Source organism: Gastrolobium bilobum, unplaced genomic scaffold (assembly GCF_033153095.1).
Source record: "Gastrolobium bilobum isolate Gb01-03AN ecotype WA unplaced genomic scaffold, APGP_CSIRO_Gbil_v1 utg44018, whole genome shotgun sequence".
Lineage (NCBI taxonomy): Eukaryota > Viridiplantae > Streptophyta > Magnoliopsida > Fabales > Fabaceae > Gastrolobium > Gastrolobium bilobum.
The window spans coordinates 114,173-186,261 of NW_026895982.1; the positions used below are offsets into that span (position 1 = coordinate 114,173).

The 72,089-nt window shown below is 37.3% G+C and overlaps 3 protein-coding genes and 1 non-coding gene across 4 annotated transcripts in view; 3 read left to right on the plus strand and 1 right to left on the minus strand.

Annotated features, from left to right (window-relative positions):
- LOC133297115 (proline-rich receptor-like protein kinase PERK4) overlaps positions 1 to 5,488 on the plus strand; it is a 6,422-nt gene extending 934 nt beyond the window's left edge. Inside the window, exons 2-8 of the mRNA XM_061496180.1 lie at positions 1,796 to 2,347; positions 2,676 to 2,762; positions 2,860 to 2,930; positions 3,305 to 3,381; positions 3,689 to 3,833; positions 4,244 to 4,408; positions 5,267 to 5,488. Of these exons, the coding sequence (XP_061352164.1) occupies positions 1,796 to 2,347; positions 2,676 to 2,762; positions 2,860 to 2,930; positions 3,305 to 3,381; positions 3,689 to 3,833; positions 4,244 to 4,408; positions 5,267 to 5,488 (1,319 nt within the window). The remainder of the gene's footprint in view (positions 1 to 1,795; positions 2,348 to 2,675; positions 2,763 to 2,859; positions 2,931 to 3,304; positions 3,382 to 3,688; positions 3,834 to 4,243; positions 4,409 to 5,266) is intronic.
- An 18,330-nt stretch (positions 5,489 to 23,818) lies between these two features.
- LOC133297111 (U1 small nuclear ribonucleoprotein 70 kDa-like) lies at positions 23,819 to 28,944 on the plus strand. The gene is made up of 11 exons (XM_061496177.1): positions 23,819 to 24,046; positions 24,294 to 24,408; positions 24,529 to 24,608; positions 24,837 to 24,912; positions 24,998 to 25,062; positions 25,152 to 25,214; positions 26,491 to 26,572; positions 26,659 to 26,821; positions 27,450 to 27,518; positions 27,736 to 28,449; positions 28,559 to 28,944. The coding sequence occupies exons 1-10, from the start codon at positions 23,945 to 23,947 to the stop codon at positions 28,415 to 28,417; spliced, it is 1,497 nt and encodes a 498-aa protein (XP_061352161.1). The 5' UTR covers positions 23,819 to 23,944; the 3' UTR covers positions 28,418 to 28,449; positions 28,559 to 28,944.
- A 7,391-nt stretch (positions 28,945 to 36,335) lies between these two features.
- On the plus strand, positions 36,336 to 41,892 carry LOC133297117 (sulfite exporter TauE/SafE family protein 3-like). The gene is made up of 12 exons (XM_061496184.1): positions 36,336 to 36,755; positions 36,873 to 37,032; positions 38,296 to 38,496; positions 38,855 to 38,919; positions 39,007 to 39,046; positions 39,289 to 39,350; positions 39,441 to 39,527; positions 40,052 to 40,102; positions 40,659 to 40,880; positions 40,982 to 41,075; positions 41,323 to 41,463; positions 41,588 to 41,892. The coding sequence occupies exons 1-12, from the start codon at positions 36,534 to 36,536 to the stop codon at positions 41,668 to 41,670; spliced, it is 1,428 nt and encodes a 475-aa protein (XP_061352168.1). The 5' UTR covers positions 36,336 to 36,533; the 3' UTR covers positions 41,671 to 41,892.
- A 359-nt stretch (positions 41,893 to 42,251) lies between these two features.
- Positions 42,252 to 42,323, minus strand: TRNAE-UUC (transfer RNA glutamic acid (anticodon UUC)). Its single transcript has one exon. It is a non-coding gene; the product is annotated as a tRNA-Glu (tRNA).
- Between the last annotated feature and the right edge of the window lie 29,766 nt (positions 42,324 to 72,089).

The following is a 72,089-nucleotide window of genomic DNA, read 5'->3' on the forward strand; positions in this document are numbered from 1 at the left end:
ATATAAATTACATACATTAAAAATATTATTTAATATCAAATCGTATCGAAATTTAGTATTTTTTAAAATTAACAAGTGTGGTGTCGTATCACATATCCTGTGTCGGTGTCAGTGCAACATAAATTACTATAATCTATTATAATTTGTAGTAATATTGACTTCATACACCTAACTTAGGTTTAAGCAATTATATCTGCATGCCATATAATTTTGCATAGACAATGCGTGTAAAACCCATGGGAATCTAGTTGTATAGTGTTTGTTAAGATATCCCATATCGGTTTTTGTAATTGGAACTATTTGTGTGTAGAGACAAGAATAATGCTCTTTCCATTGAAGAGGTATAACATCTCATGTACCAATGATCTGTGAGGCAATGGTATATATAGATCAAAGTTAAGTGAAGAGTCATCCCGAAATAATGTCAGGTGAAAGCTGAGAACAAATAGGGAATGTGTAATGAGGGCACAATGACTTTGGGTGTATTTTAGAGTAACAACTCTCTAATTAATGTATAGATGATACCTCTTCAACGGGGCTGAATAGGGGTATTTATAGGTGAGAAAAATTCTCCAATAAAGAGTGAGAGAATAATCCCATAACTGAAGCTCATTTTTAGTATAATAGTAATATGTACTATTGCCATTTATCTTCTTACATCTGTATTTAAGATAATTTTTTTCTCTCTTCCATGTCATCAATTAGCATTGTTGTTTGGTTTTATTGGAGGAATGTATAGAAAAGTGAGTGGGACGAGAGTATTGTAGAAATTTTTCTATAATTGATTTGATCCTAGTGACTCTCATTGTGTACGAGGCAAGTACGCTCATCTAAAACGTGAGATGTAAGTTGTGGTTGTGCAATGGGTGCAGCTCAGTTGGTAATTTGGCGCTGAGTTAGTGGGGTTGGATATGTGTTCGATTCCCGCTGAATGCATTTTTGGGGAGGGGGCTGAACCTTTAGCCATCACTGTTCCCCCGCACTCCGGATTAGTCTCATAGCCGGCTCAAAGAGTCGAAGCTCGTGGGGATACCGAAAGGAGCCAACTCGTCTCAAAGAGATAATTAGGGTTGGGTAACTCCAAAAAAAAAAAAAAATGAGATTCGGGATATAAAATTCTCACTTTAGGGATAGAGGGGGAGTGACCCCCAATTTGAACTTTAGTGACTGGCTGGCCAATGTGGCTGGTCCACAACATAATGTTTGCGCAATTTTTACCGTGTGAGCTAGCTTTGAGGTTGAGTTAGGCATAATTATCATTACATGATACTAGAGATTCCACATGCTTCGGCTAGGCCAATCTGCAGATTTTCCAGTGAACCTCGGGTGTTAGAGGAGATGTTAAGATACATAACTATCCACTATGCCAAAAAAGGGAAAAAAAAAAAAAAAAAAACTGTTATGGTCATCATATTTGGCATAATGCATACTTATATCGTATTGAGAATGATTGTTTAGGAAGAACTTGGAATATGAACACTGATAGATAACTATTCCCTATGCCAAACGAGGAAAAACTTTATTATGATCATCATATTTGGCATTATTGCATACTTATATCCTATTGAGAATGATTGTTATATATGGAAGAACTTGGAATATGAATACCGATACTTCATTCTTAATTAGACTTGTTTATTTATACTCCAGAGCAAGGACTTTCTTGACGCTAAAATGTTTGGTTCAAATAATGTTGGTTTCTCTTTCCTTTGATTGTTTTAAAATTATCTTTGACACAACCAATCAAATTAAATAAGTGGTTGATACTTAACGGGTTCCAAAATAACTTGCACAGGGAGTAACTACTACAACAGTAGCCAGCACCCTCTCCCTAGTTGGCAATCAGGTCAGGGTCCTCATGGGTCGGATCATGTTGCAAGGATACACCAATCACCTAATGGAATGATGGGTCCTCCTAATGGTAGCTGGGGTCCACCACCTCCTCTAATGTACAGTGGTGACATGAGTTCCAATTACTCAATGGGAATGGGACCAGGTTCTCTACCTCCTCCTTCTCCAGGCCTTGCTCTTACACTTAAGGGGGGTACCTTCACTTATGAGGAATTAGCAGCAGCCACTAGAGGATTTGCAAATGAGAATATTATAGGACAGGGTGGATTCGGTTATGTCCATAAGGGAGTATTGCCTAATGGAAAAGAAGTGGCAGTTAAGAGTCTCAAAGCAGGTAGTGGACAAGGAGAACGAGAGTTCCAAGCTGAGATTGACATCATTAGCCGTGTTCATCATCGACATCTTGTGTCACTTGTTGGATACTGTATTTGTGGAGAGCAGAGAATGTTGGTCTATGAATTTGTTCCCAACCAAACTTTGGAACATCACCTTCATGGTAAGTACTATTTATGGTTTTGCTTTTGATTTACAATCTAGGCTTAAATGAGGATGATTCTCGAGCAGTGCTAAAATTATTTTCCTGTAATCAAAAGGTTATGAGTTCGAATATAAAAAATAATTTCTTTGTAAATATGTAAATGTAAGATTGCATAGAAGGATTGTCCTCACCCTTATTCTTACTAGTGAGGGTTTACTAGGGTGATTTTTATGTAGTACAAATAAATAGCAATAATTTGGGGAACATATATTTCAGACATTTTTTTTTGTTATGATTGTTCCTAGTAAATAGTAATAAAATTTTCTAATGTATTTGATGGTCATAGGAAAGGGTGTGCCTACCATGGATTGGCCTACTAGAATGCGAATTGCACTAGGATCCGCAAAAGGGCTTGCCTACCTTCATGAAGACTGTAATATTCGATCCATCTTATATATGATCCTTATTTTGTTCATTCTTTCCTTCCATTATCTTTCTCATATATTTGCTTTATTTACAAATGAACTCAGGTAGTCCTCGCATTATCCACCGTGATATTAAAGCTTCTAATGTCCTCATTGATGATAGCTTCGAAGCTAAGGTTTCACATATTTACATAATTTTTTTTTTTTTTTTTTGCTTTAACATTTCTAATACATATAAGTTATTACATTTACTTCCAAAATGATATCCTTTTGAATTGAAAAATTAAAACATTATAATTATAAAAACTTTTATAATCTTGTAATAAATTATAATTATAAAAATATCTTGATTTTGATCTAAAACGACGTTTTAAGTTCAATACAGATAATTCATATGTATTTATTACAGAAAAAACAAATCCATTTTTTTTTTCTTAATAAAGTTTATTGTCTACATACTTACCCAATTTAACTAATCTCTTGCTATCACACATTACCAATCTTTTGTTGCTGAAGCTAATTGATTTTTCCAATGATTCATCTTAATCAGGTGTCTGATTTTGGATTGGCTAAGTTGACTACTGATACCAATACGCATGTCTCAACTCGTGTCATGGGAACATTCGGGTAATTCTCCATCCCATGCTCTCTAGCTAATACCTGTAGTAACTCTAACAAAGAAAGAGTTTTGCTCTGATCATAAGTAGAACGTGGTCAATTTTCTTCAGACAAACGTAATCTGTGACATTAACTATTCAAAATGCACTTTTAACTACAATATACTCAATGACATACATGATTCCCCCCTAACACCCATCAACTTCACCATTCAGCTAGTGTCTTATCCTTCTTACGGTTAGGAGCTGCTACTTGTGAAAAAAAATATGTTTAAATAAATTAGTCCAGCTTAACCAAGATTTGCACACTAATACAGGTACCTGGCCCCAGAATATGCATCAAGTGGAAAATTGACAGAGAAATCTGATGTTTTCTCATTTGGGGTCATGCTATTGGAACTCATAACTGGGAAGCGACCTGTGGATCTGACAAATACCATGGACGATAGCTTAGTGGACTGGGTTAGTACTATATATATATAAAGATTATATTTATAAACTCTTACAAACTTAACTATGCACTAAGAGTAGTACTACATAAATCAACTCATGAACTACCTTTATAGTTAAGTTTGTACATAGACCAACTTGACTATATACTAAAAGTAGTTCATGAGTTAGTTTATGTACTACTCTTAGTGTATAGTTAAGTTTATAATAGTTTATAAATATAACTTTTATATATATATATATATATATATATATATATATATATTTCTCCTTGTCATTGTGCAAAGCTGTAGATTTCAAATATATTGCGGTTTAGAGTGAAGTAGTACCCCAAAAAGCATTTCGGTTTTCAAGTTCTTTAGTTGTCCTACAACTATTTTTTTTTTTATATGAAAATCATTGTGAAACTGTGTAACAAACAGGCTCGACCACTCCTGAGTCGTGGGCTGGAGGAAGATGGCAACTTTGGAGAGTTGGTTGATCCATTTTTGGAGGGCAACTACAATAGTCAAGAAATGACAAGGATGGCAGCCTGTGCTGCTGCAAGCATTCGTCATTCGGCTAAGAAGCGCTCAAAAATGAGTCAGGTAAATTCAAGTGCAAACGATAAATAATTAAGTACCACATTGATCATGAATCAATTAAGTATCATATAAATAAAAAAAAGATTAAAGATTTATCATGTTACATAAGAATAATTTCTTCTCACATTTTGTGTATCGGAAGAGAAATTATTTTCATGTAACATGATAAATCTTTAACCCATAAAAGAATTCATAAATTTATTTTCTTTGAAGTTTTGTATTGAGACGTGATTGCCTCTCCTCTCATAATAATATGGTACACATACACGAAGACAGACGAGTTAATTAATGGCCATATTGCCATTTATAAAACCTTGAAGATAGGGAACTTGATGCTATATATTCATAATATGATTAATCCAAAAAAATATATATATTCATAATATGACTAAATAATATTATGACCAAAATATTGCCATTTATAAAACCTTGAAGAGAGGGAACTTGATGCTATATATTCATAATACGATTAATCCAATATATATATATATATATATATATATATATATATATATATTTTCATAATATGATCAAATGGTGGTAGCTCAGTTGGCGCATGGGAGCTAAGCAGATGGAGGTGGGAGCATGTATTCGAATCTCTCCAGTACCACCTTTGGGAGGGGTTTAAAGCCTTAATTTTGGACCCGCCCCGAATCGGATTAGTTGCGAAGCAATGAACCGATTGAAATATTTCAAAAAAAAAAAAAGGCATAGTTTTAATTATGTTTGAGAAATCATAGTTTTTTTTTTTTTTAGTAATCTGAAATCATAGCTTTAATTGGAGGACATGCATGTACATCTTGAAAAAATAGTGATACATATGAATTTATATATATTGATCACTTAATTATATATGTGCAGATAGTAAGAGCATTGGAAGGAGATGTATCACTGGAAGACTTGAAGGAGGGGATGATGAAGTCTGGAGGGCAAAGCAGTGTTTACACATCTTCATCTGGGAGCTCAGACTATGATACAATGCAATACAATGCTGATATGGCAAAATTCAGGAAGGCAATAATGTCAAGCCAGGAATTTGGTGACAGCAGCGACCTCTCTAGTAAGGAGATGGGCTATCGTTAGAAACCACAATGTCAGCACCTTTTGATAGCTCAATCAACGAGACTACAACAATTCTCACTCAGCTCGCTTTGGATGACCCTCATCACATAACCTTTTTGTTAATGGCAAAATTATAAAATATATTAACTAACGGGGTTGTTGTTTTTTTTCTAATCTGTTTCGTTGGTATGGAAACTGAGATCTCATGTTATGGAAAATCGAAAGTTTTGGGGCACTGTTTGCGTTTGAGATGCACATTTTTAATTTTTAACGTTGTTTTATGTTACCAGTAATGCATCCCATCATATGTGATATAATATGATAAAGTCATTTGCGAACCAAACACTTTTGGTTTAATTAATTTTATTATATTATTTAATATGATTCGGTTAAAATATTAATTTAATTAATTGAATCAATCGAATTAAGAAATAGAACTTTGACCAATTTAATCTTTTATTTTGGTTTTTGATATATTTATTTGAGAAGAAAAAAAACGTATATATGAAGAAGATAGTAAATATTAGTTTTTTTTTAATTCTTCTCCTTTTTCTGTTTAATCTAGTTGATAGCTTCACATATTTTGTTTCGGGGTAAACATTTCATTTACGGCTTTTTGATCACTGTAGTCTTTATTTAATAATTAATTATCAAATTGACCTTACTTATAGACTATTGCAAAAATTTAACCTTTTCCACAAACATAACACCAATCTGCCCCTGTTTGATCGTTGACAATTAAGATACCCGGGTATCCCCCTCCCTACCCGGGTATATTTCGCGAAATAAATCTGTTCTTACACATGTTGAATTTTTACTCGGGTAAGGCATCCGGATACCCAGGTATGCAGTTATTTACCCGGGTAGGGAGGGGGATACCCGGGTATTTGTCGGCCAGAAACTCCAACATCAATGGGTTTCGGCTATTGTTATGAGTTATAAGTTCCCCCCTCCCCCAAATCTCTCTCCCTTGACATCTTTATTCTGAATCATCATACATGTATTTCATCCCATCATCTCAAAAAGGTTAATCTTGGGAGGACATTGGCATTACACCTCCATATTCCCATTTTTTGCTCAAAAATCCGAACCGAAACCCTAGACCCAATTTTCGTGTGAAAGATGAGTTCCAGTCCAAACATGTTTCCCGTAGTTATTTACTACAATGGGAGGCATTTTGAAGGTCCAAACGGTGTCCAATTTGAAGGAAAAACAAAAACAATGAAAATCAAAGTGGCCACTACATGCAATAAACTGAAGGAGAGAATTCATCAAAAATTGGGGTTAGAAGGCATCCAATCCATTCATCGCATGATAGCCAGGTTAGAGATTGTAGTGGATATGGATACAACATACTACATTGGTAACGATATCAATGATGATGAAGATGTGGAGTTCGTAACAGATGCGTTTGTTGGCTGGAAAGTATTAAAATTGATTGAGATATATGTTGAAGTTGATGTTGGTCAGTCTTCATCTTTACCGGTGCATACAACCACTGCATAGTGTACTGGTCAAGAAGATACAATTGTACGTTCATTTGCACATGCTTAGGTGTTAAGCCAGATAACATTGGGTGAGGATGAAGAGGAGGAGTATGTGGACAACGAAGATGAGGGAGAACCTAAAAGTTATATTCCACAAGGTGATTCATCAGACACTGACGTGGACGCAAATTTTGATGCTGACACGAGCGCTGTAAGCCTGGGTACCCCAGCCAGGTCACCACTTCATGTTGACCCAGTCACTAGTGGTAAGTTATTAAATTTTAATTTGCAATGAACAATTATTATTTGCGGTGGTATTGCTTCAGACAATAATAATGATTCTTTAGATGCAGGGACTAAGGTAGTGCCATTTTGGAATGAAAGCCAACATTATTCATTCATTAATTGGGCGCACCCTAATGACGAGTTGGAGATCCTCTATGGGGATGATGACTTGCACGAAGGTTGGAAGTTAGGAGATTCGTTATTTGTGCAACAGGAATTTGGCTCCAAACCTAAAATGCAACATGCTGTGAAGATACATTGTATGAAGGGGCGCAGGACAGCCATAGTCGAAAAAAGTGACGAGTCCAGATTTGTTATGAAGTGTAAAAACCATGCTGACGTTTGTCCCTGATATATGAGGGCAATCAAGCCTAAGAAGGGAGCTAATTGGGTGGTCCGTAAATGGGGCCAAGACCACACCTGCTGAATCAGGGCCTAGCACAGGATCATAGACAGTTGGATTCAGATGTCATTTGTGCGACTATTATGAGTATGTATTGTACTGTGTACTTAATGAAATTTTCTTTTTGAGAATATTCTAAAGTTGGTTTTTTTTACAGATCTGTTAAAGGAAGATCCATCTTTAAAACCAGTTCTGATACAAGAGAGGATACAACACATATATGGATACAACATAACGTACAGGAAGGCTTGGAAGGCAAAAATGAAGGCCATTGTTAAGTTATATGGTGACCGGGAGAAATCGTATGGATTCTTGCCCAATTAGCTGACGTATATGACGCAGGTGAATGTGGGTTCTGTGTTCAAGCTTTATACGAATCAACGTTTTGACGGACGTCGGGTTTATACGGACAGTGCCATATTTCATAGGATTTTTAGACATTTCACCAATGCATTGAAGTATTCAAATACTGTAAGCCTATAATTCAAATTGAAGACACTCATCTGTATGGGAAGTACAAAGGAACTCTTTTGATTGCAACATCACAAGATGGAGATAGATATCTACTCCCTATGTTTACTCAACACTACCTCCGTATGGACTTAATTTCCATATTTCAACATATTTCAATTAACACTTCCCTAACATAATAATTTCAAGCGGTCGAATCCCTTAGGATTAAACGTCAAATATCCTATTTATTTCTCTACATTAACCATTCCAATTCATTCAAGTGTAAACCATCTACCCCAGTCTTATAACTTCTAATCGAACATAACATATTCCAACTCATACTTAAGCATATTTGTTCTCATTTTTCAATAATCCATCAGGCTCTAAGTCTCTCACCTTAATAAAGTCTATTCGCCAAGTCCACATGTACATAATTGCTTTGCTATACTCCACATATACCTGGAAATTTCACCAATACCATCTCCATATTATAAACTAATCTCAATTATATGTTTATTATTCACAGTACCACAAGTTCGCCTATGCTAATACCGTACATATCATAAATTTGTTTACCACTTTTACTTATAATACAATTTTATAAATTTTATCAAAAGTCAGACAAAATACTTAAGTCTGTTTTCCTTAAGTCCTCTAATCTTCACATTTTACTCACTGCCATCTCTTGTCCATGGAGCAGTCAACACTGCAGCCACAACATAGGGCTAAGGGCTTACAATCGGTGTTCCAGGGTTGCCACGCAGGCTTCTTACGATGACAACGCATGTAACACAAAGGAATGGGTTGATCAATATAACACCCCGTATATATCCGGTAGTGTTATCATTACATCGTATTAAGCTACGCTTAATTAAAAATGCGAAATATTCTTTTTCTTTTCAATTATGACGTCATTATCAATTACCAACTTGATTACTTAATCAATTTCATAAAATATCGCCTGAATGTAAATTGCAATAAGACGTATACTGAAATACCTCAATATATAAATAAATGAGTATTTAAGTCACGACATTACATCACGTAATCCGGACATTATCCTGATACATTAATACAACTCTACTTAAAACAAGACATAACAAGTCTACGTGGCATGGACAATCCCCATGCTCACCAAATCAACAGCATAAACGACAGAGTCTCAACAAGATAATCCAAAGTCATAACATGAAGCTAAAATCAGAAAAGCAGCAAGCATATCCAGCATCCAACATGTCAGCATATAATATCATCAATATCTAACTCAGCTCCGGCCTCTTGCTGCCTGAGGTCTCAACCCCAACATTACCTGATCCTGAAATAAGCATTCCCCAAACGTGGGGTGAGATCTCTAAACCAGAAATCTCAGTAAGACTAGGGGTCCTCAAGGATCTTCCACCCCAAGCTCACTTACATGTGCAATATAAGTTCTAAAAGCATTTATATCAATATTAGTTCCAAAACTATGCAGTGCAACAAATATTCATGCCATGTGTGTTGTGACACCCCGTGTATACTCGGAATATTAACATGACATTGTATTAAGCGGTGCTTAATTAAAAATGCGGAATATTCTTTTTCTTTTCAATTATGATGTCATTATCAATTACCAACTTGATTACTTAATCAATTTCATAAAATATCGCCTGTATGTAAATTGCAATAAGACATCTACTGAAATACCTCAATATATAAATAAAGTGTGTATCTAAATCACGACATTACATCAAGTAATCCGGACAATATCCTGATACATTATTACAACTTCAAAAGACTCAAGACATAATCAAGACATAACAATACTATGTGTCATGGACAATCCCCATGCTCACCAAATAAACATAGTAAACAACAGGTCTCAACGTAAAACTCCATAAACATAACTGAAGCTATAAGCATAAACAGTATGCAAATCCAACATCCAAGCATGACAGCATAATATAATAGCAATCTAACTCAGCTCGGCCTCCTGCCGCCTGAGGTCTCAGCATTACCTGACCCTGAATAAGCATTCCCCAAACGTGGGGTGAGATCTCTAAACTAGAAATCTCAGTAAGACAAGGGGTCCTCAAGGATCTTCCACCCCAAGCTCACTTACATGTGCAATATAAGTTCTAAAAGCATTTATATCATTTTCAGTTCCAAAACTATGTAGTGCAACAGATATCTATGGCATGTGTGTTTATCACTATCTACTGGCCAGAGAAATGTAGGAATATGTCTATTTCCTATATGTAGTACAAGGAACACCGCTTGCACCTCACCCACAGCCTCACCCTCTTGTATGTTCTACATACTCAGGCTTACCGTATAGGTGGAACACCTCCATACATATCAACAAGGCACTAACATACAATAGCTCAACAGCATTTCCAAAACATCAAAAGTATGTAACACAGCATGCATATACCATATCCCCATGGGACATGGTGGAACCACAACATGGCTAAACCGAGGACACGAAAGCTTACCTCTAAGCTAGCTATCCAATGCCACAAGCTCAAAGTCCAATCACAGCAGATCACAATCTGATATGGACCAAATATAAATCAATAATATGTACCACATGCATACAAATTAAAGACAATGCCTTTTCATTACGTTTTCAAGTCTTAAAGCTTCTAACAAAGCCACAAGCCCTTAATCCCATGATTCTGGCTTAGTCCATAAAATACAGAAGTTCAACTTCATCAAACTAGGGTCCACAAACCCCCAATAGCTTACTGTACACACAACACAGCTACTGTTCTGCGAAATCTCAGAATATCCGGATATTCCTCGGGACCATATCCGGATATGCAATATCCGGATATCTCACTGTCCATATCCGGATTTGCAATATCCGGATATCCCAAAACCACATATCCGGATATCCAATATCCGGATATCTGTTCGACAAATATCCGGATATTTCACGACAGAATGCAGTTTCTGCATTTTCGTGAAGATATCCCTTAAAGTTTCCCTTTTTACCGATTTTAAACACCTAATCATGCATTTCTAGGCGTGTTCAACATTACCCAACAACAAGTTATCATCTTTTAGTCATTAGATGCATCAAAGTACCATTTTTAAGCCTTAAAACTCAAGTTAAAGGTTGGTACAACATACCAAGGCTCAAAACTCAGAATGGAGCTGCTCTTGGAGCTCACTAGACACTTCCAAGATTCTGTCTCTCACTGCACACGAAAATGGTGCACCAAGGTGGTTCTTTTACACAACAAGGAGGCTCCTTGAAGCTTCAAAACACCAAGAACAAGATGACTCCTCTCAAACTCAGCCCCCTCACCAGCTCAACACAGTAGCTGGAACCTCAGAAAATGCCCTCCTTTCACTCCCACAAGGATGCTCTCAAGTGTATACAAGCTCAAGGATGAAGAATCAAGAAAAATAGGAAGAAAAGGCCACAAGGCTCTCCAAGAGGAAGAAGACAGCAATGGAACAGTGTATAAGGTGCAAGTCAGCCACCAAGTCACGTAGACAAATCTGAGAGCCTAGGGTTTAGGGCCAAGTGTGTTTATTTATAGTGATTTAACACATAAACGCACAGTATTAACTATAATTGCTACGCTTAGCATTTTAATCCCAAACTTTGGATTATGAAACTACATAATTTTCTAAGATTTATCATATTTTTCTTATAGAGTAAATACCCTTTTTCGTCCTTGGAAATTTTTGTGAAGCATAATTTAGTCCCTCGGTTTAAAAAAGTCACATTTCAGTGTCTGATTTTTGAAAAAAAGGGACACATTTATCCTTCTGTTAAGTGGAAAGTGACGACCCTGTTGACGGACGCCACCTGGAACGTTAAGTGGCTGAGTCACTAACGCCTTGCCCTCGTGGAGAGAAAACGACGTTGTTTAGATAGGCCCCTTGTGTCTAGTTGGATGTTTGGACATGTGACTGTTGCATGAAAGAGTGAGTGACCCAATATAGTCCCTGTCAAATTAGAAACCCTAAATCAGCCTAAGAATAAAAAAACTCCCAAAACATAATTTGTTGAAGATTGAAAATAGTGTCAAGTAGAAGGTGTTTACTGTCTATTTTCTGGTGCGTAGAAGACGATGAGTATGTCATCTGGCTTGGGGGGATGAAGTGGGACTACGTCTTTTGGGTGTCAGATGTTGGTGAGCAAGAACTGAGTATGAATGAAGTGGGACTACGTTCTTGTCACTAACTGATTCTTACTTTCTTGAACAACCTGACGAAATGGAGGTCGAAGGTGCAAGATGTTGGTGAGCAAGAACTGAGTATGAATGTGCAGGAAAGAATGCTGTGATGATTGCAAGTGTTGTAACAATGAAATGTTATGTACGAAATGTAGTTTTTCTTCAATGAAATTTAATGACTTGTTGAGAAGATGCAATGTAGTTCTGTTATTTGGGCTATAAAATGTGTTTATGTGTATAATGCTAACTTCATGCTTCAATACAGTAAATGTCAAATTTGTTGCTGCAAATGGGAATTTGAGAACTGGATATTGGAACGTAATGATTTAAACTAGACCCCAAATTAGTCCCTGGAATTATGTATCGAGGGCCAAATAGGTCCTTGAAAAATGCTATCGGGGCACGTTTTGGTCCCTCACAGTTAAAAATTGGACATGACCTGTTTAGACTAAATTGGACACAAGCTGCAACTTAAAAGCTGCATTTTTTATTCAAAAAAAAAAGCTGCATTTTAAAACCTGCATTTTAATCCATGACACATTGGATTGCAGCATAAGCCAGATTGCAGCAAATGGCAGTACATAATTGAATTCAGCAAATGAACTTGTAGTAAAAAATGCAGCAAAAGAAACTTGTAGTCAATGAAGATATGAGACAGTACAGAGACATAATGCAGCAAAAATTGGACATGAACATATTGCATTGAATTGTGTCCAAACAGCAACGACCAAAACCCAAACATCAACCACCTGCACTGTAGGCAGAATGAAAAAGACTCATACACAAATTCAAAAATAACCATACAGATACATATCGCAGCAAAGAGAAAAAAATGATATAAAAAAGAAACTTGTAGTCATTCATAATGGAACTTGTAGTCAGTTACAATTCAAAACTCTTCCATCATAATTAAAGGCCTGCCAGAAGTTATGGTCCACATAAACCATTGTAAATCATCCTTCAAACTATTCCCCTGTTGTTTTTTTTGCTTCAAAATACTCCCAGACAGAGACATATTGTGATTCAAAATAAAAGCATACACTTCAGTTAAATGTCTTAAATACAAAAAAAAGTGGGGGCACCAAAAATTACAGTCATGAACATTGTTGCCTATACAACAAAAAGTGAACCCCTATACAAAAAAACTGTATCCAGATTTCATTCAAGCTGGTCTTGGTGTCCTAAACCCACGTGTGGCCATGAATTCCATAAGCCTGCTCCTTGTGCCACTGCTTGTTGCATTGACAGTTTCAGTTGACAATTGTTCTGCTGGTGGTGTGGCTGTAGGTGGTGGGCTGTTGGCCCTAATGGCTTCATCAGGTGCCTGGGACTGCCTTGAAGGTCCTCCTTGACTCAGAGGGATCTCCTCTTGATGTGGAGATGCTATGTTGACATTAACTGCATGTGAAGGTGCTTCGTAGTTGGCTTTGAGAACGCCATAATCTCTCTCCAATTGCTTGGTTTTCCATCTAGCTCGACGGTTTTGGAACCAAACAGCTACTTGTCTTGGCTGCAAGCCAAGTTCTTGGGCAAGCTTCACTTTCCTGTCTGGTTCCATCTTGTTTTCTACCTCGAAGTTCTTCTCCAAAGCCTTGACCTGATCCACACTTAGTCGTCGTTTCTTCTCAACGTGATGCCCTGATTCTTCAATACACCCTTCCTCATCCAGTCCTTCCAACATGGATTGGAACTCCCTGCCATACACGTGGTTGTTCCTCAGACTGTGTTCGTCTATGTAAATGCAAATCAGACATAATATTTAGTTAGTATAACAGGTGATGTCTCTTAAAACACTACACAACTGCCAATGTCTTATTGTAGCAAGGTCAGAAACCACTTCCAATTTTCCTTGGTCTCACTGTCAACAACTGCAAAAGCAATGACATAAAAGCTCTTGTTTGCATCCTGTCCCACTGCACTCAATAGCTGTCCCCCATAGTAACCTTTCAAGAAACATCCATCCAGTCCAATCAATGGTCTACAACCAGCTTTGAATCATTTCTTGCAGGCATCAAGGCAGACATACAGTTTGTTAAAAATTGGTGGGCTGTTAGGGACTGGTTGTGGAATTACTTGCATCTGGCAAGTGGAGCCAGGGTTGCTCCTCAAAAGCTCAGCTAGGTAGTCCCTTAGCTTTCCATACTGTTCCTTCTCACTTCCTTCTATGTTTTGTTTGGCCTTGTGTAGTGCCTTCCCTAATTTCTTCAGATGAACATGGACCTTGTACTCTTCCTTTAAATGGTCATAAGCCTCAGCTCTTGTCATATTGGGCTGTGTGACCAGCCTTTTCTCCAACTTTGCAGCAACCCAATCCCTGGTGGCCCTTTTATTTTTGAAAATTCTGCAGCAGGTATGGTTGTCATTGAATGTCTTGACTTGGAAACAATTGAATTTGTTGCTCCAAGAACAATATATCATACACTCACAGTCAGCATTTGAGCACTTGGCTCTTGATCTTACCTTGTCATTCTTAAGCCATACAAACTGCCTCCCAAGACTTATATTGTAGTCTTTGACACCTTGTTTAAAGTGCTCCAAACTGGCAAACTCCATTCCAAGCTCGAGCTGTACTAAACCAAAGGGCTGGTCCTCATTAAACTTAGGAAACACTTCCCTTTCAACCTCCTCATCCCCACTTGAAGGTGGAGTCTTCAATTCTTCAGAATTGTAACCATAGCCTTGATCTTCAAATGACATATTCTGCTCATCCTCAGAATTGTTAACTGTCTTTTTTCCTTCTTTCCTTTCACCTTCTTTTTCAATGCAATAATTGGTTCATCATCTGTATCGTCTTCAACACCCGGTGGCGGAGGCTTATAAGGCTCGTCTTCTACACTGTCATATGAATCACTTGACAATCTATTGCCCTCCCCCTCTTCATATTCATCATTGAGAGTCATATGGGAGTCAGACAAACTGTCAACTGAATCACCTAATACCCCCTCCTCATCAGCACTTTCAGGAGGGGTTGGATCTGCAGCCCCACCCAAAATCTCAGGAATTGCAATGGGAACAAAATATATGTCTATTTTGTTCCCATTACTTAAGGCAGCCTTGACCATTTGCAAAATATCAGAATCTTTTTCAAGAAGATGCAACCCAACCTCTAAATCACTCTCACCAGGCCCCAACCACCACATCCGCCTACATTTGTGGTAACCATACCCCTTGAACAGAGCTTCAAGGTCACGAAGGTTTACATAGTCTCCATCCATTTCTGGTAAATCATCCACTCTCCCATACACATAATTCAGCTTCCCATCATCATTCCTAACCAACACATCCCATGATGATATCTCATGACTATATACTGATCCATCTGCATATAAAACAGAACATAATCATTTTTTACACTACCATCATATTAATTTACAATATCATACAAGTAATCACTACTTAACAATATGGCTTTAGGGCTTTTTTAATGGCTGCATAAAACTAATTCCACGACACTGTCATAAATAAATTTGGGGCTTTTTTGGTAATCATTACACACACCAACTTAAAATAACAAATGGGGGACCACATGCAACAAGTTCCAAAAAGATTCAACCAAAGGGGACCACATTAAAAAAAACCCTAACTTTGTCATTCCTTAACCACACATGGGGGACCACATTAAGCAAAAACACCATTTTAAATACGAAAGAGGGACCGCAGATAATAAACAAAGAAACGAATTTCACGTACTTTGCATGACAGTAACCAGAGTCACAACCGTTTAACGATCTCTTCAACCTAAACCACACTACTTCCACAAGCTTCCAACTGCAGAAGCCACGTACAGCAACAAACCACCGTGGGTCACCAACCTTCACCGCAACTGAAGCTCACGAGCTGAGGAAATGGGGGAGGAAATGCCGGGTATGGACGACTTGTGTGACTGTGTCAACTGAGTCAACAACAGGTGTAGATCAACTCACATGCCATTCCTCAAACGACGTCGTTCCCTTTCTGAAATACCTGATACAACCTTCCAATGTAAAACGACGTCGTTCCTTTTCTCTCCACGTGGGCAGGGCGTTAGTGACTCAGCCACTTAACGTTCCAGGTGGCGTCCGTCAACAGGGCCGTCACTTTCCACTTAACAGAAGGATAAACGTGTCCCTTTGTTTCAAAAATCAGACACTGAAATGTGACTTTTTTAAACCGAGGGACTAAATTGTGCTTCGCAAAAATTTCCAGGGACTAAAAAGGGTATTCACTCTTTCTTATATTTTTCTGAGCACCTTTCCGGTACGCGCTTTTCAAAGCCAGTACCGGTTTCTAGCACCAGTTCTCATTATTTGGACTTGAAACCCGTTTTACAAGTCCTACATATTATTCTAGTAATTATCATGCACTTACTTTAATTTTTCGGGATACTTTTTCAATACGCATTTATACCGACTAGCAGAACCGGTATCTGCACTTTTCTTCCGAAAAGCGACTTTCAGCATTCTAACCCACTTATTATGATTATTAAGCCTCATAAATAATTATTAGGGTCAGTTATGGAATCATTTCCTAATTTTGCATAATTAATTAATTAAATACCTTAATTATCGGTGCGGGTTCTTACATGTGTCAATACTATTCTACTGGCCAGAGAAATGTAGGAATACGTCTATTACCCACACGTAGTACAAGGAACACCGCTTGCACCTCACCCACAGCGTCACCATCTTGTATGTACCACATACTCAGGCTTACCGTATAGGTGGAACACAACATGCATATCATAAAGGCACTAGCATATAACAGCTCAATAACATTTCTAAAACATCAAAAGCATGTAACACAGCATGCATATAACCATACCCCCATGGGACATGGTAGAACCACAAGATGGCTAAACCGAGGACACGAAAGCTTACCTTGCAAGCTCATTATCCAATGCTAAGAGTTCTCACAGCTCAATTGCAACACACAGCAGATCACAATCTGATTTAGGACTAGCAAGTGTATCAACATACATAGCTCAAAAGCATTAACATAAAGACTACGTTATCCTTTAACGATTTACGTCTTAAGGCTTCCAACAAAGCCACAAGCCCTTAATCACATGATTCTGACTTAGTTCATTAATTACAGAAGTTCAACTTCATCATTCTAGGGTTCACAAACCCCCAATAGCCTACTGTACACACAGCACAACTACTGTTCTTCGAAATCCCAGAATATCCGGATATTCCTCGGGGCATATCCAGATATCCAATATCCGGATATCTCTCTGGAAATATCTGGATATCAATATCCGGATACCCATATCTGGATATCAATATCCGGATATTTCACGGGAAAATATCTGGATATTTCGCGACAGAATGCAGTTTCTGCATGTCGCGAAGATATCCATCCAAGATTGAGTTTTTACTGATTTCAGACACTTAAGCATGCATTTCTAAGTGTGTTAAGCATTACCTCAAGTTATGTTATCATCTTTTAACCATTACATGCATCAAGGTTCCATTTTTAAGCATAAAAACTCAAGTTCAAAGGTGATGAAGCTTACTCAAGCTTAAACTCAGCAAAAGGATGCTCTTGGAGCTCCCAAATCAGGTGCTAAGGTATTGTCCCTCAAGGTGCACGAAAATAGAAACACAAAGGTTGGTTCTTTAACACCAAAGGTCACCACTTGGACATCCAAAAACCAAGACAAGGCTTCTCTCAAAACCAACAAGTCAGCAAACAAACCTCCCTCACACTGACTCCAAAACTCAGAAACAAAACCACCAACACACTCCCAAGGATGATCCTCACTCATACCAAGTGTTTAGGAGAAGAATTTGTGAAGGAAAATGGCCACAAGCTCAAGAAATGATGAAGGGAAGGCAATGGAACAATAGCTAACACTCAGCCACCAAGTGAGTCACGTAGAGAATTCGGGTCCTAGGGTTTTGTGCTCATAATGGGAGTATTTATAGCCAAAATTCACTTAAGCACACAATATTAACTTTAATTGCTACGCTTAGCATTTTAATCTCAAACTTTGTATTCATAACCTACTAATTTTACAAGAATTATCATATTTTTATTATATTTTTCAGAGCACCTTTCCGGTACGCGCTTTTCATAGCCAGTATCAGTTTCTGGCACCAGTATCAGTTTCTGACACCAGTTCTCATTATATTTACTTGAAACTCGTTTTACAAATCCTATATATTATTATAGTAATTATCATGCACTTATTATAATTTTCCGGGATACTTTTTTGGTACTCATTTATACCGACTAGCAGAATCGGTATCTGCACTTTTCTTCCGAAAAGCGACTTTCAACATTCTTAATCACTTATCATAATTACTAAAGCCTCTTAATAAATATTAGGGTCAATTATGGAATTATTTCTTAATTTAACATAATTAATCAGTTAAATTCTTTATTTAACAGTGCGGGTTCTTACAATCAGACCCACACTAAGGAATCACATATGCAGGAATCGATAAGAATCTACATACAACTATGCAACACATAACACAGCTATACACTATCAGAGTTCCCTAACAAAACTGCTCTGATACCATAAAATGTAACAGCCCGTTGTACCTCGGTATTGTTAACATTAATTATGATATTAAGCGCAGTTACAATCACAGCAATTCATTTATAATAATGCAAATAATTTTTTTCCGTTAATACGCGAGTATTTAAAACAATAAAAAACGTAATAATTAATAGCTGTGACCATAACTGTAAACTCTTGCGGAATAATTTTTTAAACTATTTTTATAACTTATTTTAGTTACTACAAGTCACTAAGGGGTTTCCATAAACCCACTTAGCTAATTTCTCGATTTTACGTTTTCCACTCATCCAAACATGGTTCGGTTATTATTTTTCTACGGACACACCGCACAAAACCAGTCCTTCCTATTTAGCTATCTTTTTTCCTTACTTAAATACCTTTCCAATGAACCATCACACGAGTCATTTCGATCTCGTTTGCTCCAGATATCGCCGTTTGAAGTTGGACAAGCAAAACTGCCAACCAACCCCAAGATAGCTCCAAACATCATTCACTCCACAAATTACTGCAGAAAAACCACTCACTCAATTGCTCTCAAATTTTTATACCATATACTAGACACCTCAAGCTTCGATTTGACATATCATACACTTAATTTGACCGAGAAATGAAGCAGGAATAAAATTCTGAAAAACTGCCAGAAACAGCCCCTGCATAGGTGCATTCTGGACAATGCGTGTTCACAGGTTTCTACAGAGCTGCGTGCAACCCAGAAATTCTTCATATTTTAGCAAAATGTAGAGGACATCTCAAGATTTAAAATGACGTATGGAACGTCCCTATCGGACCTCTGTGGAGGGAGATATGCTCTTCTAAAGTTCGCCTAAATTCAGCCAATTCTACAGAAATTTCGCCAGAGTTTCCTTTGTTTTTACAAAAATCTCCAATTTGCAAATGTGATCTAAGGCCTCAAATGTACCTAATAACCAATGGGTGGCACACACAAGAACCAACAATGTCTTGGGGCAGTTACAACCCAACTCAGTTTATAGTTATTACACAATCTATATCATACTGCTCACTTGATTAATGCTTAATACGTTTCAATCATCCAAGTCCATTTACATGCATTTTCTAGGCATTCACATATCCATAATCCTAAAATAGGCCTAAAGCCCTTCCATCATATTACATTAAGTATCCAAGTGCAATTGCAACATATTACAACTTACGATTCCCTGACTTTAAATTACAACTTGAAACATGAACTTTAATTTACAACTTGAAACATGAACTTCAAATGACGTATACAACTAACTAGACTAAGACAAAATGACATGAACAAATATGACTATGAAACTCATCCTACATACATATGGAATGTTCATGCCCTAAGTTTAGCCTAGGCCAAATGGCCATCAAAATGTAAAAAGTGCAAGTCATCCAATGACTCATCCTACGGGCTTCTTGCCCGCCCCTCCCGTACCACTGCTACCTCCTGAAATAAAGCTCCCAAGACGGGGTGAGATATACGAATATATCTCAGTAACCCAGAGGTTCTGGAGAAAACTTCGCCCAATGGCTCACTTCGATGCTATAAATAATATAAAATAACCTCTTTTCAAAACGGGATAAAACAAGGGATTTAGAGAAACTGGAGAATATAGGAATACAAAATACGACGAAGCTGGAATGATAGCTACCAATACCACGCAACGCCCTGCCTAATGGCTTGGCATATAAGCCTACGGGTCTCATCCAAGGCGTGTTCCAAGAACCACTAACCAAGGTACCCCTCCCATCCGCATACACCTGAGACTTCCTAGTGTGCTCATATCCGGATCACACACCACGTCCCTGGGTCAACTGGAACTCCCTCTCGGAGACCTATCCAGTGGAAGTCCGAAATGTCCGAAGGCAAAAACTGTCTATTGGCCAGAGACTCGGTACATATGTACCCTCATAAATACTCAATGCATGCACATGTAATTCTATATTACTCATATACGTTTCCTACCATCACCCTCAACGGGCATGGTGGAACACACAAGGGGATCAAGCCCCAGTACCAAGAGGTTACCTCAATGAGCCTCTTCACTTAGCTCCACAGAATATACTCTCCGAGCTCACTACTCAATAGAATGCCTACACAGAGGACATTCTCAATTACTTAAAACTCGTATGAATACATGCAATTATCAATTATACAACATGATTCCAATCATTTACCTCACTCCCACTTGGTCCAGGACCAAGGGCAATCCACTGACTCAATGTTCGGGGTTCAATCGACGTACGACAACCTACAATAACCATGTACGAATCGTCAGTACACGACAATTCTATCAAAACGCGAAAAACGTCAAAACCCCCCTACACCCTTGTAGGTTCGACCAAACATGTGTATTTTTTAGATTTATTTTTCTAAATTTTCTTCTCATTTTAATAGGCATCCTTAGGTTACCAAAATGCCATATTAGGTGCCACTTTTCATTTTATATCATCCTAACCTCATTTTGCCCAATTATTTCCTTCTAGGGACAATACACAATTCAATACACTCCATTATTTTTCCATTGCTTTTCAAAGCTTCCAACCATCACACTATACGTTCGGTCACAAGGCCTAAATTGTTACCCAATGTGTTTCAATCACACTTAATCAACTTCATGGTTACACAACCTTTCTTAACCCCAATACAATTCTCATTTACTTTACATTATCACTTAGCATCACGTTCCCCTAATCGTTCCCTCTAAGCCGAAAATACATATCAAGGGGACAAGGTTTTCCACTCAATTCATATGCATTATACACTCATTTTACCTTATTATTAATGATTCAAGACATCCATAACTCATTTACACCGTTCCTCAACACCTTGTTTTACAAGAACTCCTAGTTCATCCATCAAAATTTGTCTAAGTTACCAAACTTTATCATAATAATCTTTATTGGTTCAATCATCATCATTCACCATTGTGAGCATTAAATTCCAAAGGGACACTACCATTACATGCCTCCAACTATTTCAATCAACTCACGCATATTCAAGATTTATACCCATTTTCAATCCATTATCAAATCAAGTCAAGAGTTGGGGTACTTACCACAATTGATCTCCAAGGACTCCTAAGATGTGTTTTCAAGCATCAAAGCAAGTCAAGCCGCCTCCAATGGCCCACCAAAGCTTCAAAAATGTCACTTTCTTAAGGAAGGATCTCTTCACACAGTACTCCCCACTTGAAAATAAGGTTAGCAATGTGTTCCTCTCGAGATTTTAATCAAGTTTGGCTTTGGAATCGTTCGATTTCGTTGAGTGTAGCTTGAGTTATGAATTTCTCAAATTTTAACTATTTTCTTCAATGGTGGAAGGGCGCTGCGGGTTTTGAAGGAGAAAGTGAGGAATATGATGCACTCTCACTATTTATCATGGGCCCTAATATTCCACTTAAGTGAGGTAGGCCCCACAAGTGCCACCTCATTTAAACTCACTCAAACACACCATTAATCTTCAATTAACTCTTAAATCATCCAATTAATTTATGTTCTAATCATCAAATCATCATTTTAACATTCACCAAAGTGATTTAATAACTACCCTCAATATTATTTTTGGATTTCTGATAACTTTTTCCAAACTACGTTTTTCTCCCAAAAATAACTATATGACGATCCTAACCTAGGAACGTCGTTCCCCCTTTGAGAACAACCTACTGAATATTGTTCCCACCATGGGAACGTCCTGTTGAATGTCGTTCCCACTCCATGAACAACCACTATTCATCTATTTTTTTTTCAAAAGTGTCTATCCACTCCAAATTTCGTTCTGAATCCATTTTCATCATTAGTTTCATCAAATCAAACGTAATTTTATCATCTCACAGACTAAGATTAGGTGTTTTGGTCATGAATTCATGCTTTTCACTAATTCTGCCCTTTAATCCATATTTTAATATTTAATTTAAAAATGCGAGGTGTTATATATACCTACAACATAATTCATATTTATCCCTATATATATATATATATATATATATATATATATATATATATATATATATATATATGTGGAGATGTTATTCTACCTACCATTTTTTCTGCTTATCTTTGCCTATCACTCTTCAACACCCGTTAGATCAGAATCTCAACTACATGTATAATTTCTCTCTCCTATTGAGATTCTGATAACGATGTTGGAGAGTGATAGGCAAAAGTAGGCAAACTCCTTTTGAGATTATGATCTAACGATGTTGGAGAGTGATAGGTAAAAGTAGGCAAAAAAAAAATGATAGGTAAAATAACATATCTCATATATATATATATATATATATATATATATATATATATATATATATATATATATATATATAGGGCAATGCTAGTCTTCTGCAACTGAAAAATTTTCCTATCTTCTACTCATACATCGAAACATGTGCTATTTCTTTTTTTTTCTTTTCTTTTCTATTGGGTCCCACTTGAAGTTATGTATATAGAAGATAACAAATTTTTTTCTGTCACATGAAAATACATTTTCCCATATATATATATATATATATATATATATATCATCATGATAATGAATTAGGACATTTTTATGGACCGATTTTCTTATCTTTCCTTGAATTACTTCATATCTAATTTTACTTGTTTTTCTCTCTCCTACAAAGAGTCGGTTTGCATTGACTTATCAAAAAAGTTTTTTTTATGACTTTCTTATTTTAAAAGTACTTTTTATAAAAGCTGCGGCTGCGGCTATTTAGATTTTTTAAAAAATATTTTATTTTTGAAAAAAATATTTAGCTTTTGACTTTTGCTTTTTTGAGAAGCAAAAATTTTTAGCTTCCTAAAAAAGCAGGCATCCAAAAAGATTTTTTTTTAGAAGTATTTTTTTTTCTTAAAACAAAAAAGCTTTTGAAGAAAAAAAAAGCCTATCACTCAAATTCCCAACTTTTTCCATAACAACTTCTAAATAGTAATTTTTTTTTTTCATATTTTATATTTACATATCTAAATTATAATTAAACCACCAAACAATGCCTTATTCCCCGAATGGACCCAGAAAATGTTTCCCAGAGCTTGAAAGTCACATACGATCGTTTCAATATAAATACCTAGCAGTGGCATTAGACAACCCGCGAGCGCTACTATATAGCTCGGACACAAATCGGATCTTGTTTGTTAGACTCAATCCCTTCGTTTTCATTTTGATTCTCTTAAAATCTGTTAGCCATGGGAGACTTCAACAACGATCCTCTCATGCGCAACCAAAACGCCGCAGTTCAGGCCCGCACCAAAGCTCAGAATCGCGCCAACGTCCTTCAGCTCAAGCTGGTTCCTCTCGAATCCAGATTCACTCCCTTTACTATTGATTCCACTATTCACTTGCCCTATTTTTTTTTATTTATATCAACATTTTTTTTATTTTTTTTTACCATAGTTAGGGTTTATCAATAGTCTCTGCTCGTAACCCTAGATCGTAGATTCTATTCGCGACAATGTTATGGTGTGATTTTCTCTGTTCCGAAAGCTTGGTAGTTTCTTTTTACTGATAATTTCATTTATCTGTGATGTGATGCAGATTGGACAGAGTCACCCTACTGGTCTTACAGCGAACCTGTTGAAGCTATTTGAGCCTAGGCCTCCATTGGAGTATAAGCCACCTCCCGAGAAAAGAAAATGTCCACCACTAACAGGTTTTTTATGATTGTTTCTGTTCGGATTCGCATTGATTTTATGCTCTTATTATTATTATTATTATTGATTAATGATGATTATTGATTATATATATGCATATATGCCTTTCTTTTTTCAAGGGATGGGGCAATTCGTGAGTAAGTTTGCTGAGCCTGGTGATCCTGAATATGCTCCTCCTGTACCAGTTGCTGAAACTCCTGTAATGTTCGGTTCTTTTCAGTTTGTTTTTAAATTTATATAAACAAGTGATTGTTATAATGTTTAGTGGACTGACGTAACTGCTATTTACTGAATATCTATTCCTTTTCATAGAGCTAATATGTAGCTAATAAAAGTTGTAAAGTAGTTTAAATGTCATATCCCTTGCACCAAAAAGTAGAGAGTTTTATTATATGTGTATGATGTTGATTCTTTTTGGTGAACTCAGACACAAAAAAGAGCAAGAATTCACAAGTTAAGACTAGAGAAGGGAGCAGCGAAGGCTGCTGAGGAGCTTGAGAAATGTGATGACTCCTATATTTTTTGTGGCTTTGTTAATTTTTATGGATTTGTGTTCTGAGTGCTATTTTTATATCTGCTTCAATGTAGATGATCCACAGAATGACCCAAATATATCAGGAGATCCATACAAGACATTGTTTGTGGCCAGACTTGTAAGTTATATTTTTCAATACCGTATCTGTGTGGCACATTTGAGTAGTATATTGCTTGTTATATCTCAATGGTTCCTATATTTTAACAGAGCTATGAGACCACTGAGAGCCGAATCAAAAGGGAGTTTGAGTCATATGGTGCAATCAAACGGGTAGGTATTTTGAATATCCCCAAAGGGGTTCGGTAAGAGTATCATATATGTTAGGTTCTAAATTTCTTGTATTTTACTTCTATTTGACATCTTGACAAGCTATGAACCTTCAAAATATATTTTCAAATTCTATAATTTCTATTTTCATATATTAATTATGAAGAACAAAATACTAGCTTATTATTCAATAATATAGACATTTTTTAACCTTTTTTCTTCAGTGGCTGAATAAACTGCTTCTTGTAATTTAAGTTGTTCTCATGATCAAAGCAGTAAAGCTTGTTGTGAAGTTAGTCAGTTATGCATATTTTTTATCACACTGTGTCCAAAGGTTCAAGGGTATAAATTATACATCTTCCTGATATAATTTGTCATTGTTGAGTGGCTTTGAAATGGTTACAACTGCATTTGGTTGTGTCGTGCCACCAATTTATTGTTGATGACTTTTTAATTATTGGTCTCTTTAGTTAATTTCAACTTGGTTTCGCTGTAATTTTACGTGGATAGGAGATCTTGGGGCTGTGGTTCTCTAGGAATTATTTTAGTAGCAAGTATAGCATCTCAATACACATCCCTTGTAATGGTTGATCATCTTATACTGCAAATGGTAAATGATTCTCAAATTTCAATCAAACTCGATTCCCATTCAAGTGCTTCCTCCTGCATGGTATTTTAGTTGAGCAGAGCAATGATGCGAAATTGTGCCTTTGGCCTTGTTTCCAAGCAAGAAAAGGAGACTGACAACTTCTGTTCTTTTCCTGCACTGGGTAAAATATGTCGGGAGTATTGCAATCTCTTCCTCTTCTGTTTGAATTCTTAGTTAGCCTACTTTTGCTGTTGCTAAAAATTTATTTTTGGCTTTAAAGGCTATCAAAACCAAATCAGCCGTTGAGAAGATGTCATGGTATTTTCTATGTCATGGTATTTTCTATATTACCCATAGTTGTTTTCATTTTATCAATTAAAAAACAATCCCTGGTAAGGGGGCGCTAGTCAACATCTGGTTAATTGGGCCCAAATACATCAGTTTTTCTGCAACTTTTGCTGGTGGTGATGCATCTCGCGATGGGAGCTGTGTGATTTAAAGGTGAGCACGGCTAATTAGGCATAGTGCCTGTCTGCCGTGCCATTTAGGATTATAGTATTAGTATTTTATTTTGATTGTGTTTTAATGATTCTGAGGTGAGAGGGCATCTTTTATATAATTTTCTATAGAGATGAAGACCAGAATGTTCTCTTCTGACTATTCTTTCTCTTTCTAATAACTTTGATTTAGGTTCGATTGGTTACCGACAGTGTGACAAATAAGCCCAAGGGTTATGCATTCATTGAATACCTGCACACAAGAGACATGAAAGGTTTGTAGTGGTTTAATGTGATTTTTCTGGTTATTACTTTATGTACAACTTTTTAGTCACTTGTTTTTTTGCTGTTAATTATGCAGCTGCTTATAAACAAGCTGATGGTCGGAAAATTGAGGGTAGAAGGGTGCTCGTGGATGTTGAACGTGGGAGGACTGTTCCTAATTGGCGACCTCGTCGACTAGGTGGTGGGCTTGGTACTACTAGAGTGGGGGGTGAAGAAGTTAATCAGCGACATTCTGGGAGGTAAATGCTCTAAATGCAATTTTTTTTTTTAATAGAACTTCATTTATTGCTTAGTGCAAACCCATGAGCTTTTCTAAATAGCCTTAAGTAGAATAGAAATTAAAGTGAAAACAATGTTAATTGTTATGACATTATTCTATAATAGGTATGAGGTGCTTCATATCTTTTTAGGTATAAATTTATAGGTGTTGTATTTGATGGAGATATTTGCTACAATAAAATCCTCACTGGTGGACCCAGGGATTCTATGATTCTTCTGTAGTATGGAAATCTGTGAACTTTTCTCAACATCCTTATGGAAATTGGACCTTTGGCTAAATGTTATGCTCATCTTTTGGATAAATCTTACACCTACCCTCTCCCCACCTTAACCATCCATAGAAGTAAAAACTCTCTCAGAAATAAGAATCTTTTTTGCATCATGGACTAATTCGCATTTAAAATTTCTTGTTGATTGTTGAATTGGTCTGCTCAACTTGCATCACACTGATTGTTGCGACTTATGAGCACCTTAGAGGCCTAGATTACAAATTACCTTACCTAGTCTTGTTGAATCTGTCTGGATGATTTGTTGGATGCTTCCTCTGTTCTTACTGAAGGGGAATTTTGACATGCCTTAATTATTCAGGGAGCAACAGCAGTCAGGACCTTCTCGTTCTGAAGAACCCAGAGTGCGGGAGGATCGACATGGTGATCGGTAAGAATTTCAATATGTTTCTGCTTCAATTTGAACTAGTTAATTGATTCTGGTACTCAAAAAATGGCTGCTGATCATACAATAATTTATTGACAATAGAGGGGACTAAGATTTCCCTGCATTAATCTTTATGAAATTGAGGATGTAAAACAAAGTTCCTTCATCTAATGTTTTATAAGTCATTTACTTTGACTGCTATTGGCTGAGTTCATTTTAGGGACAGAGAAAAGTCCCGTGAAAGAGGTAAGGACAGAGATAGAGAACAAGAGCTGTCACGTGAACGCTCTAGTGATAGGGTCAGGGATCGTGATCATAGAGAGGACAGGCACCACAGAGACAGGGATAGGAATAGGGAAAGAGAGAGAGATCGGGGACGTGATCGAGACAGAGCACGTGATCGTGGTCGGGAGAAGGAGAGGGATCGTGATCGTGATCGAGATAGGGATCGGGACCGAGACCGGGAACATGATCGTTATCGTGAAAGGGATAGGGATTATGAAGTTGGGGAGACTGATCGGGGACACTCACATGATAGGGAGACTGATTATGATCATGTTGAATCTAAAAATGAGAAGGAACATCATGGTGAAAGAGAGCGTGACCTTGAACCTGAGGATGATCGAGGGTGGTACAACCAACCCGTGCATGGACATAGGCATGCAGATCTTGACCATGATCCTGATCACTATGAGCATCATCGAGGACAAGGACGGGGACAGTATGATGATGGAGATGAACACGGGGAGCATTACAATCAATATCCTGATCATGATAGGATGGAAGATGACTACCACACTGAACGGGCAACGTCTGAATCACGTGAAAAGGAGAAAAATCGTGATATGGACCGTGATTATCATCACTCAAAGAGGCCCCATTCTCGGGAGTATGATTACTAGTAATTTCAGCATAATACTTCTCAACTTTACCGGTAAGGTTATTGGTTTATATTTCAGTATTCTGTTAGGTTATGGTTAATTCTTGGTATAAATCTGGCTATAATTTCTCGATTGGTTCTTAGTAGCTATTAATGGATTCAGGCATGGAGTGACTGATCAAAGCTCAACGAAAGAACTTATTGCTGCTGCTATCCATTTTTACTTGTTGATTTTCATGTTGGTTTTGAAAGTGTTACCGCTGCAGCTTTGGTGTACTCAGTTTCTCAATAAGGACGTGGACTGCTAATATTGGTACTTATTGTAGATTTTGTTTTCTCGAGACATTTTAAGAAACAAATTTTTCTTTTTTCAGCTTTTGTGGGAACATTTGTTTGGATTTTAAGTTATTGTTGGTCTGTTGATGTGCTTGGAACTACATTTGAGTTTATTGTGTGTTGCAACATTAGTGTCAGCAGACTAGAGAGCCCTTGCGTCTATTAGACGTTGAGTAGTCATGGTTTATGTTCCAGTTATTAGTTATTAATTATACGCGGACTGTTTATTTGCTTTAACTTGAAAATGAGAAAACAAAATAATTGATCGAGTTACCAACTAAAAATTTCAAGATTTGCCGCACGATTCCTGCGTTTGCGTAGGTACCAATTTTTGGCTTGCTGATTTCCCAGCAATTTGCAATTTTATTTGATATTTGTTCTGAGATGGATATCTGGTAGTGTTATCCTTGCTTAAAAGCATGATGTATTTTTAATTCAAAGTCTGCCTCAGTCCATAAGAATCGGTGCGTTGGTGGGAGGTGCTGGAAAGGAAAAAGGCTATAGTATGTTTTGGGTCCATATAAATATAGGGAAATGTTTTTCTCATGTTGCATGAAACATTGTCTCATGTAACACAAAAAAGTGAGTGAGATTCACTTTTTATTTCTCTTTCCTCATTTTAGTGGATTCCATTCATTTTTTTGTGTTGAATGAGACAAATTATCTATGCAACATGAGAAAAACATTTATCATAAATATATTAAATTTTGGTTTAGTCTTTTAAAATTTGAGTTTTGGTTTATGTCTTCTATTTTTTCAAATTGATCAATATTGGTCTTTATCGCCATTATATGTCCGTTAAGTGTTTGACATGTTATATAGATTATCAGTTCATCTTTGAGTGAAACCTCAACATTTAATTGATTTACGACACCGATAGATACAGAAAAATGTTCACTGGGAAACCGTAATTTTAAAGAGATTCAAATCAAGATTTAATAATCTACCCAAAAGAAATAAATCAAGATTTACTCTTAGGGGGTGTTTGGTTGAAAGTTTTTGAGGAGAATGATAGGGAAATGTGAAGTGGGGAAATTGGGTGCCCATGTTTGGTTGACAAGTTTTCAAATTTGCCCACCTAAATGAGTTTGCTAGATATCCCATTTGCATGGCTATTTGAATCAAAATTGATGGACAAATATTCTCACTTTAGATGTGGTATTCTCCCATTTGCATAGCTATTTGGGATTTTGTTGGTTGGTTTTTTTTTTTTTTTTTTTTCTATCTATATTTTACCTACAACCAAACATAAACTTTAGAAAAGTTACCTAAATTTTCCGGTTAAATTTTTTCCTACCAAACAACTATTTTTTATATTTTTCTACCAAATTCACTTTCTTATCATTTTCCTATGAATATCATTTCCCTATCATTCATAAAAAATTTCTTCAACCAAACGCCCCCTTAGTCTCAAAACATATTCGTTAAGGGGAAACTGTAAAGCTAGTGTTCGACCATTTTGATTTTTCCCCCTGCGGATAGAACCATGTGTTTTGATGTACACCTCTGCGACATGGTAAGACTTTGAAAACTATTATTTATAAAAATATGTTGAGGATCTTGTTAAATTATTCGCAAAAAAACGAGTTGTTTTCGCAGTGAAATTTTTTATAGCTACCTCCATTTCTCTTTCCATCAGTGTGTAAGCAATACTGTGCGATAGAGAATTTGCAAGCCAATGTCAGGTTGATCCATGGATAGGTTTGCATGCAGACACTTTACTATTTTCAATTTCAGCCTAGGGTCTGTCGGTCTTTACCAGTTTACCAAGAAAATAAGTGAAAAAAATATATTTTATATTTGGGGTTTCTTTTTGTTCTATTTTGCAGTGACCGTAGATTATGTAACACTAATACTGACACTAGACACGATATGACATTCCGATACGTTAATTTTAAAAAATGTTAGATTTTGACACATTAGAACACGTTTTGATATTAAATAATATTTTTAATTTATGTAATATAGGTTATATTTAATAATTTAAAAATAAAATAAAATAAAATTTATAATATCCATTAATTGTAATTCAACCAATTTAATAATTGAAACTAAAAATACAATGTAACAGGAGTGTCGGACACCATGTCAAGATTTTAAAAGTGCAGATATTTCGTAGAAGCTAGGCACTCCAAGCACATTGCGTATGAAAGCAAATGCAATCAGGAACTTGACCTTTGCGGCCTCGTGAAAACCTGTAAAAAGGAACCCCCCCCCCCCCCCCCCCTCGTTCCAAAAAAAAACGTAGAGAGAGGAGAGAGAGAGAGGTACTGCAAGCTTATTCTTGTTTCTGCTAATGTTGGCCAATGCGGGTGATTAAGCCAAAAACAAATGAAATTACCATGAAGCTTCATAGCTTTGCTGTTGTATCGGATTAGCAAGGACGCACAGCTATCTCTTCGAATGAAAGCTTGAAACCATACATCGCTTCAAAATGTTTAATGCTTCTTCCGTGAAGCTTCCTAAAGTTTTGGCTTGTTCCTCGCGATAGATCTTGAAATTACTAGGTTGTTGTGAGTTGTCTTTTTTGTCAACCGGTGAGTCTGATTCTAAGTATCCTGGTTCATCCGCTGGATCTCAAATATCCTTCCGATTCGAGTACCGGAGGGTCTCAATGGAAAATATTTGTACAGTGACTTTCGATAAGATTGTCTACAACTATTCTTTTAAACTAAATATGATTGGTCATACATTAAAATTGCATTTCCTCTCTCTGCCACGTCAGCCGACAGTGTGATGAAAGAGAAAAAAGAACACAGCTTTATTGTTATAACTAAGTATGATCCGGTCAGTGGCGGACCTAGAAAAATTTGTTTATGTCCGCACATTTAGTGGCGAGTGCTCCCGAATTTTTTTTTGTAAAAAAAGTTTAAGTTAACGCTTCAACTCGCTCATAATCTAGTTGCTTCCATAACAAGCTGCAAGCAATATTTTGACCCATCATTTTTTCTCTTAAATCTTACCAATCCTCCAAAACAAATATGAAAATATACTTAATACATCCATACATCATCATTCTATTCTATTTTATAGTGGTGAATAAAAAAGTCAACACTATTTGTACAGAAGACAAGCAAAATCACAGTGAAGACCTTGTATAGAAAGGAAACAAAGGAGATGAAGAGAGCGTGAGAATGGGTACATGGTAGGGGAGGAAGAGAGCGTTGCTACGTTATTTTAATCATCTCCGTACGTTGCTAACTAATATAAGAATAAATATCATTTTTGGTCTCCAACAAAAAATTCGGTACTCACTTTAGTCTATTATAAAAAAAAATAGTTACCTGGTCCTTATGAAATTTAAAGTGGACTCATTTTAGTCTTTTTGAGTAACTAATGTAGGTCTTTTTTGAATTAGTGAGGAACCACGATTTTAACTAAATTGATTCACTTTGAATTTCGTAGGGACCTCGAGACTAATTTTTGATAAGAGACTAAAGTGGGGACCATGTTTTTTATTAGAAACTTAAAATGATATTTACTCCTAATATAAATATTGAATCAACATACAAATAAATACCTACAAAGCTAAAAAAAATAAAATTTAAAATCCAAAATTTTATGTGGGCACTTGCGGACATTTGCCCATGGCTGGGTCCGCCAGTGGATCCAGTCATACTTACTAAAAAAGTAGTTGTACATAACCTTATCTAAAATGGCCGTAGAAATATTTTTCCATATATATATATATATATATGAGTAAATACCCTTTTTAATCCCTGGAAATATCCGCGAAGCCCTTTTCAGTCCCTAGAAATAAAAAAAGGGACAAATTGGTCCCTGAAATAACAAAAAAGAGGCCACGTTCATCCTTCCGTTAACTCCCACCTAACGGCCCAACTAACGGTGCACAGTTGGCACGTTAGTTTGCTGTCGCGTCTTGGATGTGGGACACCGTGGAAGACGAGACGATGACGTTTTGGTCCCTGTCAAAACCACGAGGGCCATTTTGGTCCCTGTCAAAATGCACGAGGACGTTTTTAGTCCCTGACAAAAAGCACGAGGCCGTTATTGGTCCCTAACCAGAGAAAAATAGGCACATGACTTCATTGCTTTTCTATGCAGTCCAATTTTGCAAAACAGAAGTGCATTACATCAGAAACAGGAGTGCAATCCATTTGTTCATCAAAAAGTAATTAAACTAAATTTCATCACAAAGTAAAATACTCATTCTTGGCATTTTATTTCAATGAAGTTTGTGTTTCTAACTGAAGTTTCGACTTTATTAACGATTATTCATTTTTTTTTCAATGCTAATTAAGCTTCCCACTTTGTTAAAAAAGATTCTTGGCTCTTGCAAACAGCTTTTACGATCCCTAGAATATTATGAACTGCTTTAATTCTCTTAGTCTGTATAAGACATAGCATTATGCGATTTACGAACAATATCTTCAGTAGTGTAGCATTACAATTATACTATTTATTTTTCTATAAAAGATAATTGCATGATTGTTGATATTTAAATACAGAGAAAAATCAGAGAAGAAGCTAGGTAAATGATTGTTGATAATTGCAATGCATGGCAGTTGACTGGACTGCAACAGTTGGTAGTTCTCAGCCACATGAAGGCAACTTGAGAGGAAGCAGCCCACCTCCATCAAATCCACAACAGGAAAATGAGCTGTTGAGTAATGAAACAATGAATGCAGCAACCAGTGGCACACGAAGCAGATTATTGGCCTTCATGAGCACACCTGGTTTTAGGCCACCAAGGCCTGCCTCAAGAAAATGACCTGCTGCTGTATATGACATGGGAGTAGTGCATGAGCCAACTAAGAAGGGTTTATTATTATGTGACTGACTTTTTTTAAAAATTCTGGCCATTATGTATTTGGATGCTTATTATGTCAATGTTTTTTTTTTTTGTAAATTCTGGCTATATTGTATTAGAGGCCTTTCTTTTAATTTCTGGCAGTTGGCTTTATTTTGTAATGCACTACTGTACATCCATGTCTTCAAATATAATGATACTCAAATCATGTTCCAGCTATTATGTTTCACAGGGTTGATGAATGTTTAAGTTTACCATTTTTGATATTTTTTAACTAATATACATAGTTGTAGTTCTTGTACATCCATGTCTTTTGGTTTAACAAATTGGACTGCATACAAATCCAATTTAATGTCATGTTCCTGTTTTGCAAAATTGGATTGCACTCCTGTTTCTGATGTAATGCACTTCTGTTTTGCAAAATTGGACTGCATAGAAAAGCAATGAAGTCATGTGCCTATTTTTCTCTGGTTAGGGACCAATAAGGGCCCCGTGCTTTTTGTGAGGGACTAAAAACGTCCTCGTGCATTTTTACAGGGACCAAAATGGCCCTCGTGGTTTTGACAGGGACTAAAACGTCGTCGTCTCGTCTTCCACGGTGTCCCACATTCAAGCCGCGTCAGCAAACTAACGTGCCAACTGTGCACCGTTAGTTGGGCCGTTAGGTGAGAGTTAACAGAAGGATGAACGTGACCTCTTTTTTGTTATTTCAGGGACCAATTTGTCCCTTTTTTATTGCTAGGGACTTAAAAGGGCTTCGTGGATATTGCCAAGGACTAAAAAAAGTATTTACTCTATATATATATATATATATATATATATATATATATGGGGAGGGATCTTTTGACTCTAGAGTAAGACTTACAACTCTTACTTCTCATTTCAACCGTTGATTTCCGTCCATCTAACGGTTATTATTTATTTGAAATAAATAATTAATTAATTGTTAAGATAACCGTTAGATGGACGGAAATCAACGGTTGAGATGAGGAGTAAGAGCTGTAAGTCTTACTCTAGAGTCAAAAGATCCCTCCCCTGTATATATATATATATATATGGGGAGGGTTCTTTTGACTCTAGAGTAAGAATTTTAAATCTTACTCCTCATCTTAGTCATTGATGGATGAAAATCAACGGTTGTCATTTATAATGTAATTAACAATTAATTAATTAATTAATATAACTTTCTAAACTATAACCTATGAAGCACCGACACTTCAAAAATCCTGACGTATCGTGTCCGACAATTCCCGACACTCTCGGACACTCCGACACTCTCCGACACTCCGACACGCGTTATAGAAATTCAAAAAAAGTTAAAAGATTACGTTGCGTTGAGTTTTTAGTTCCAACTATTAGATTCGTTGGATTACGATTACCATTTTATTGAGTTTAATATAAATATTTGGGATATTTTATGTTTCTTTGCAAAATTTATGAATATTATAAGTTTAGATTCATTTTTTGTTAAATTATTGAATATTAAATATAATATATACTACATAAATTAAAAATATTATTTAATATCAAAATGTGTCCTAACGTGTCGTAAGCTAATATTTTTTAGAATTAACGTGTCGGAATGTCGTGTCGTATCGTGTCACGTGTCCCGTGTCGGTATCGGTGTTATATAGACTATAACCCTTGGATGGACAAAAATCAAGGGATGAGATGAAGAGTAAGAGTTATAAGTCTTACTCTGGAGTCAAACGATTTCTCCCATATATATATATAAGTAGGATCCTTTGACACCGGTGTCAAATTTTAATTTTGACACCTCATCTGAGAGCCGTTAGATAAAAAAAGATCAATGGTGTCACATGCTTGCAAATCAGAGTCATTGATCTTTTTTGATTTAACGGCTCTGAGATGAGGTGTCAAAATTGAAATTTGACACCGGTGTGAAAATATCCTACCTTATATATATATATATATATATATATATATATATATATATATGGAAACAATATTTCTGAAACAGCTTGAGATAAGTTTATCTCCGGCTACCCAAAACTACGTCGTTTTATTTATTTATATCTTTATATTAATTGATTCACCTTTGAATGGTTATGATTCACTTTTTCTCTCTCTTCCTTTATCACAATTGAGATCCATCTTTGTACAGTTACGATTTAGTAGCCGAAGATAAGATTATTTCAAGCACAGATTGAGAGATAAGCTATATATATATATATATAAAATAATGTGAAATGCGCGTAGACGAACAAAAATAGTGGTATAAAGACATGTAATCTTTTTTAAGTATACTTATTCAAGGATATAAAAAAGAAGTAGGATATTTTGACTACTAATTTTTTTTACTACCACTACCATTTTAATCACCATTAGATTAAAAGTTATTTTTATTTTCTCTTTCTTCATTCAACTTTTTCTCCAATCCAAAGGTGATTAAAGTGGTAGTAGAAAAAATTGGTAGTCAAAATATCCTAACTCTATAAAAAATTAGAAAGAGAAAAATGTTGAATATCTATCAACCATTACTGTTAACCGATCCCCCTTCACAGTCAGAGGTCTGGGGCCTTCGAATGAACCAAAAGTGATAACAAAAAGAACTACGATTTGCATGGGTGAAAAACAAAATTACTAATGCTTTTCCAATAACTGCTCATTTAATACGAGTACATACAAATCGGTAAATTACTGTGAAGGGAATCTGTTAAAAATATAATAAAAGCTCGGGGTTTGTAAATAGGAATGAATGAGGCAATAAGGTGTCAAAATAGACACTAAGAACCAAGAAAACTTATCTTGGATTCCATTTACGAAATAAATAAGTTTTATTCACGCAACCTGAAAAAGGGAGAGAGAAATTGTGCCTTTGTTATATAGAAACCATGGTGGTATTGAAGAGTCCTTACTTTTCATAGTTTCCTCCCTCAACCATATACTTGTAGAACCAACATAAAACAATAAGCAGAGAAAAAAAAAGGAGTGAAAGGGTGGCATATATAGCATATGTCTTATATCATTTTGAACTAGATTCCTACCTCTGGCTTCACACCATCCACACATGGCTGTAGAAGTGAAAAAGAAGACTTCAAGAGCAGCAGCAACAGCAATATGGGTGGTCACGTGGAGCCTTATTATGATCTACAACGTTACTTTAGCAGAAAGAGTTTTGAAAGACCAAAAATCAGAAAAAATTGTTGTAAAAGAAAGAGGAGGAGTTATAATTAGAGTAGTTGATTTCTTCTGGCAGAGTGGACAGTCTTCCTATGAACGTGTTTGGCCTGTGAGTTTATCAAACACTTTTGCATATTTTGAGTAACCTTTTGGTACTTTGGTTATTTGTTTCTTGTATTATATTGGTATGTTACTCTGAAATGCATTGTACTGGTTGCTTGAGCAGGAAATGAAGTTTGGTTGGAGAATTACAGTAGGATCAATCGTTGGATTTTTTGGAGCAGCTTTGGGAAGTGTTGGCGGGGTAGGCGGTGGTGGAATTTTTGTCCCTATGCTCACTTTGATCATTGGTTTTGATCCAAAGTCTTCTACAGCCATTTCTAAATGTTAGTATATTATTTGCTCTTTTCTGTTTATTAATTCTTTCATGCATAGACATAAGTAAAACATAGTCATGACATGCATTTTTTTGTTGATCTACTGAGACAAGGATAGGTGGGATGCATGCATGTTTCTGCTCTATCATTTTTTTTCCATTTCCAGTTAGAATTACAGTATTTACATACTGGCCTGCATGGGGTAGAGTCACACAATAATTGATATTAGCCTAATGGTGCAGCAGGGGAGGGGTTAGGGTGGACGATCGCCCCCTCAAAGTCATACAAACCTTTAATTTTGGAGCAATATTTTTGTTTTTAGTCATATAAATAGTGATCGCCCTCTTATAAAGCCTTTAGTTCTAAACATCATCTCTTCTTTCATATTTGTAAAGAACCAATTCAACCTAAAAGTTTAAGCTGTTGGGTGAAGCTACATTAATAGTTTTATATATCTCAACACGCCCCCATACGAGAGCCCACTGGGCTTGAAGGGTGGACAATGCACAGTACCACCTACTTGTGCGAAGAAAGAAATTTCACTAGAAAGAAAGTGGGAGGCGGTGAGGATCGAACCCGGTACACCGAGGCTCTGATACCATGTAAAGAACCAATTCAACCCAAAAGCTTAATGTGGAGTTTATAAGGCCTTGGGCACTCCCACCCTTTGAGTTAACTTTTGGGGTGGTGTATCCCAAGGTTCTTTACATGGTATCAGAGCCTCGTGTTCCGGATTCAAACCTCACCGCCCCCACTTTCTCTTGTGAAATTTCTTAGCACAGGTAGGCTGGGCCTGTTGCATCATCCACTCTTCAAGCCCAATGGGCTTTCGTGTGAGGGGGCGTGTTGAGATATATAGTCCCACATTGGTTGTATGAGCAACCAATGTGGAGTTTATAAAGCCTTGGGCACTCCCACCTTTTGAGCTAGCTTTTGAGGTGATGTATCCCAAGTTTCTTTACAATATTAAAGTTGTAACCAACTACTAGGAAGATATAACAGCCCTAGCTATTAAAGAGAAATATAGTTTTCTTATCACAAAAGAACTCAATTTTCCTCTGTAAGTATGAGTGGGTGAGCCTAGGAGCAACGAGATTGCTCGTTAGGATTGAAAGGTCATGGGTTCAAGTATGAAAAACAATCTCTTTGTAAGTATGTAAGGGTAAGACTGCATACACTCACACCCTTACCCTCGCATACATTAGGTTGGTTTAATGCAACTTCATTTAATTTCTGAATTTTCCATATTTAGTTGATATTTCATAATCGCAGGTATGATCATGGGAGCAGCTGGGTCAACTGTGTACTACAATCTGAGGCTAAGACACCCAACACTAGACATACCACTTATAGATTATGATCTGGCTTTGCTCTTCCAGCCTATGCTAATGTTAGGAGTAAGCATTGGTGTTGCATTTAATGTTATGTTTGCAGATTGGATGGTGACGGTTTTGCTTATCATCCTATTCATTGGTAAACATTATCTTTTTAGCATAAGCTCAATCTTTTGAATTAATTAAATTTTCCTGAGGCAATCTCATATTGTATGCAGGTTCGCTCCTTCTTGTGAAAATGTTCTTGTGTTTCTGTGTTTTGGGAAGAAAACGTGTGTTTTCAAATAGATTCCTTCATATTTTATTTTAAAAGAAAATTTCTCGAAAAGGAAATATTATTAATCTATCTTTTGTGGCCAACTTATTACGTATAAGTTATTGTATTTTTCAAGATTTAATAACCAGCTTATGCTGCAACTGACATGATTTATTTATGTTCTATTCTGAATACCTTATTTTTAATTTGTTTGATTGTTAACGAAATCAATCGGTGGTAGCTACATCCACAAAAGCTTTATTCAAAGGCATAGATACATGGAAAAAGGAAACAATAATGAAAAAGGTAAATTTTCCTTTATACACTTCATAAAATTTTGAAGTTGATTCTCCATTGTCTTCAACTAAGGGTACTATGCTACTTAACTTTCAGGAAGCAGCCAAGCTGTTGGAATCAGATTCTAATCCTGGCTGTAAGTCCCTACATATGATCCTATAAAATATAGAGAAACCTTTCAGCAACTATATACAAGATTACTGCAAATCTGAAAATGTCAAGAAGCAGATTAATACAGAAAATATAGAAGAAAGCATTGCAATAATAAGATATACGAATTTATGAACACATTTATTTCTTAATTAACATTTGGAAGATCAAGTAGAAAATCTCTCTAATATTACTGTTGGGACACTATTGCACTTGCCCTTATCGCAGATGCTTCTGAAGAAGACTACAAATCACTACCAAGTGATTCAGTTGATCAACGAGATGAGGAGGTAACTCCAAGGGTTTTTCAAATCATTTATCGTAGGAAGTTTATTTAGTTTTGTCTAGCTTTATACATTGTGTTAAACTCTCTTGTGCAGGTCCCTTTACTAAAGAACATTTACTGGAAAGAATTATTACTCCTTGTGTATGTCTGGGTGGCTTTTCTCGTTGTTCAGATTATTAAGGTAGTTAAGCTATTAATTATATTTTGTTTGTTTTTTCTGATTCATTATTTGTCACAAATATGCAGCTTGTGGATTTTGAGATCTGTGTATTCAATCTGAAGTAAGGGAAAGGTGCTGTCACTAGAATACGTAACTTATTTGGGACATTCTTTTTCTTTGATCCTGTGGTCAATGAAACCAATCCTTGCAATAAATTCATGCTACTTTGGAGATATGTTGCTTCAACATAAATTTTGGCTTAGACTGGGGATCTTGGTTTTATATTTGTTGGCTTTATTTAGTCCTTATGGCACCTATAATGGGTATAAGCCCTTAAACTTGATGAAAGTTTGAAAAACTTTAAGAAACAAACCATTAGCTATAACTTTTGGTAGTAGTAAACACTTGATGTAACAAGTGGTATTAGAGCAAGGTTATGGGTTTGACTCCCCACTTGACACTGGGGGTTTCTTTTCTGTGATAAGTGCTCAATCCCACAAAACTTTTGTTTACTTAATAAGCATCTTTTATGTATTTCCATGCAGACATACAGCAAAACTTGCTCCATCCAGTACTGGGTTCTTAATTCCTTGCAGGTAAAGATTCTACATATATATTTGGATACTACTACGATCATATGGGTTTCAGCAATGATTTCTAGTTGTTTGACTTATACAACATTTTGGCAAAGTTAACAAACCCAGAACAAAAGGCACAATTTGCAGTGTGACTGCAACTGTAGGAATTCATAACAAAAGTTTTGTTCTAAAGGGGAAAGATATTGTAACAACCAATTAATGTTACTACCAATATTACTACCAATCAATTTCACCGTTAGATCGATTATGTTGATCTAACGATTATATTTATTTCCATCTTTGTATGGTTATGATTCCCCATATTTAATATTTTATATTTATTTTCACCTTTGGATAACCATACAAAGATGAAAATAATATAATCGATAATCGATCTAACGATGAAATTGATTGGTAGTAACATTCGTAGTAACACTAATTGGTTGTTACAATATCCTACCCCTATTCTAAATAATAGTTTTGGACAAAATTGCATATCTTTGCTGCAACTTACATAATTGCATTTCCCATTAAGGTCTAAATGAAATTTATTATGCCTATTTATTACTTTAAGGTGCCTATTGCGATCTCAGTTACACTTTATGAAGCCATATGCTTATACAAAGGAACTAGAGTGATTGCATCAAATGGAAAGGAAATCACAGATTGGAAGTTTCATAAGATCTGTCTTTACTGTTCTTGTGGAATAATAGCTGGTATTGTTAGTGGACTGCTTGGTCTAGGAGGTGGCTTCATTTTGGGACCACTCTTTCTGGAATTGGGAATTCCTCCTCAGGTATAGACTCATCCATTCTTTAGCACTTACTAGTCTTTAGGTTTCACAGAAAAATCAGACATGAAAATATAGCATTGATGAATGTGTGTCCTCTGTGGCAGGTAGTTAGTGCTACATCAACTTTTGCTATGGTTTTCTCTTCCTCCATGTCAGTGGTACAATATTACCTTCTAGATCGTTTCCCTGTACCTTATGGTAAGAAGCAATAAATAGAACTAATTAAATCATTCCTGAATACACTAGCAGATAAGAGAAACTCATACTAAAGCCAATGTAAATTGCCATATCTTTTCTTTAGCATTTTGTATTTCACGAACAACAAGTGGGTGTTTAATTAGTTGCTCTATACTTCGGAATTTTTAGTCTTTTTGTTGCTAATTTAGCATTAAAAGTTGTGTAACTTACTAATTATTATTTTATTTAATTTTTTGTGGGGATGCAGCTGCTTACTTTGTTCTGGTTGCAACCATAGCTGCATTAACTGGCCAGCATGTGGTGAGAAAAATAGTTGCTATCCTTGGTCGAGCATCCATCATTATCTTCATTCTAGCATTCACCATTTTTGTGAGCGCAATCAGTTTAGGTACTTTCCTTGATTTTAGTTTGAAGTCTTGGCATTCTGTTCCTTCGTTTCATGTGTTTTGTTTTTTGTTGATTAGTTTCTTTATCAAACATACTCACTTCCTCTTTTTGGGTATATATAACAGGTGGGGTGGGAATAGAGAATATACTTGAGAAGATGGAAAATGAAGTGTATATGGGTTTTGAAAATATCTGCCATCAATCTTAGGTGTGTTTTGCCTTTATAGACTGGTGATATGGTTTACCAATTTGTCCATTTTCATTCAAACAAAGAAAATATAAATATATTTAAATTTTACCATATGATGTATTCCTTGTAGAAGTCTCTATACAATGGCTGCACCATATTCTTTGCCATCTCAATATTGATATGTGTTTTCACTTTGGTTTCTCAAGAATTTTCAGTTGATTAAATGTCAACAAACAAACAGACCCAGTATAATATTTGAGACAAATCAGAGTTGTGTACCCTGATAGCTAAGCAACATGTATGCCAATTATGTTCAAGATGTGTAATTTTCTTCCTTTTTTTTTTTTTTTGTTACACATCATCAGTATAATTTTGTATTGAAAGCAAGCATAACTGTCTTGACCCATAAAAATGGTTGGTGGTATGAATGTTCAAGCTTATAGATATTCTTTCTTGTTAGTAACGGGCCACTGATGCACTATCACCCATATTATTGGGCCTATTGGCTTACAGTTACCTGCAATGGAATAGATAATAATTCTAGAATAAGACCTTTAACAACAATAATGAAAAACATGAGAAAAAAAATTAAATATAATTTCCATTGCCGGGAATCGAACCCGGGTCTCCTGGGTGAAAGCCAGATATCCTAACCGCTGGACGACAATGGATTACTGACCTTTCGAGCTTACATTAAGTATATGATGTATTGTTAATAAGGATAAAGTACACGACATCTTTGCGAGTTCGACATTTGTTTTTACATAATTAAACTCGAGTAAATATATTTAAATACAACTCATACATGTTAAAAAAAAAAAAAACACAACTTATACATAAAATAAAATACAAATAGTGTTTATATAATTTGAATATTAATATTTTTTTCTTTTCTATATTTCTGTAATAGTATTTATCCATGTGATTTAGATAATAATACATGATTATATAAATTGTTCTTTTTTTTTCTAATACAAATATTTATCTTAAGATTTATATATTTATATAATTCTATGAGAGATTTCAGTTCTTGTGTAATGCAAATGTGCGTTAAATTATTTAATTTAACCAACGTTTTGACTATAAAAATACACAATAAATCAATAAGTACTCGGCCAAATGGAGAGATTCAATTGAAAATAATAAGGAAAAATTAAACGACAATCATCTTAGTTAAAATAATTAATATTTATTTAAGGGGTAGTTATATTAACTATTATTTTAGTCTTGTTATTTGATTAGTTATTGTTAGATCAATTTAATCAACGGTTAAAAATAGAAAAAAATTAATTGCGGTTGATTTTAAATTGATATAACGATAACTAATCAGGTAGTAAGAGTAATAAGGCTAAAATGGTAAAAATATAATCTAGGAAAAAATATTTATCATTTTAAGTGACACAATTTTATGTCATTTTTAATGAAACTACGTCGTTTTGGTGTGTTTAGACATTTTTTCTAATTTATAAAATTCGAAATAAAAAATAGAGGAGAAAAAATGTAACAACTTACCAAAATGACGTAGTTTCATTAAAAATAGCAAATATTTTTTCCTATAATCTTCCTCTTTATTTAATATTTAAATTAAAAAAATTCTCATTTTTTTCTACCATAATTTCTATTTCTCTCACTATAAAATACAGTAATTTTGATTAAAATAATATAATTTTTTATCTTTTAAAAAGAGAAATACTAATCCCAAATAATAAAGAGTGTAACTCTTATTTACCTTTTTTTTTTTTGGTAAACAACTCTTATTTACTTTAGTATAAAAACTTTTGCACTGTTTTTTTAATGATATGTAAGGCATCAGAACATTTTTAGTACACCCGAATCATCTGATCCTTTCATTCAAGAGATGCTATTTATTTTAAAAAAATGTTTTTTTCTTTTTTTTTAGACACACATCGTGTTCTCTCTGCCGTTTTGATAGATTTGTATCAGGCAAAAAAAAATCAAAAAAAAAATTAACAATTTAATTATAAATTTTCTTAAGGCCATAACTTTTGACTCGGGTATCCAAATCAGGTAACTCTTTTTTTTTGATTTCACATAACTTTTCGAGATCTACGCAATGATATCTCATTTGACATATTTTATTTCTCACAAACACAATTTAAATTTGCAAGAATGGTATTATAAGAGCGGTTAAACCCATAAGCCTCTGAGTTCTGAGTTTATGGTTTAATATAAAAAAATAAATAAAGATTTGGTTTGTGATTTAAATTTAAAAAAAGAAATTTTTTTATTATAAAAAAAATTGGTTTGTGATTTAATTTAAAAATAAATAAAAAATTATTATTAATAAGGAAAACAAAATAAAGATGATTTGTGATTTAAACTCAAAAATTAATTTAAAAAATCTGTATTAATAAAAAAAATAATTAAATAAATATTCTAAATCTGTATTTCCAAAAAAAATATTATAAATCTCTAAAGAAGAAGGATTTTTTTTTTTTGGACAAAGAAGGATTTTATTTTTGAAAATAATGATTAATGCTATAAGCTTCTGGGTTATTATTCGTGGTCTGAAATTAATAATGGCTTATGAATGTTTTTCAAAAATAAAATCCTTCTTCCTTATAGATTTAGAATATTTGTTTAATTATTTCCTTTATTAATACAGATTTTTTAAATTGATTTTTGAGTTTAAATCACAAATCAAATCTTTTTTTTTGTTTTGCTTATTAATAATTATTTTATTTTATTTTTAATTTAAATCACAAATTAAATCTTTATTTATTTTTTTATATTAAATCACAAACTCAGAACTCAGAGTCTTTTGGGTTTAACCGCTCTTATAATACCATTCTTGCAAATTTAAATTGTGTTTGTGAGAAAGAAAATATATCAAATGAGATGTCATTGCGTAAATCTCGAAAAGTTATGTGGAATCAATAAAAGAATTACCTGATTTGGATACCTGAATCAAAAGTTATGGCATTCAGAAGTTTTACGATTAAATTATTAATTTTTTTTAGCAAAAAAAAAATGTGATGCATGTCAACACCTGATAAGTGACGCCTAAATTAAGCGTGACTGCCTCTTTAGTGACGCCTAAATTAAGCGTGATTGGTCATGCCCAGATTGGGCGTAATATTGTACAATAAATGTGTAATTATTTTCAAAACTATCCTAAATTTGTAATTTTTTATTTAAAATTTGTTATTTAAAAAACAATAGATAAATTGTTTTTGCCGTTTTTCTCACTAAATAAATGGCGATCCGGATTCACAAAAAATATTTCCTCGAAGGTACATTACTAAAGAAATTTTACAATCTACAAAAAAGAGAAGTAAATTTTACATCCACAACTGATTAAAAAATAAATTCAAATATAAAACTAAAAAGTAAAGTAATTGTAAGACATAAATAGAATAAAATAAAAATAATAATGTTATAAAAATTTGCTGGGTTCCTTTCTCATGGTAAATTCTTCAGCCGCTAAAACGCAAAAGATCCTCTGTTGGATTCGCGAATGGGTTGTGTTTGTTTTTGTTAGCGGTTGCGGGTGAAGGTGTTAAAAGGGTTACACCCTTCGTTCCATTGAGATGATAACTCGTTCTAAACTTGTGGAGCAACTCAGAGATTACCAGATCCGATCTCAACACAAGTGTTCTCCTCTCACTCTCTTCTCTCCCAAACCCCATATCATTACTTGGTAAAAATCAAAACCCCCTTTTAACCCATTTCAGTTCGTTATATTTTGATTCAAATCTGTTCCTAAAATTGCTTCTTTTTTTCTTCATTATGTGTTCACACATCTGACCTACACTGCCAAATTTCTCTTGTAAAGTTGCTGTAAATATTTAGGGGTGATCAATACTGTGGAATATGAATAGCATTTTGTTGTGATCACTTGAAGAGATTGTTTTTGTTTCACTTGCAAATTTTCATTGAAGATGATATATATAACAAAGAATTGTTAGTGAGTGCTTCATCTTTACGTTTTTAAAAATAGGTGTATATCAGTGTTTAGAACTGTATAGTGTATACAGGGATACTAGATGAAGCTCTTTCTGTGGTCCTTCTGTTGGAATGTTTTATCCCTCAGTATATCTAGGGTGGAGAGAGTAATATTGCATAACTCCCAATTCCCAAATATGTAGTAATCAAGTCAAACTAAGTTAGTATCTCAAAACTCTCACTCATGTTGGAACACATGATATGATCCAAGCTTGTTACAAATATAGCTAGCTTCACAGAGCTTGTAGAAGTTAACTGACCATGCTCACCTTGTGAAATAATATAGAAATTCTTATAGTCATCTTGTGCTTTTAGATTTAGTTAATTCAGGGTGCATAACAGTTTGGGCATAAGCTGTGTTGAATCTCAGGAAAATGAATAACTGAAAAAAAGATATGCCTGTTGTGAATTTTATGGATAGTAAATCAGCTCAGTGCGGTGACTGCATTTTTATGTTATAGGAAGGCACAGAATAGCCCTATTCCTAAATATGGCATTCATATTGCAGTTCTGGTTCCAATTACCTAATGAAATTTTAGCCTGAAGGATTGTTTGTGTGCCGGAAAATCTTTCATATTCCTTTCAATTTTATAGTCTTGCATAAGCTTTAAGGAAAATGGCTTGGCTTTGAAAAGGATTTTATCTGTTTTTAATAATTAATTTTGGGGAGCACGCAGCTCAACCAACTCACTTTAACAATTGCTGTTGCAATCAGCTTTTCTTGATCAATGTAGTTTGCCCTTACTAGGGTAGGGATCAAGGATCTTAGGTTGTTGAGATTTTTTTGAAGAAACAAACCTGGAGAACCTAAGAAAATTTATTTTTCTCCCTTCCCCCCAATCCATTAAATACAAAGACATTGTCTCCTCAGACATGCTGAATTACAGTGCTTTAAAAAGCTTGCCATGAATCTGTTTTTGGAAATGTGTGCATATTGTTCCACTGAAGGCTGTCATTATATCTTGAAGCATATAATGCCCTTAATTAAACCACAACCTAAGTGCCAGATAGCATTGGAGTCATTAAACTGGCCAAGTGATCACTAGATTGGATGGATTTGGAAATAACTTGCATCTTGGAGAAAAATGCTTTTAAGTTGTCACGAACAATTTAATTGAGATGCAACCATTAGTATTAAAAAAAACATTAAACCACTCCCCGTTAAACCCGACTAGCGAGTGTGGAGTGGAGGAAATCCTTATACGCAGCCTTACCCTTGCATAATTGCAAAGAGATTGTTTCCTGGACTTATGCTAGCTTTTGGGGTGGTGTATCCCAAGGTTCTTTACAGTATGCATGCAACCATTAGTATCCTTTGCATTTATGCTAGTTTGTAAAGTGGATCCATAGAGTCAGGTAAGCTGTCCTGTGTTCTAACGGGATGTAAAACTAATGGCTTGGGCTTACAATGTCTTCTGCTTTCATTTTAATTTGATTTGTCAATGAAATAGTTGCTGCGTACAGTCGACCCCAATTAGTTTTGGATAACGGTGATATTGATTATTGCTCGTGTATAATCCAAATTATGATGTTTCTCAGAGATCATTGTGATTATTATATTCATTTTTATAATTTAAGAATTGATCCTGCTGTAATAGCTCCAAATAAATTTAGTACATGCATTAAGACATGAAAGCTTTTTATTCCACAACAATGAAACCACTCTTTTCACTCTTGCATACACTAGGGGATATCACTTGGGAAAGATGTTCCCTAATAATTGTTTCAGTTCGATTACTATGGGTTCCAATGTACAAGATCTAGTAGCCCTTACCAACGAGGCTCCATCCATTAGTATTATATAAAAGGAATAAATTATAGACACTAATATAATAAGACCTGATCTTAAAATACAAACTTGGATTTCCAATCCCAGTTAGGATTCATGTAGGGACGTGAGATCATTTTCTATCAGATTTATTAAGGTAAAGTCTCTTTTGGGTCTCTAACAAAAAGCACGATCCCCACTTTAGTCCCTTACAAAAAAAAATTAGTCGCCTGGTCCCTATGAAATTCAAAGTGAACCTATTTTAGTCATTTTGAGGGATTAATGTGGGTCTTTTTTGAATTTGTGAGGGACCACGTTTTCAACTAAATGAGTCCACTTTGAATTTCTTAGGAATCTTGGGACTAATTTTTTTTTGTAAGAGACTAAAGTGGGAACCGTATTTTTTGGTAGGTACCCAAAAGGGACTTTACTCATCTATTAATGTGTAAAATGCATTGAAGGTGTTGGGACATTATATTTGCCATTATGATTGACAATTTCCTTAACTTCTTGCAGGGCTGATGTTAGTGTGGCAATTTCTTTTGCCTTAGTGTTTTGCATGCTTTTCATCGCATCCTGTATGACCCTTTACTTGAGACGTTTTTGGGTTTTTTCGGTTGTTGTATGCTTCACTATATATCTTCCTTTACGCCTTAGAGCCTCTAGGCAAACATTGACAAGGAAGAGGGAAAGAAGATTGCCATTGTCCATATGAGCATTTTGTTGTGGTGATATCTCCCATAATGTACACTGGCAGGCAAGGCGTTGGCATTTAGTTAATTTAGTTTTTCGTGGATATGTTCTCCCAGTGCTCGTGTAGGACAAAAAGAACTTTTTCCTAGTTCCTATCTTTTTTGGTGGAGATGGTACTCATCATACATTCCATATACACATTGTCATGCACTTGTTTGACGTGTAATGTTCAAGAATATTGGCCCAGTCAAGAGGCATGAAATTTCTCTTATTTTGTTCTTCATTATCTTGTAGATTTTCAACATTTGAGAAATTGCCATGTTATGCAGTGAGTTTTTTCAGAAACTCCTGTGCAGCTAAGTTAGTATATATAGACCAATATAATGTGCAAATGTAAATAATTACAGTTGACGAGCAAATAATAATATAAAATTCCCATCTCTGGAAATTGCAAGCTAGCTGTCTAATAAAAAATATGATGTGTCCAGTCACTGCCCGATGAATTTGATTTTTCTGAATTCCTTATATCTTTTTCTGACTGATGCTAAATTTTTAGGTCACTGATGCTAGGCTACTGTTTATAGTGATTTAAAGCCAATTTAATGGAACGTCATTGCATATATTTTCCTTTTTATTTGTGAGAGAATATACTTTCCTTTTAAACTTACGTGATCTGAACTGATTAATTAATCTAAATTGCCTGGTGTTGTTTTACCTATAATTGTTTGAAGGCGTTTAAGATGCTGCATCATACATTTATACTCTTTATGGAGTGGGTTAGCTGAAAGCATGGTACAACTTTTACGACTTCATGAATGATATGTTATAAAAGATAAATTCATCTTTTATATACATAAAAATATACGAGACTCGTAACGAAAAGAGAGGGAAAGATAAAACATAGCTTTTATATATTTGTATATGTGTAGAAAATAAATTTATCTCCTATAACATGAAAATTGTTTAACTCATTACACATACTAGCTCATAAAGTACATTATCACATAAGTGAAAAGCTGCTTATAATAAATATTTTTAGGAAAATACTATTCTTATTTTACATGAGAGTAGTTCTTTCATGTTATAAAGAGAAGTCACATGAAGTCTACTATTAAAGGATAAAAAAAAATAGGTGAGATTTTCAAAGTGAGATAACATTTATGTCATGTAAAATGATAGTAGTTTTTTTTCTATATTTTTATCCATGGCACTAGTTTTAAATATACATAAAACAAAAGCAAGAAACCCGAGTACACGTGAATCATGCTTCTGATGGCGCTACGGTAGTAGACGGGAAATTCCGTTTGTCTGTTTCATGAATTTGAACTCACTTTAGTGTTTAAGATAAAATTTGTATCTTAAACAATAAAGTCCTTTCCTATTCGGCTACTGGGTTAGAATGCTACAGACGGAAATTTTGCATATTGTATAATAAGATTGGGGGGCTTCATATGGCGGGACAACCAACATATTGTCACTTTTTGGACAAAATTTTACCTAATTGCTATGTCTGAAATTTTTTTTGTCAAAATGTCACGTTACAATGCAGCTGGTTTGACAAGCAGAAATAGGCTGGACACGTGTCAGCGTCTGAATGGTCAACTATTCTCGCTGGACTGTCCAGCTAGAATGACAGAATGCTGACACTTTGCCACGTGTCAGCATTCTGTCATTCTAGCTGCGCAGCCCAGCGAGAATGGTTGACCATTCAGACGCTGACACGTGTCCAGCCCATTCTCATTTGTCAGACCAGCGGAATTGTGACGTGGCATTTTGGCAAAAAAATTTGCAGGCGTGGCAATCAAGTAAATTTTCATTAAAGGAATGGCACAATAGTCAATGTCCCGACTTGTCCTGGAAATTCATTTACTATTCAGCTTGTAAGTTTCTAAAAGGAACGTAGTTCAGCCTGAGAAATAGGAAGAAAAATAGAAGTTAAAAAATAAAATAAAAAAATATTTGCATTTAGCTACAGTATGGAGCATAAAAACAGAGAATCTATTCACATGCTTTGCAATTCACAGAGAACGTAAGTCAATGCCTCTGCCAGTGCCGTTACAGGGATTGAAAAACAAAAGAGCAGATTTAGCTTTTTTAATCGCTTAATGTGATTAAATAATAATGAGCATTTTCTTTACTGAATCATAGAAACTTTGTCTACGTATCAGCATATCATGTTATCAGTTATATGCAACGACATATTTGATGTATAATGTAGGATAAGGTCTGATAGTATAAAACTTGATAGTATAAGGCCTGATTGTATAAGACCTGATTGAATTTTAATACTATCCAGCGTTTGGTATGATATTGTATAAAATAATATATTGTATAAGATAATATCATCTAGTATTTGGTAACGCACTGTATAATACTATATCAATGAAAATAAATTTTTAATAAAAATATCCTTTAATAAAGAATTTATATAATTCTACAAAAAATATTATATGATATTAATTTTTATAAAAATTTATTGATCAGTGTGTCCAAAATATAAATTAATTTTTATAAAAATAAAAATATTCAATATTTTAAAAATTAATATATTGAAAAATTAATTTTTATTTTAATATATTAATATTAAAATAATATATTAATTTTTGAGAATTACACTAGTCAACGATGTTAATACATCAACCTCTTATCAGGCTTTATCCCTCCCCCTTAGGGCCTGTTTGATGTGACGTATAAGGCATGATAGTATAAGCTTATATTGTACGTTATGACATATTCAGTTGTTTGGTATGTCCATCGTATAGTATAAGCTTATACAGCATAATCCCTTAATACATCAAAACAATGTATAACTTAATCCAGCCTAAGGGTGAGGGATAAGGCCTGATAAGAGATTGATGTATTAACATCGTTGATCAATGTAATTCTCAAAAATTAATATATTATTTTAATATTAATTTATTAAAATAAAAATTAATTTTTCAATATATTAATTTTTATATTATTGAATATTTTTATTTTTATAAAAATTAATTTATATTTTGGACACACTGATCAATAAATTTTTATAAAAATTAATATCATATGACATTTTTTGAAGAATTATATAAATTCTTTATTAAAGAATATTTTTATTAAAAATATTTATTTTTATCATATATAGTATTATACAGTGCATTACCAAATACTAGATAATATTACCTTATACAATGTATTATTTTATACAATACCGTGTCAAACGCTGGATAGTATTAAAATTCAATCAGGTCTTATACAATCAGGCCTTATACTATCAGGTCTTATACTATCAGACCTTATCTTATATTATGCACCAAACATGCCCTAAGCCGGATTAAGTTATACATCGTTTTGATGTATTAGGGGATCCTGCTATATAAGCTTATACTATACGATGGTCACACCAAACAATTGAAAATGTCATAACGTATAGTATAAGCTTATACTATCAGGCCTTATATATCACACCAAACATGACCTAAGTCACAATGAAGGATGTTGACTTTGGAGAGTTTTCGCAGCTATTATTATTATTATTATTAATATTAAGATAATTACTTTGAAATTTTTTAATATTTTAAAGTAGGCAAAAAGAATTCTCATGTTATAGGAAGTCATGTAATAAAAAAATAATTATGTACTATGGGTGGTACATAGTTATAATTTTTTGTAAAAAAAAAAATTAATTATGTATTATGGATAGTATATAATTATAAGACATAGTTATAATATTAATTTTTTTATATATATTTCTTATAACTATGTATTACTCGTAATACATAATTTTCTTTTTTTTTTAAATTTTGCAATACGAAAAAAAAGAAAAGAAACCCTTTAAAGTAACTGTTCAAAGGACGGATAGCCCATAATAATTTATGAAATATTCTCACTCTCCCTTTTGACTTATTTCTCCTATCGACAATATGAAAGATGATTTTTTTAATCTTGATTTTGTTTAATTTTTAAAAATTTCATAACTTGCACAAATACTAAAATCAATTTTGAACCATGCCACGCAATTTTATTCTAATCGTAACAAGCTGTTGAATCAAAATATTATTATTGTTCTTATTTACAACTCCCTTTTAAAATAGTTATTTCTTTAAGAAAATTATTCTTCAGTTCACTTTTTATTTTGAAAAGTAATAAAGTATTAATTAGTTTTTAGTTTTATTATTGTGTTTCGTAATCTTCACAAAACTAATTGAAAAAGCATGCATGTGTAATAATATTTTGATAAAAGGTAATATATACTCTATACTTTTTATATAGTATAATGACTTTTAGAGTCAAGTAATAACACAAATAATTATTAAATGTGATATTATTTGAAAATAAATAAATTATACTATTAGCTATTTATATTATGGAGAGTATTATTTTTTATAACAATAGTCAAAATCAATTATTATTAAAAATGCAAAAAAATAAAAGAGTAACCTTATTGATTTTTAAGGTCTTTGAGGGCCGTTTGAACGATATGACAGGAATGAATAGGATAACAGAACTGGATAAGAGTTGATGCCGAAAGCACATAGAATAGTGGCTAAACAGAAAGTTGGGATTTTTTTTTTTGGTGAGGGGCTATGCCCCTAAACAAACAAGAAAAAAAAAAAAGAATTACATCAAGGAGTGTCTAGCCCTGTGAACTGTAACACCCCGTATATATCCGGTAACGTTATCATCATATCGTATTAAGCTGTGCTTAATTAAAATGCGGAATTACTTTTTCTTTTCAATTATGATGCCATTAACATTACCAACTTGCTTAATAATCAATTTATTAAAACATCGCCTGTATGTAATTGCAATAAAACAGTAACTGAAATACCTCATAACATAGATGATATAAGTGTGGCTCTAGTCACGGAACTACAACAATGCAGACCGGACCATCTAACAGTTTATACAACTCCAAACTAAAAGTACTAACAGAAAGTGTCATGGACAATCCCCATGCTCACTCAAATAAGGCAATATGCCCAACATCAGTCTCAACAACAACATATCATAAATAGCGGAAAACATAAACAGCATCCCAAATCCAGTCATGCTAATATAAAGCAGTAAAACATAATCAACTAAGCTCCGGCCTCCTGCCGCCTGAGGCATCAGTACCCATACTACCTGATCCTGAAATAAGCATTTCCCAAACGTGGGGTAAGATCTCTAATCTAGAAATCTCAGTAAGTCAGTGAGTCCTCAAGGATCTTCCACCCCAAGCTCACTTACATGTGCAATATAAGTTCAAAACAGTTTATCATTTATCATTTCAAAAACAATGCAATGCAGCAGATAATCATGCCATGTGTGTCATTACTAATCTACTGGCCAGAGACAGTGCATGTATACGTCTATCACCTACACACCGTGCAAGTACCACTTGCATTCACCTCGGTACACCATCTTGTATGGCGCTACATACTCAGGCTTCCCGTTAAGATGAAACAACACATGCATATTAAAAGCCATTACATGTAAAGTTCAATCAACATATCAAATATCTAAAAGCATGTACACAGCATGCATAAACCATACCCCCATGGGACATGGTGGAACCACAACATGGCTAAACCGAGGACACGAAAGCTTACCTTGCAAGCTAACTCAAAAAGCCAAGAGTCCACAGCTCAAAGTCCAAACACAGCAGATTCACAATCTGTTATGGACCAACAATACATCAACAACATGCACCACAAGCATACAATATTAAGACAACGCCTTTTCATTACGTTTTCAAGTTATCATCTTTTAACCTTAACATGCATCAAGCTTTCATTTTTAAGCATTAAACTCATGATTAAAGGTTGGTATACATACCAAAGGCCAAAACAGAAGAAGAGGCTGCTCTTTGGAGCTCACAATCAGTCCCTCAAGACTGACTCAACAAGGTGCACGAAAATGGATCAACAAGCTTGGACCTTTCAACACAAAGGAAGCTTCTTGGACCTCACAATGCCAAAACAAAGGCTTCCACACACAACCAACCCAAGTCAGCCTCAAAACCTCACACACAGCAGCTCTCTCAACTCAGAAAAGACCAGCAATAGAGTCCCAAGGCTAGCTCTCACCCTCACCAAGTGTATCCCAAGTGAAAGTGTAAAGAAAATCAAGAAAGGAAGTGTCTTGGACCCAAAATGGAGAAGAAACCCCACAAGTCAGCCAAGCTGATCAGCCACCCTCACACACTCACGTAGAGAAACTGTTTTCTAGGGTTTTGTGCCCTTACAAAGGGTATATATAGCCCAAGCCACTTAAACACACAGTGTTAACTTTAATTGCTACGCTTAGCATTTTAATCCCAAACTTTGGATTATGAAACTACATAATTTTCTAAGATTTATCATATTTTTCTTATAATTTTCTGAGCACTTTTTCGGTACACACTTTTCCAAGCCAGTACCGGTTTCCAGCACCAGTTCTCATTATCTGGACTTGAAACTCGTTTTACAAGTCCTACATATTATTCTAGTAATTATCATGCACTTACATTAATTTTCCGGGATACTTTTTCGGCACGCATTTACATCGACTAGCAGAACCGGTATCTGCACTTTTCTTCCGAAAAGCGACTTTCAGTATTCTTAATCACTTATTACGATTATTAAGCCTCATAAATAATTATTAGGGTCAATTATGGAATCATTTCCTAATTTCGCATAATTAATTAATTAAATACCTTAATTAACGGTGCGGGTTCTTACATTCACCCCACCTTTTTAGGATTTTGACCTCAAAATCAGAAACATACCTGGTCGAAACTCGGGGTACTGCCGGAGAAGCTCGTCCTCACGCTCCCAAGTACACTCCTCAGGAGCCCTTCCGGTCCACTGCACCTTGACAATCGGAATGATCTTGCTCCTCAGCTGCTTCTCGCCACGATCGAGAATCTTTAGTGGTCCGACGGGAGTCTTTAAGTTCTCCCGAAATTCCACATCATCTGGTTGCACCACGTGCGAAGGGTCTGCTATGTATCTCTGAAGCTGAGACACGTGAAACACGTCGTGGATGTTGGCCAGGTTCGGAGGCAAGGCAAGCCGGTCGGCAACAGGTCCTACTCTACCAAGAATCTGGTATGGCCCAATAAAGCGCGGGCTCAGCTTCCTCACTCCGAGTGCCCGTCCAACACCGGTGACAGGTGAAGGTCTCACAAAAACGTGCTCACCCTCACTGAACTCCAGTGGTCGATGCTTGACATCGTAGTAGCTCTTCTGACGATTCTGCGTCTGCTTCAGCTTTTCCCTGATCATTTGGATCTGCAGGGTGGTATCTTGGACAAAGTCCAAGCCAAACAACTCACGATCCCCAACCTCCGACCAGCAGGTAGGTGTACGACACCTCCTACCGTAGAGCGCCTCGTAGGGTGCCATGCCCAGGCTAGCATGAAAACTGTTGTTATAAGAAAACTCTACCAATGGAAGGTACCTATCCCATGCCGAGCCCTGCTCCAACGTGCAAGCCCGCAACATGTCCTCCAAGGTCTGGATTGTCCGCTCAGTCTGTCCATTAGTCTGAGGGTGATAGGCGGTACTCAATCTCAACTGCGTACCAAAAGCTCCCTGCAGCGCCTCCCAGAACCGAGATGTGAACTTCGTGTCCCTATCACTGATGATACTCACGGGCACCCTGTGAAGCCTCACAATCTCGCGAACATACAATCTGGCCAACTGCTCTGTAGTGAAGCTCACCTTCACTGGAAGAAATGGGCAGACTTCGTTAGTCTGTCCACAATGACCCATATCGAGTCACAGCCAACCTGAGTCTTCGGCAAACCCACAACGAAGTCCATGGAAATGCTCTCCCATTTCCACTCCGGAATCTCAAGAGGTTGAAGTCTACCAGACGGCTTCTGGTGTTCAATCTTCACCTTCTGGCAAACCAAACACTTGGACACAAAGATAGCAACATCTTTCTTCATGCCCGGCCACCAGAAGTTCTTCTTCAAGTCTTGATACATCTTAGTAGCACCAGGGTGGATAGAAAACTGACCCTTATGGCCTTCTGCCATAACCTCTTCTGTCAACGGACCTCGAGGAACCATAATCCTCCGCTGGAACAAAAGCAATCCATCATCATTCCAAGACACACCGTCTTGGTTCTTCACATAATCCAGACACTTTCTCTTAACTTGTGCCTCTTTAAACTTTTCTAACAGCTCGTTCATGACATCTGATGCTTCCAACCCGAGAAGTACGCTCGCACACGGAGCGGTCACTGCCAAGTGGCGGAACTTCTCAACCACATCGAAGTTACCAAGTAGCAAACTGGATGAACTACTAGATTTCCGACTCAAAGCATCGGCTACCACATTGGCCTTGCCAGGATGATACCTAAGCTCAAAGTCGTAGTCCTTTATGAACTCCATCCATCTCCTCTGCCTCATGTTCAACTTCTTCTGGTCGAACAGGTACTTCAAATTCTTGTGGTCACTGAACACCATAAACCTCAAACCAAAAAGATAATGCGTCCAAATCTTGAAAGCAAACACAATCGCAGCCAACTCCAAATCATGAGTCGAGTAGTTCTCCTCATGAGGCTTCAACTGCCTCGAAGCAAAAGCAACAGCTCTACCAGACTGCATCAGCACACAGCCCAGTCCCTTTCCAGAAGCATCACAGTAAAGCTCAAACTGCTCCTCAGGATCAGGAAGGATCAACATAGGTGAAGAAGTCAATCTCTCCTTCAACTCCTGGAAGCACGCCTCACACTCGTGAGTCCATACAAATGGAGTCTCCTTTCGGGTAAGGCGAGTCAAAGAGAGAACCATCGTGGAAAAACCCTTGATGAACCTCCGATAGTAACCTGCCAAACCTAAGAAGCTCCTCACCTCCGTAGCTGTCTTGGGTCTCTCCCAATCCAACACGGCCTCAATCTTGTTGGGATCCACTGCAACTCCATCTGCTGAAATCACATGCCCCAGAAACTTGACTGATTTGAGCCAAAACTCACACTTAGAAGGTTTAGCATAAAGCTTTTTCTCCTTCAGCACTTGCAGAACTATCCTCAGATGCTCCACATGCTCCTCCTCAGTCTTGGAGTAGATCAGAATATCATCAATGAAGACAATCACAAACTGATCCAGATACGGCTGGAAAATCCTGTTCATGTAATCCATGAACACTGCCGGCGCATTTGTGAGTCCAAACGGAATCACCAAATACTCAAAATGACTGTATCTCGAACGAAACGCGGTCTTCGGGACATCCTCCGGCTTCACCCGGATCTGATATTATCCGGACCAGAGATCAATCTTGGAATACACACAAGCACCCCTGAGCTGATCCAACAGATCATCAATCCGAGGAAGGGGATACTTGTTCTTGATTGTCACCTTGTTCAACTGCCTGTAGTCGGTGCACAATCGCATTGTCCCGTCCTTCTTCTTCACGAAGATGACCGATGCTCCCCAAGGAGACACACTCGGTCTAATGAAATCTTTCGCCGAAAGATCCTCAATATGCTTCTTCAGCTCAGCCAACTCCGGTGGCGACATCCGATAAGGAGCTAAAGAAATCGGCCCCACACTGGGCAACAAGTCAATGGAGAACTCCTCCCGCTGTGGCGGAAACTCAGGAATCTCCTCAGGAAACACCTCAAGGAACTCCCCCACCACAGGAATGCCAGTGATATCTTCCTGTGTCCCACTCACCAAACCACCCAACATGACATAACCCAATGCCCCTACTCGCAGCGCTCTCCTAGCCTGCAGCAGTGAAATGTATGGCGAGGAACTAGCTGTGGAATCACACGGAGACATCACCACTCGCTTTGCACAACAATCAATCAAAGCACAGTTTCTAGACAACCAATCCATGCCCAGAATAATCTCAAGGTTGGCCATCGGCAATCCTATCAGATCTACCGAGAACTCACGGCCATCCCACTGAAATGCTACATCGCGATGTACAGTGGTAGAATCACAAATCTCTCCGGTGGCGGTAGTCACCCGCAACGGTGGAGAAAGCACAACACTGGGCAACTCAAGCCCCAAAGCAATCGGGGTAGCAACAAACGAATGAGTAGCCCCAGAATCAAAGATAGCATCCACAAAAGAATCACCAATAGACACAGTACCTTTGACAAGGTTCGGAGCGCGGTCCGACTGCTGCCTATCCAGCGTATACACTCTCCCAACATAAGGTGGCACTACAGGTGCCGAAGAAGATGCCATCGGAACCATCTGCAAAGGAACTGTCTGAACAACTGCAGCTCTCGCCGTCGAAGACGGACAATCTCTAGAGAAGTGGCCCTCCTTGCCACGCTCGAAGCACAGCAACTGCCCCGTAGCACAGCGTCCCACATGCTCCTTCCCACATCCCGAACATCTCGGAGTGGTAGGAGGCCTAGCAGAACTCCCCTGATGTGAAACAGCTCTCTTGAACTGACCAAGCGCCTGCCTAGTCGCTAACTGCTTTCCCTTGCCCTTATCAACAAACCTCCTGTCCTTCCAAGAAGTAGGAGCAGGAGTGGAACCACCTGTTCCCTTGCTCTCCTCGACCTTGGCCCTCTTGGCCTTGCTTGCCACGCAAACATCCTCGATGTCCTTACACTGCTGAACCAGTGTACCAAAGTCCCTCGAAGCAGTACCAGCAAGATGCTCAGCAATCACCTCACTAAGTCCCATACAGAACTTAGCTGCCAGAAACAACGGAGTAGGAGGAACCATCCGGAAGTGTGCAAACTTCACTAGCTCATTAAACTTAGCCAGGTACTCATCAACAGACATCGAGCCCTGTACCAAACAATCAAACTCTCCCTGCTTCCTCTCCTGCGCATCATAAGGAAAGTATCGGCTCAGAAAGCACTCCTCAAAGAATGGCCACGTCATGACACGGCCCTGCCTCTCAAAAGCACGAGAGGTGTGCGTCCACCACTCATGGGCATCGCCCTCCAGCATGTAAGTCGAGAACATCAGCTTCTGTGGGTCTGTACACTGCATAACCCGAAAGATCTTGTCCAGCGACTCTAGCCATCTCGCAGCAGCAATAGGATCCAAAGACCCCTCAAACACAGGTGGCTTATGCTTCCTGAAAGCATTCAGCCGGCGATCGATCACATCACGATCCTCAGCAATCCCCACAAGGGGCTCCCCCGTCTCAGCGGCATAAGTAGCACTGCCGATGTGACTATGGCTCTCCTCCTGAACACTAGGTGGAGCCGGTGGCGGTGGTGGCAGTGGTGGTGGAGCGTGGCCTACAGCAGGACCAGCCCTCATCTCCTCCAACATGACTCTCATCATCGTCATGTTCGCAATCCTGTTCGCCTCGAGGACTTCCTCAGTGGTCCTCCGGTTCACTTCACGAACCTCAGCTGCGGCTATCCGGTTCGCCTCGCGAATAACTTCCATCATTGCCGCGTTGGCCACTCTAGCGGCCTCCTGATCGGCTAACCTAGCCGCCTGCATCTCAGCCAATGCAGTCAGGATAGGATCAGATTGATCCTCAGAAGTCTCTCGTGCTCTCCCGGACCTTACCATGACTCTGCACAAGTTACACAGATTATGAGTTGATCAGGCCCACGCAATGTGATCACATATACATCATCATAATAAAATTCGACGGAGTAAACACAAAGACAGACACAACCAAACAACCTAGCAATTGCAATACATACAGGCTTTTCCCTCGAACCAGGCTCTGATACCATAAATGTAACACCCCGTATATATCCGGTAACATTATCATCATATCGTATTAAGCTGTGCTTAATTAAAATGCGGAATTACTTTTTCTTTTCAATTATGATGCCATTAACATTACCAACTTGCTTAATAATCAATTTATTAAAACATCGCCTGTATGTAATTGCAATAAAACAGCTAACTGAAATACCTCATAACATAGATGATATAAGTGTGGCTCTAGTCACGGAACTACAACAATGCAGACCGGACCATCTAACAGTTTATACAACTCCAAACTAAAAGTACTAACAGAAAGTGTCATGGACAATCCCCATGCTCACTCAAATAAGGCAACATGCCCAACATCAGTCTCAACAACAACATATCATAAATAGCGGAAAACATAAACAGCATCCCAAATCCAGTCATTCTAATATAAAGCAGTAAAACATAATTAACTAAGCTCCGGCCTCCTGCCGCCTGAGGCATCAGTACCCATACTACCTGATCCTGAAATAAGCATTCCCCAAACGTGGGGTAAGATCTCTAATCTAGAAATCTCAGTAAGTCAGTGAGTCCTCAAGGATCTTCCACCCCAAGCTCACTTACATGTGCAATATAAGTTCAAAACAGTTTATCATTTATCATTTCAAAAACAATGCAATGCAGCAGATAATCATGCCATGTGTGTCATTACTAATCTACTGGCCAGAGATAGTGCAGGTATACGTCTATCACCTACACACCGTGCAAGTACCACTTGCATTCACCTCGGTACACCATATTGTATGGCGCTACATACTCAGGCTTCCCGTCAAGATGAAACAACACATGCATATTAAAAACCATTACATGTAAAGTTCAATCAACATATCAAATATCTAAAAGCATGTAAACAACATGCATAAACCATACCCCCATGGGACATGGTGGAACCACAACATGGCTAAACCGAGGACACGAAAGCTTACCTTGCAAGCTAACTCAAAAAGCCAAGAGTCCACAGCTCAAAGTCCAAACACAGCAGATTCACAATCTGTTATGGACCAACAATACATCAACAACATGCACCACAAGCATACAATATTAAGACAACGCCTTTTCATTACGTTTTCAAGTCTTAAAGCTTCTAACAAAGCCACAAGCCCTTAATCCATTAAATACAGAAGTTCAACTTCATCAAACTAGGGTCCACAAACCCCCAATAGCCTACTGTACACACAGCACAACTGTTGTTCTGCGAAAACCCAGAATATCCGGATATCTCACTGTCCATATCCGGATATGCAATATCCGGATATAGAGATTCACATATCCGGATATCTAATATCCGGATTTCCCAAAACCACGTATCTGGATATCCAATATCTGGATATCAGTTCGACAAATATCCGGATATCTCACGACAGAATGCAGTTTCTGCATTTTCGTGAAGATATCCCAAAAAGGTTCCCTTTTTACCGATTTTAAACACCTAATCATGCATTTCTAGATGTGTTAAGCCTCACCCAACAACAAGTTATCATCTTTTAACCTTAACATGCATCAGGCTTTCATTTTTAAGCATTAAACTCATGATTAAAGGTTGGTATACATACCAAAGGCCAAAACAGAAGAAGAGGCTGCTCTTTGGAGCTCACAATCAGTCCCTCAAGACTGACTCAACAAGGTGCACGAAAATGGATCAACAAGCTTGGACCTTTCAACACAAAGGAAGCTTCTTGGACCTCACAATGCCAAAACAAAGGCTTCCACACACAACCAACCCAAGTCAGCCTCAAAACCTCACACACAGCAGCTCTCTCAACTCAGAAAAGACCAGCAATAGAGTCCCAAGGCTAGCTCTCACCCTCACCAAGTATATCCCAAGTGAAAGTGTAAAGAAAATCAAGAAAGGAAGTGTCTTGGACCCAAAATGGAGAAGAAACCCCACAAGTCAGCCAAGCTGATCAGCCACCCTCACACACTCACGTAGAGAAACTGTTTTTTAGGGTTTTGTGCCCTTACAAAGGGTATATATAGCCCAAGCCACTTAAACACACAGTGTTAACTTTAATTGCTACACTTAGCATTTTAATCCCAAACTTTGGATTATGAAACTACATAATTTTCTAAGATTTATCATATTTTTCTTATAATTTTCTGAGCACTTTTCCGGTACGCGCTTTTCTAAGCCAGTACCGGTTTCCAGCACCAGTTCTCATTATCTGGACTTGAAACTCGTTTTACAAGTCCTACATATTATTCTAGTAATTATCATGCACTTACATTAATTTTCCGGGATACTTTTTCGGCACGCATTTACACCGACTAGCAGAACCGGTATCTGCATTTTTCTTCCGAAAAGCGACTTTCAGTATTCTTAATCACTTATTACGATTATTAAGCCTCAAAAATAATTATTAGGGTCAATTATGGAATCATTTCCTAATTTCGCATAATTAATTAATTAAATACCTTAATTAACGGTGCGGGTTCTTACATTGAACAGAGCTAAAATCAAAAAAATACAACCATCTAATCTCAGGAGGGGGAAACTGAAATACAGTAAAATCTTCTAGATCCGAATTCTCCAGCGGAAGATTAGCTAACCAGTCTGCACAAATATTACCTTCCCTGTAAGTATGTAACAATTGAACCGACCAATCTTTTAAAAGTCATTCCCGTATACGAGTCACTAAATGAGACTCACAGGATGCATCACCTGGTTTGGTGAGCAAAGTGATAGCATAAGCTGAATCACTTTCTCCACCCACCCACCCAAGCTCTCTCCAGCCCTTTCATAATACCCCACAATTCAGTAGTAATTGCATTGCAATAACCCACCCTGTAAGAGAAAGCTTCCAACCATTTACCATCTGGACCACGAATCAGACCACCACAAGCAGCTTTACCCGGGTTACCTCTGGAAGCCCCATCAGTATTTATTTTGATCCACCCATGCTCAGGAGGCTCCCATCTAATCATGATTACTGGAATAGATCTATCATAAATCCTATTATTACCTGATTCACAAGCTAAAAACCCCTCCTTAGCATAAGAGATTATAATCTCAATCTTATACCTGCTATCAATTCCTCCTGCAGCGTGGACAATTTCATTTCTCCATGACTAAGCTTTCCAACACATAACACCAAATAACAACGTTCAGTACAAGTTGGAACAACCGGTTGAGTAGTTCTTTAAATTAGCCATTACCCAATCCTGCAGGTTAAGATCAAAAAAGGAAGAACCAGCCAATTGGGGAGACAACTTTAACCAAACATTTCTAATTAAAGAGCAGTCTCTTAATAAATGTAAAGTGCTTTCAAATTCTTGATTGCAAATTGGGCAAATTGCATCACCCAAATTAATTTTATTTAATCTGCTCTTAGTTGGCAATTTATCATGTCCCACCTTCCATAACAATAATATATTTCTTTGAGGTCCCATCCAATTCCATATTGCTTTCCACAACTCAGGAATTTTACTCTGCATATCAGAATCCGAGAATGCAGTATACAAACCTTTAACTGTTATTCGAGGAAAACCAGGGACACGCCAAGACAACCTATCAGCACCATCACTGCGATTTGGAGGAAGAAAGCTTCTGATTTGGTTGATAACCTCTTGTGGAAGCCACCTTCTGAGCTCCTCCACCTTCCAATTACCTTGCTCATTCACATAATAATTCACTATTTTATTAACATCCTCCCACTCAATTGGATGAACAGCTTGGTCAAGAAGTCTCCCTGAGTTGCTAGCCCATTTGTCTTTCCAAAAAAAGAGTTGAATTACCATCACCAATCTCCCACACTAATAGCTCTTCTAGCTTTTTCCAGCTATTACAAACTTGCTTCCAAGTTTTAGAATCCCCTGTTTTCGATATGAACATGTTAACCCCATCTCTACCATGAGCATATTTTTCTCGGAGCACTTGAACCCAAAGAGCATTAGGCTGAGAAAAAATCTCCCCAGCTAGCTTAGCCATGAAAGCCTCATTCATGATGTGTAGCTTCTTTAAGCCTAGCCCACCTTTAATCTTTGGCTTTGTAATTGTTTCCCAATCAACTAGATGCATATGTTTTTTACCCTATTTGTCATCCCAAATAAACTTTCTTTGAATTTTTTCTATTTCCATACACACAGATTTAGGAAGACCACCTGCTTGCATTTGAAATTAAGGAATAGTAGCAAGGACTGACTGAGAAAGAGTAATTATACCTGCTTGAGACAAACAATTTGACTTCCAACCATTTAACTTATCATTAACTCTGTCCACTGTTGCCTTGTATGATTCTTTTCTTACTCGGTCGTGTTGCATCCAAGCCCCCAAGTATCTCCTTACATTTTTAACCCTATTGAAATTACAAATTTCTGATATACTTCTTGCCACATCTTCAGAGGTATTCTTTGAAAAGAAAATATGTCTTCTGAACACTAACTTTTTGACCTGAGATTTATCCAAATAAATCTAAGCACTTTAAAATTACCTGAATTTGATCTATTTTTCCTCCGCAAAAAGCATTAAATCATCAGCAAACATTAAGTGAGAAATTTGAGGGCCCTCCTTCCCAATTCTGATAGGATTCCACAAACCCCCTTTGACTGCTGTATCCACTATATGAGATAATTTTTCCATTCCCATTACAAAAAGATAAGGTGAGAGTGGATCTCCCTGTCTTATGTCTCTGGAAGGCTGAAAATCCTCTGTCAAATTTCCATTCCACAAGATACTAATTTTAAGAGAAGAGATAACTTGCATTATAATGTCCACCATCTTCCGGGGTAAACTCATTTCCTGCATAGTATTCTTCCCTCTCATCCGATGCATTGTATGAATGGTTTCTTGGGCAATTATGATATTATCTTGAATATGCCTATAGTGGACAAAGTTGGCCTGAACAGGGGAAATCATCTTCATCATTATTGGCCTTAACCTCAACACCAGAATTTTTGTTATTATTTTATAAATAACCGGACAAAGGGAGATGGGCCTAAACTGGCTTATATGAGAGGTGATTGACTCTTTGGGATAAGAACCAGTAGTGTTGAATTGATGGACGAGATAATTTCAGGGTATTCCCAAAAAGAATTTTCAAGATTACACACCTGATCCTTCACCATTTCCCAATTTCGCTGGAAAAATATTGCAGGGAAACCATCTCTACCTAGGGCTTTGAGGCTGCCCATGTCAAAGATTGCACAATGAATTTCTTGTTGAGAAGGCCATTTATCCATATTCAATTTGTCCTCATGAGACATCTGAGGCCATAAATTTTCTGAATTCAACCATCTTCTATTTGTATTCTCCTCAGTAAAAAGCTTCTGATAAAAATTGCAGGCATTGTTCTTCAGCTCCTCCGGACTTGCAATCCATCTATTCTCATTGTAAGAACCCGCACCGTTAATTAAGGAAGTTAATTAATTAATTATGTAAAATTAGGAAATAATTCCATAATTGACCCTAATAATTATGAGAAGGCTTAAATAATTATGATAAGTGATTAATAATGCTGAAAGTCGCTTTTCTGAAGAAAAGTACAGATATCGGTTCTGCTACTCGGTATAAATGCGTATCGATGAAGTATCTCAAAAAATTATAAAAAGTGTGTATATGTCACTAGAATAATATATAGGACTTGTAAAACAAGTTTTAAGTTAAAATAATGAGAAATGGTGCCAGAACTGATACTGGCTATGGAAAAGCGCGTACCAGAAAGGTGCTGTGAAAAATCATATAAAAATATGATTAATCTTAGAAAAATGAGTAGGTTCAGATTCCAAAGTTGGAGATTAAAATGCTAAGCGTAGCTATTATTGTTAATACTGGGTGTTTAAACTAAAACTGCCTATATATATATGCTCTTTTGGCACTAAACCCTAGGTATCATTTCTGTTGCTACGTGAGTGAGTGGCTGATCAGTTTCCCTTCACTGTTCCATTTCCTTCTCTTCCCCTTTTGTGAGCCAAGATACCATTTTTCTTCCTCTTCCCTTCACCTAAACACTCTAGCTTGTGGGAGTTGGTCTTGTGAGGGTGATGGGTGTCTCATTTCTGAGATTGTGGCCTCTGTGGAGAGGTGGAGTTGCTGTCTTGGAGCTGTTTTCTTGGGGTTTGAGGTGGTGTGAGCCTTGTTCATACCATTGGAGGCTCCAAGAAGTCTTTTTGTTGGTGAAAGGTTTAAGCTTTTGGTGTTAATTCATGGCTTGGCAAAGTCAGTGTTGTTGTGCTGTCTAGAGGACCCCTAGTGTGTCTCATTTTCGGAGTTTAGGAGCCTTAGAGGTATTCATGATCACCTCTTTGTCATTTTGAGGTTTTAAGCTTGTTTAATCGGTTAAAAAGTAAAACTTGGATCTTTAAATTAAAGGAGTGTGTTTATGAGTTCTTAACATGCTTATGGATATCTGTTTATGGAGTCATTGGACTCCAAATCATGTTTGGACCATTAAAAACGGGATTATGCAGAAGTCTGTTCGAATTTCTGCATTCTGATGGAGAAGTATTCGAATACTTTTCGTGTAGTATTCGAATATTTGTCCTCTGGTAATCGAATACTCCTTGCTGGAGTATTGGGATACTTTTCTGGGAAGAAAAGTATTCGGATACCTTTGAAGAAGTATTCGAATACTGGAGAGTATTCGAATACAATGAGTTTTGGTATTCGAATACTGTGGTATTCAGATACTTGAGGTGTTGGTATTCGAATACCTTGTGGTATTTGAATACTTTAGTGAAAGTAATCGAATACTTTCTGGAGAGCTGGAGTATTAGAATACTAATCGTGTAGTATTCGAATACCTCCTGCAGAAACAACATGAAATAAGTTAAAATGAGCTAGGAAGCCTTAATCACTTAATGTAATCTTGAGCAATGATTATTGATGATTAATTATTGTATAAACAGATTGTGATTGTGCTGTTTGTGGGCCTTGAGCTTGTGTGGACTCTTGGCTTGGATTGTTAGCTTGCAAGGTAAGCTTTTGTGTCATCGGTTTAGCCATTGTGTGGTTCCACTATATGCATACTGTGTTTACATGCTTCGATAATTGAAAATGTTGTTGAGCTTTATGTGCAAGGGCTTTTAATATGCAAGTGTTTTTCCACTTAGACGGTTAGCCTGAGTATGTGGCGTCATACAAGAGGGTGACATTGTGGGTGGGTGCAAGTGGCGTCTTGCACTAGTGTGGGTAATTGACGTATTCCTACATTTCTCTGGCCAGTAGATTAGTTATAACACACATGACATGATTATCTGCTGCATTGCACTATTTTGGAACTTATAATGTTTAACTATTTTTGGAACTTATATTGCACATGTAAGTGAACTTGGGGTGGAAGATCCTTGAGGACCCCTTGACTTACTGAGATTTCTGTTTAGAAATCTCACCCCACGTTTGGGGCGCTTATTTCAGGTTCAGGTAAGCTAGGGGTTGAGACCTCTAGCGGCAGGAGGCCGGAGCTTAGTTGATTGATGTTTATCTCTTATGCTGACTATGCTTGGATGTTGGTTTATGTCTATTGATATCATGCTTATAGCTTCATTTGATGTTATTGTTGAGACTCTGTTGCTTATGCTGCTATTTGGTGAGCATGGGAATTGTCCATGCCACTTTGACTTGACTTTATGATTTTAGTTTTGAGTAGTATTAATGTATCAGGATGTTTTGTTATGAGTGTTGTCTATGTGTTCTCTTTATTGGGTTTTGCTATGATGATGCATATGTGACCATATTGCGTGGGCCTGATCAACTCATTTATTTGTGTAACTTGTGCAGAGTCATGGTACTACCCCAGAGGAACCGAGACACTAGTGGGGATCAACCTGATCCTGTCCTGGCTGCATTGGCTGATATGCAGGCGGCTCGTCTAGCCGACCAGGAGGCCATGAGAATGGAAAACTAGGCTATGCTAGACGCCGTCAGAGAGGCGAACAGGAAAGCCACTGAGGATGTTTTGGAGGCAAATCGTCTGGCAAACATGACTATGATGAGGGTCATGTTGGAAGAGATGAGGGCTGGTCCTGCTGTTGGTCAGTTCCCTCCGCCACCACCTCCACCGCCACCACTACCTCCACCCAGTCTGTAGGACGAGAGCCAGAGCCACGTTGAGGGCACTAGTCATACTACTGGGGTGATGGAACCCTATGTGGAGCCTGCTGAAGACCGTGATGTGATTGACCGTCGGCTTAATGCTTTTCGCAAGCATAAGCCCCTACCTTTGATGGGTCTTATGATCTTATTCCTGCGGCGAGATGGCTACAGGCGTTGGACAAGATCATCTGGGTCATGCAGTGTACTGATCCGCAGAAGCTGATGTTCGCCACGTACATGCTGGAGAGCGAAGCCCATGAATGGTGGATGAACACCTCTGATGCTTTTGAGATGCAGGGTCATGTTATGACATGACCATTCTTCGAGGATTACTTTCTGGGTCGGTACTTCCCTTATGATGCGCAGGAGAAGAAGCAAGAGGAGTTCGACAGGTTGGTGCAGGACTCGTTGTCTGTTGACGAGTACCTGGCAAAGTTTAATGAGATGGTGAAGTTTGCACACTTTCGGATGGCTATGCCTACTCCGACCTTTTTGGCTGCTAAGTTCCGTAGGGGACTTAGCGAGGAGATAACGGTTCCTCTTGCTGGAGCGGCTTCGAGAGACTTCGGGACACTAGTGCAGCAGTGTCGGGACATCAAGGATGTCTGTATCACGAGTAAGGCCAAGAGGGCCAAGATTGCTGAGACGAAGGGAATGCGCAGTTCCACTTCCTGGAAAGACATGAAGTTTGCTGGAAAGGGCAAAGGGAAGCAGTTTGCAGCTAGGCAGGCGCCTGGTCAGTTCAAGAGGACTTCTGCGCAACAGGGAGGTTTTGCTAGGCTTCCTTCCACTCCTAGGTGTTCGGGGTGTGGGAATGAGCATGCAGGACGTTGTGCTACTGGGCAGCTGAACTGTTTTCACTGTGGCAAGGAGGGCCACTACTCTAGAGATTGTCCATCGTCAACGGCGAGAGCTGCTGCTGTTTAGGCAGTTCCACTATAGATGGTACCCCTTCCACCTACTTCGGCACCTGCAGTGCCACATGCTTCAGGACGTGTGTACACCTTAGATCGCCAGCAGTCGGACCGAGCTCCGAACCTTGTTAGAGGTACTGTCTTCATTGGTGGATTTGTTGTTGATGCTTTGTTTGATTCCGGGGCTAAGCATTCCTTTATTGTTACCCCGATTGTTGTGGGGCTTGAGTTGTCCATGTCTGTGCTTTCTCCACCGTTATGGGTGACCACCGCCACGGGAGAGAAGTGTGATTCTACCACTGTTCATCGCAATGTAGCATTTCAGTGGGATAGCCGTGAGTTCTCGGTAGATCTGATAGGATTGCCGATGGCTAATTTGGAGATTATTCTGGGCATGGATTGGTTGTCCAGAAATTTTGTGATGATTGACTGTTGTGCCAAGCGAGTGATGATGTCTCCGTGTTATTCCACAGCCAGTTCCTCACCATATATTTCATTGCTGTAGGCTAGGAGAGCCTTGAGAGCAGGGGCATTTGGTTGTGTCATGTTGGGAGGTTTGGTGAGTGAGACACAGGAGGATATCACTGGCATTCCTGTGGTGGGGGAATTCCTCGAGGTGTTTTCTGAGGAGATTCTTGAGTTTCCGCCGCAACGGGAAATAGAGTTCTCCATAGACTTGTTGCCTGGTGTGAGGCCTATTTCATTAGCTCCATATCAGATGTCGCCACCGCAGTTGGCTGAGCTGAAGAAGCACATTGAGGATCTTTCAGCGAAAGACTTCATTCGACCGAGTGTGTCTCCAAGGGGAGCACCAGTCATCTTCGTGAAGAAGAAGGACGGGACTATGCGATTGTGCACCGACTACAAGAAGTTGAACAAGGTGACGATCAAGAACGAGTATCCCCTTCCGCGTATTGATGATTTGGTGGATCAGCTCAGGGGTGCTTGTGTGTATTCGAAGATTGATCTTTGGTTCGGATATCATCAGATTCGGGTGAAGCCGGAGGATGTCCCTAAGACCGCGTTTCATTCGAGATACGGTCACTTTGAGTATTTGGTGATTCCTTTTGGACTCACAAATGCACCCGCAGTGTTCATGGATTACATGAACCAGATTTTCCAGCCGTACCTGGATAAGTTTGTGATCGTCTTCATTGACGATATCTTGATTTACTCCAAGACGGAGGAGGAGCATGCAGAGCATCTGAGGATTGTGTTGCAAGTGCTGAAGGAGAAAAAGCTTTATGAGAAACCTTCGAAATGTGAGTTTTGGCTCAAATCTGTGAAGTTTCTTGGGCATGTGATTTCTGCTGAGGGAGTTGCAGTGGATCCTAACAAGATTGAAGCTGTGTTGGATTGGGAGATGCCCAAGACAGTTACCGAAGTGAGGAGTTTCTTGGATTTGGCAGGTTACTACCAGAGGTTCATCAAGGGATTCTCCACGATTGTTCTTCCACTGACTCGCCTTACCCGGAAAGAGACTCCGTTTGTATGGACTCACGAGTGTGAGTAATGCTTTCAGGAGTTGAAGGAGAGATCGACGACCGCACCTGTGTTGATCCTTCCTGATCCTGATGAGCAGTTTGAGCTTTACTATGATGCTTCTGGAAAGGGGCTGGGTTGTGTTTTGATGCAGACCGGTAGAGTTGTTGCTTATGCTTCGAGGCAGTTGAAGCATCATAAGGAGAACTACCTGACTCATGATTTGGAGTTGGCTGCGATTGTGTTTGCTTTCAAGATTTGGAGGCATTATCTGTTTGGTATGCAGTTCGCCGTGTTCAGTGACCACAAGAGTTTGAAGTACTTGTTTGATCAGAAGGAGCTGAACATGAGGCAAAGGAGATGGATGAAGTTTCTGAAGGACTACGACTTTGAGTTGAAGTATCATCCTGGCAAAGCCAATGTGGTAGTTGATGCTCTGAGTCAGAAATCTGTGAATCTATCCAGTTTGTCGATTGGTGACTTTGATGCTATCGAGAAGTTTCGAGATCTGACAGTGACTTCCTTGTTTGGGGGTGCACTTCTCGAGATGAAGACAATGAGAGTCAAGAATGAGCTTATGGAGAAGATCCAGGATGCGCAAGTGCAGAGAGTGCCTGGACTACGTGAAGAACCAAGACAGTGTGTCTTGGAATGAGGATGGACTTTTGTTGTTCCAAAAGAGGATTGTTGTTCCTCGAGGCCCTTTGACCGAAGAGGTGATGCCTGAGGCCCATAACGGCCAGTTCACAATTCACCCTGGTGCTACGAAGATGTATCAGGACTTGAAGCGAACTTTCTGGTGGCCGGGTATAAAGAAGGACATAGCTGTGTATGTGTCCAAGTGTTTGATTTTCCAGAAGGTGAAGATTGAACATCAGAAGTCGTCTGGTAAGCTTCAACCTCTTGAGAATCCGGAATGAAAATGGGAGAGCATTTCCATGGACTTCGTGGTGGGTTTGCCGAAGACTCAGGTTGGTTGTGAATCTATCTGGGTCATTGTGGACAGACTGACGAAGTCTGGCCATTTTCTTCCAGTGAATGTGAGCTTCATTACTGAGCAGTTGGCCAAACTGTATGTTTGCGAGATTGTGAGGCTTCACGGGGTGGCTGAGAGTATCATCAGTGATAGGGACCCGAAGTTCACATCTCGATTCTGGGAGGCGCTGCAAGGAGCTTTTGGTACTCAGTTGAGATTAAGTACAACCTATCATCCTCAGACTGACGGACAGACTAAGCGGACCATCCAGACCTTGGAGGACATGTTGGGGGCTTGCACTATGGAGTAGGGTTCAGCATGGGATAGGTACCTGCCATTGGTGGAGTTTTCGTACAACAGCTTCCATGCTAGCCTGGGCATGGCACCCTACGAGGCATTGTATGGTAGGAGATGTCGGACTCCTACCTGCTGGTCTGAGGTTGGAGATAAGGAGTTGTTTGGCTTGGGCTTTGTCCAAGATACTACCCAGCAGATCTAGATGATCCGAGAGAAACTGAAGTAGGCGCAGAATTTCCAGAAGAGCTACTATGATATTAAGCATCGTCCACTGGAGTTCAATGAGCGCGAGCACGTGTTTGTGAGACTTTCACCTGTCATCGGTGTTGGTCGGGCCCTCGGAGTAAGGAAGCTTAGCCCGAGATTCATTGGGCCATACCAGATCCTTGGTAGAGTAGGACCTGTTGCTTACCGGCTTGCCTTACCTCCGAACTTGACCAACATCCACGACGTATTTCACGTGTCTCAGCTTCGGAAGTACATAGCAGATCCTTCGCACGTGGTGCAACCTAATGATGTCGAGGTTTGGGAGAACCTACAGACTCCCGTCAGACCACTTAAGATTCTCGATCGTGGCGAGAAACAGCTGAGGATCAAGATCATTCCGATGGTCAAAGTGCAGTGGACCGGAAGAACTCCTGAAAAGTGTACTTGGGAGCGAGAGGACGAGC

Excerpts from the sequence above, each read along its gene's own strand:
- LOC133297111 (XM_061496177.1), top strand. The coding sequence starts at position 23,945 with ATGGGAGACTTCAACAACGATCCTCTCATGCGCAACCAAAACGCCGCA. Across the intron at positions 25,215-26,490 it reads CATATGGTGCAATCAAACGG|GTTCGATTGGTTACCGACAG; the intron begins GTAGGTATTTTG and ends ACTTTGATTTAG. Across the intron at positions 26,822-27,449 it reads AATCAGCGACATTCTGGGAG|GGAGCAACAGCAGTCAGGAC; the intron begins GTAAATGCTCTA and ends TTAATTATTCAG.
- LOC133297117 (XM_061496184.1), top strand. The coding sequence starts at position 36,534 with ATGGCTGTAGAAGTGAAAAAGAAGACTTCAAGAGCAGCAGCAACAGCA. Across the intron at positions 39,528-40,051 it reads TCGTTGTTCAGATTATTAAG|ACATACAGCAAAACTTGCTC; the intron begins GTAGTTAAGCTA and ends ATTTCCATGCAG. Across the intron at positions 40,881-40,981 it reads AATTGGGAATTCCTCCTCAG|GTAGTTAGTGCTACATCAAC; the intron begins GTATAGACTCAT and ends CCTCTGTGGCAG.